Here is a 72089-nt window from a genome sequence, read left to right as displayed (position 1 = left end):
CTTGATCGAATCCCAAATCAGCTACAATAAAAAAAAAGCACAACTGTGAAAGCTCCCACTGCCTGATGTTTATTTTTCGAATTTATTTTTAGAAATCGATTAAATATATGTGTCAAAAGAAGAAGTAAATTTCATGTTATTTTCACATAAACTTTACTTCGATTGATTTATGACACATATATTATATTGTGGTGAAAAGTAAAGCTTATGCTTATGGGTTTCAAATCCAATTCAGTTATTTATTATAATTTGACCGATTTTCATTTATCATATGACGATCATATAAAAGTTACCAAATTATCAGCATTGTAAATGTATCAGATATTCATATAGAATTTACCTGACACATATTCAATCATATCATTTTCAATGGATTATCTTATAGCGCAAATTTATTAGACTTCCACATAACAGGAATATGTCAAATTCGTTCAGTGTACTACTGGATTTTACCACATGGCAACACTACTACTGGATTGTACTAGCATTTTCACCAAATGTATTAGAATGTTTTGGTTCTATCTCTTTCACTCTACTCAAAACTGAAATGCATAATAAAATGACAAAATGATACGCACTCTTTGCACACTGTCAAAGAATCATTGTACACAAAATCAACTTTGTTCAAATCAAAACAAAAAAACTAACCCATCTGGTGGATGATGGCACAAGCTTCCAAGAAAATTCTATTACAGTGAACCACATTATTTTAATGGATTTCTTCGCCAGTTAGTCGTCTGTCACTTCGTTTGTGCCAAAAGTGCGCATCCTACACGGCGAATGAGAACGACTCAAATTTGAGTTTAGTTCACTCATAATCGCCAAAAGTGCAGGAACTCAGCGATGAGTTAATTTGCCTCATGTTTTCCCAGGTTTTTCCAGGATTTTCCAGGGACAAATTCCCGAATTTGAGAAAAGTAAAGATTGGATTCACTCAGTCTATTGGTACTACTCCGAGACTGAATAAAATTTTCGTCAATTTCCTCATTTTCCGGCAGATTTTTTAGGTTTTCCACAGGAAACCATGAGACAAATTTAACTCATCGCTGCGTTCCTGCACTTTTGGCGATTATGAGTGAACTAAACTCAAATTTGAGTCGTTCTCATTCGCCGTGTAGCAATATCGGAAATAATGGTTATATTTTGGTTGAGCGCCCGGCGTTGTCATTCGAACCCTTTCTTGCTGCGCGAACAACCTTGGCCCACCCGGGAAGGGTGGAAGAGGACGAGGGAGCGCTGCAGTTCTAGTGACGAGTGACAAACATATGGGTCGTGTAAAGTTGCATAATTGCATTCTTGCCCGAGCGATGGCTCGGTGCCTGGAGTGGATAATTTATTAGCATGGTTCATATTGATTGGGGTTTTGTTAGTTATGTGAGAATGGTATACTATTGGGACAACCGGATGTTTCGGATAAAGACAAAATAACTCGCTAGTTATAACACACGCGTCTTTATTGCTCGAAGTTTTTATACAGAGTGCAAAAAGGAAAATGGCTGCCGAAAGAGGCACGAAAAAGAGATGGATTAAGGAGAGATGCGTACTACACTGTTAAACGGTATAACATAAATTATTCCATAATACCCCTCCTTAATTTATGGAATCTCGCAATCCTATGGCAGCTCGAAGACGTTGGAATTGGCCAGTTGCCAAACCTTTAGTTAGGATATCAGCTTCCTGCTTTTCCGTTGGAATGTACTTCAGCACAATGCTCCCTTGCTGAACCAAACTTCTTACGAAGCAATCCTTTATGTCGATGTGTTTGAGTCTGCTACGATCACGAGCCAATATCTACGAGTAAGCGCATCAACCATACTCCATCACAGGTTGCTTCACAAAGAGCGCACAACTCGGCTTCAGTGGAAGATAAAGATACTGCACGTTGCTTACGTGTTGTCCAAATCACTGTGCAATCAAATACTTTGAAAAGATATCCTGTAATTGACCGTCTCTCACTGATATCGTTCGCCCAGTCAGCGTCACAGAAAGCTGCCATCAAATCAGTATCATTTCGTCCCTCGTATTGAAGTCCTAGATCAAGGGTTCCCTTTATATAGCGCAAAATACGTTTTAGATGTGTCCAATGTGTATCTGTTGGACAGGATTGGAATTGGCTGTAGTAATTTACAGCTGCCGATAAATCCGGACGAGTAGTTAGGGTTACATACATGAGACAGCCAATTAATTCTCTGTATGGTTTACTGGTACGGTTTTCTTCGATACCCTTCTCCAAACGAAGGCGACACTCCATCGGCACAGAGCTTGCCTTACAATCGGCCATGTTAAAACGATCGAGTAAAGATTCCAGGTATCTTCGTTGACTAATTCTCATTGAGCGACGTTGCAAGTTTCGTTCAACCTTCATTCCAAGAAAACTAGTAATTTCTCCTCCATCCGTCATGTCGAAACCCCTGGCAAGGCTCGTTTTAACTGCTTCGATCTCACTTGAATTTTGCCCAATGACAAGAATGTCATCCACATATAGAATTAGAAATATTTTTTCTAGAAATATTAATTCCTGTTTCCAGTGCCACGTACATATAAGCACTGATCGCTCTTCGATCGTCGAAATCCCAATTGCGTCACAAAGTCATGAAACTTGTCATTCCATGCTTTGGAAGCCTGCTTTAGACCGTAAAGCGATTTATTTAACCTGCAGACTGTAACCCTCGTCTAGGGTGACAATTAATAACCCACCCTTTTAACATGTTTGCCATGAGCGTGTGCCTTGTCTGTTATGATTTGTTTTTGTTTTGGTCGCACGCTCGGCAACATACTCACCACTGCTTTATTTGTAAATATTTTAATTTGTTATTTTCACCGTAGATTTTATTCGTGTAGGCATGTTTTTAGGATTAGAATATAGTGTAAAAATTATCGTTTAAAATTGTCTCGCGTGTAGAATAAAGCTAGGTCCCGTTTCTCCTCCCGCTGCAAAATAAGGCGAAAAACATAAGCAGCACAACATTCGAGTGCGGTTGCAGGAGAACGATGGCGGTTGTTGTATTGTCCGTGATTGTCAAGTAGTACAGGAAGAAGAAAGTTACGAGCCACGGTAGGAAATCGACGCGTTTTTTGCCCCGTCCGTTTGAAGTGAAAACGAGAGTTGGAGTGCCGTTTTCGTGGCGTGTGTTAGCTGGAGGGATAATTCCCAGCATCGTCGCGTGAAAGTGTCGTCGTTTCCTGGAAAAGTGCCGTGGTTCGTGAGCTTAAGTGAAGGGTGTCGGATCGCCGCCAAGGGAAGCTAAATTTCAAGGATTTTTCTGCTTCCCGGCTAAACCCCAAGGATCCCCGAACACCCACCGTCCTCACTGCGGTGGCTCAGCCAGTAGAGCCAGTCTCGCCATCGCAGTTAAGAGCCAAGGAGGGACGAAGCAGGTCGAACCGAAGGAGCGTTCGCCTGGGTAGTGCACTGCGGTGACTACCGGGACCATCTACGGCGAGTAGTTGGTCCGGTGATTCGTCACCATCGTCGCCGAGGGGGTTCCGATAAAGGAGCCTTGCTCATCCCCCCCGCTAAACGCCAAGGACCGCTGCTACGCAGCTAAAGTGAAGGAGAAAACGCTCGGCACAGACCGTGTCTGGAGCCAACGTAAAGCAGTACGATCTGCAACCGCCACCGCTATCGTCGAAGGGCCCCACCAAGTGACACCGAGGATAACGAGGAGAAAAGGGAAAGGTTAGAGGATAATAGACGTCTTAAATTGTACTTTTCTTTCTCTTTTCTTAACAATCCATCCAAATCCGAACGTCTTTGGGGGAAGTACTCTGCTCGTAGCCGCCCCGCCGGGGTAAATCGGGCCAGCTATAGGCTGGCAAGTAAGCCGCAACTTACAATTGGCGCCCAACGTTAACATACACAAGGAAAAAATATTCTTAAGGAATATTTTTTCTTCCGAGCGTGGGGTACTTCCACCAAAGTTTGGATTTTGGGTGGAATAAACAGTGGTGAGGCTTTTTCCACAATAGGCGCGGTTCGCTTAATATTATTTGTTGTGTTTGTCTTATTCCTAATCGGTGAATCGCTTCATTTCATCGTCTGCAGAACGAGTTGTCGTCATCTCGGAGCACTTTGTTCTCAGAGCGGGGCTTTCAAATCCTCTGAGCCGATTTTGTTACTCCTATCTATACCCTCCTTCAATTCAAACGAATAAAGGAAAGCTCACAGGGTCGTTTTATGTTTACTCTCTTTGACACTGCACCTTCTAGCATAAAGAAGAAACATGAACAACATGAACGCTAAAAGGTTCATCAGGGTTGAATCCAACTAGATACATTAGTTTCACCAAATCTAACCTCGGAAAGATTTCAGAAAGCGAGGGGTGGGAAATTCCAGCATTGGGTGAATTTTCATCGTCGAAACACGAATAACTCAGAAATGTGTGAAATTCTAGAAATATCTACTTCTTAATAATTCAACAAAGCTGTAATGTGTAATTTAGAAATCATGCCTCGATACTTGAACATTTATTTTGATGGTTTACAACATACAAAATCCTACGTGATCACGTGTTTTATCTGTTTCCTTTTTACTATACATGTCAACTAACTTATGTGTTTTGTCTTCGTACTATTCTGTTCTTGCATGCTCATTTGTGTTTTAATAATTGGACCAGCGCGACTTACGGTTTTGGTGGTGGAACTGTGGTGGTAGTGATGATGGTGACTTACGGTGGTGGTACCGACTATCGGTGACGGTGGCTTACGGTTTCGGTGGTGATGGTGATGGTGGCTTACGGTGATGGTGGCTTACGGTGATGGTGGCTTACGGTGATGGTGGCTTACGGTGATGGTGGCTTACGGTGGTTTTAGGCGTTATGATGGCATCCTTGAATGGCGACTAACAATGACCACAGCAATGGTTTCCCTGACCATGCGTCGATCTGACTACAATGGACTTATTGTCTATTGCATCGCCATTTTGATACCGAACGTGGATCCACAACTTGGACGTCGAGAATTTCCCGCTTCTGCCGTTGTCTCCAAGGGAGTACACGCAGGGTTGATTTCTGGCTCCGGGAATCGTATAGCGTTCACGTGTGTCCAAGTTGGGAGTATAACTGGAAATAAATGTCCGATTTGTGCACAACGGACGGAAAAAGGCCTAGTCAGGCCTATTAAAACAGGCATTAGTCCCAACCACACACATACACCATAATTTCCGCGTCGAATTAGAAATCTTAACCATATAAAACTTTACCTTTTTCCGATCTTCAACGTGTAAGACCCGCTTAACGGAAAGGGACCACGTTGGCTTTGTTTTACACAGAACCCTAAATAAGGTAACACTAACAATTAGTTTATACACTACTAACAAATAACTAACTCTTTACCTTATTACACACTACTAACACTACTTCTACACGAAACACTAACTCCCTTACTACACACTACTAACTTTCCTAAAATAAAAGAATTAAATATTACTCAAAAATCACACTTTTCACTTCGGACAACTAACTCGATTTTTAAGAACACGCCGCGCACTACTAACTATCTCGAAGTCTTGAGCCAGAAAGAAAGAATTGGTTGGACGGCGGTATCTAGAAGGTTCTTGGGGCTTCCCTTTTTTTGACAAAACCAATATTATTCATTCGTGAATCATATTCCTTTTTTATGCTGCATTTACAGTGTAAGAATAATGAAAGTCTAATTAGGTCGACTACTGAATGAACACCGTCTACTGACACATAGGTGGCAGCACTACTTTGCATAAGGCAAGGTGTTTTTAAAGGAGGTGGTGCACTTGGCGAAGCTAATGCAAATCGATTTAAGAAACCAACGGTTACAATTTGGGTTGACATTCGCAACATTTGGTGACCTAAAATCATAGGGAATCGTCAGTAAATGAAAAAGGGTCCTTACCGTATTCATACTCCACTCCACAGTTGGCAGGTTTTAATTTATCTCCATATTTTAAATTTGTGATCCACTCATTTTTGAACATGGCGCGCAGACCGTTGACGTTGACGGAGTTCAATGAGGCGTATCTGCATCTACGCGTTGATCATTTGCATCCCGACGAGGTTGACTTTGAATTAAACTCCCGTGGTGTTGTCATCCTTCCTGAGTCGGATAAATCGGGATCACAAAGACGTCGTCGTTTGAGGGGATTGCTGAACAGCGAGATAGTGCAAGCTACGAATGCTGTTCGATCGTTCAAAGGGGATGCTCAATTCGAATTCGGGACGTGTCATGGGAAGTTTGAGTCCATTAGGGAAGATTTACAGTATAGGTGTCCAAATAAGGAGATATTTCGGAGCAGGTTACTTCATTTGGGAGTCCGGCTCCAACTCTTGGAAAAATATGTCGTAGGGGAGGAGTTTTCGGTCACTAGGAAATGTTTGCAGGAAGTGATCACTTTATGGGACTATCACTTCGGAGACAGTCCTGCCCCTACTCCGCCGACCAATGAGGAAGAAGAAGACGAAGTTGGTGATGATGATTTGGTGGATCAAAATCCTGATCCGGAAATCACACCACAGAACCAAGATGGACAACAAGTTGTTGAAAATCCAAGTGCCAAACCGTAGGAGAAGAACTTTTGAATGTCTTACGTGATATAAGGGCGGAGATTAGAAGCGTACAGGACCAAATCTCACTGAATGAGTCTCGTAGCGATATACGAGTAAGCTCTCTCCAACGTGCGGTCAAGAGCCTGAGCAGCGAGATAACTGTTATTACAAAGATTGCTGCTGATCTAAAGAAAACGAATCAGGAAGTTGAAGAGCTTCGTGATACGGTTTCGGGATTGCAGTGTATCATAAACCAAATTCTTCCACACGTTTTTGTTCAAGATCCACCGCCCAGAAGGGATGATCTTGGATTGGAGGAAATTCCAGAACATCCGGAACTGCATGATGTCCGACAACCAACGGTAGAATCAGACAATCTAGTTGATTTGTTAAGGCAATATTCGATGCCTACAAATAAAGCAAACATTCAGAACATAGGGGATTCTGGTTTGTGGAACAGTTCAAAAAAATTCATCCAACCTGGTTATCATTCTCAGAATCACTTCAAACAACCTACACTCCCGAACTACACTTACCCAAATCAAGGGAGAAGTGTAGGATCGGTTGAGCCGCCCGCGTACTATCGTCGACCACAACGGGTGGCCGACTGGAAGATTCATAAATACGCTGGGAATGATGAAGGGACTGGACTGAATGAGTTTTTAGAAACTGTTCACCACTATGCGGAATCAGAGCAGATTTCGGAAGAGGAACTTTTTAATTCAGCGATGCACTTGTTCATCGGGAATGCTCTGGCGTGGTATAAGGCTATGTGGTCGCAAAAGCGACTCTTCAATTGGCAAGAGATGAACTAGCCTAAGGCTAAAAATCTCTTAAATAAAGAATTAAAAAAAAAAAAAAAAAAAAAAAACTCTTCAATTGGAATCATCTTGTATGCGAGTTAAAGGCGAATTTCGTTCACCCGGAACTCGACGCCACGCTGAAGATGAAAGCGTCTCAGCGTCGCCAACAACGGAACGAATCCTTCCAGCAGTTTTACCTGGAAATGGAGTCAATTTTCCGAGCCATGACCACGCCACTATCCCCGAGCGAGAAGCTTGAGCTTCTCAAGCGTAACCTTAGGCCTGATTATAAACAAGTGCTTATTTCCAAACCGGTGAACACGCTTGCTGAGTTACTTGGTCTCGGTAAAACAATAGATTCTTCTAGGACTCCAATCTACCACAAAGTATTTGGAAGTCCAAAGGAAGTTGCTGTAGTTTCCGAAAGACCTGCATATGGTAATTCGAAACCGAACCAATCCCAGCACGGTGGAAACGGAAAAGCTGCTGAATCAAAAACATTTTACAACAAGAGTGCCTCTGGAGCCTCACAGCCGAATAATAAACCGTCTTCCATTCAATCCAAAGATATAAGTGGACAGACGAATAAAAATCTCCCTGAGAAAGCATACCAGAATTCCAAATCCACACAGTCACAGAAAACCGTCATTTGTTTAGATTTCTTGGTGGATCAACATCGTCCACCAAACCTCGGGGTTTGTTATAATTTCGGAACTAAAGGACACGAACACGAAGAGTGTTCCAAACCCAAACGTGTGTTCTGTGTACTGTGTGGATTCAAGGGATTCGAGGCTTCTCGGTGCCCCTACTGCCTAAAAAACGGGATCCGGTCCAATTGAAGCCGCAATTGGAACCTGAACAGCGCACCATCGAACAACTAGCCATACCTCCGGAGGTCTTTGAACATTTTCGACCGTCCTGCGAAGAAGACTACAACGACCACTTGTCAGTACAAACCATTATTTTCAATCATCCTTTGGACAATCGACCATTCGTGTTAGTTGAAATCCATGGATACGAGTTCGCCGCTTTGCTCGACAGTGGCAGCAATGCCACAGTTATGAGTATGCGACAATTTCAGAGAATTTCTCCCAGTCTTTTGAAGGATTTAGACCAACCGTGTAAACTGCGCTCGGCCAATGGTCAAATCATGCCAGTTCAAGGGCAGTGTTATTTCCCTTTTACCTTCAAAGGCAAGACAAAGGTCGTCTGTACTCTAGTGGTCGAAAATTTAAGTGTGGACTGTCTGTTGGGAATGGACTTTTGGCGAGCCTTCGGAATTACTCCGGAATTACATGATTGTGCTCTGGTAAATCCCTGTGTTGATCAGGTTATGGATGATGAAGTGCACTCGGATGAGTCGACACTTACGCCAGAGCAGGCGGAACGGATAGAAGAAGTAAAGTCCCTCTTTCAGGGCGTTACACCGGGCAGATTGAATACCACCACATTAACCGAGCACAAGATTGTAATAAAGGAAGAATTCCAAGGTAAGGATCCAGTAATTCGGTATCCTTATAAAATGAGTCCACATAAACTAGCGAAGGTATGGAGTGAGGTAGACAGATGGCGTTCGATGGGAATCATAGAAGAGTCGGATTCAGATTGGTCACTGAATATAGTCGCCGTAACAAAACCTGATGACTCTATTCGCCTTTGCTTAGACGCCAGGCCTCTCAACGAGCGTACAGTACGTGATGCATATCCGCTCCCGCATCCAGGTCGTATACTGGGCAGTCTGCCAAAAGCCAGGTTCCTATCAACTATTGATTTAAAGGAGGCTTTCCTACAGGTCCCATTAGCTAAGGACTGTCGGAAGTATACGGCCTTCAGTGTATCTGGTCGAGGTATGTTCCAGTTTACCCGACTGCCATTCGGGCTAGTAAATAGTCCAGCAACCCTAGCCAGGTTAATGGACCAAGTGCTAGGTCGTGGTAAGCTGGAGCCCTTCGTCTTCGTTTATCTCGATGACATAATCATCGTCAGCGAAACCTTCGAGCACCACGTACAGTTGCTGAAAGAGGTGGCCGACTGTCTAAGCAAAGCCAACCTAACCATTAATTTGGAAAAATCCCGTTTTGGAGTTCCGCAGCTAAAATTTCTTGGATATTTCCTATCTCGCGACGGGATGAAAGTCAATCCCGAGAAAATTCAACCCATCCTCGACTACGAGAGACCGATCACAATCACGAAGTTGCGTCGGTTCTTAGGGATGTGCGGATACTATCGCCGCTTTATCGATCGGTACAGTGAGGTGACAGCGTCTCTAACCGATCTACTCAAAACCAAATCCAAGACAATTAGCTGGAACTCCGAGGCAGAAAAAGCGTTTCTTGAAATCAAGGAAATGTTGGTCACTCCTCCAATTTTGGTATCACCGGATTTTTCTAAAGAATTCATCCTTCAAACTGATGCTAGCGACACCGCAGTAGCAGCCGTGCTCGCGCAAAGGCATCCCGATGGTGAGAAAGTAGTAGCTTATTTTTCACATAAGTTAACAACGCCTCAACGCAACTACCATGCAACCGAAAAGGAAGGGCTTGCGGTAGTGTTGGCGGTTGAAAACTTTCGAGGGTATTTGGAAGGTTACCACTTTCGACTAATCACAGATAACTCAGCGATTACTTGGATAATGCAAACCAAATGGAAGACTGGTTCACGCCTGAGCCGCTGGAGCTTGGAGCTCCAACTGTACGATATGACCATACAACATCGTAAGGGGAAAGACAATGTTGTACCAGACGCATTGTCCCGTGCCGTGGCTGAAATCTCGGCAGTGACCAAGTCTGAGTGCCGCCACGAAATAATCGAGAAGACGCATGAAAACCTTCTCCACGTGGGGTTTGATAAAACCCTTCACGAGATCAAGCTTAGATATTTTTGGCCAAGTATGGCATCTCAAATTAGAACATTCCTACAACAATGCGGAACGTGCAAGGAGATTAAAGCTCCTTTCGTGCCGGTCCAGCCTGAACTAGGTCAGGCCCGGATTACAAACTCACCATGGAGGATGATTTCAGTGGACTATATCGGTCCTCTACCCAGAAGCAGACGCGGGTACCAACACTTGCTTGTCGTGCTCGACGTGTACAGCAAGTATGTGATGTTGGTCCCTGTACGAAAAATCCAGAGTAGCTCCCTTTGCACCATTCTACGGGAGCAGTGGTTTAATCGTCACGGAAGTCCAGAGGTTCTCCTGAGCGATAACGCTTCCACCTTCGTATCGAAGGAGTTCGGCCAATTCCTAAAAGAAAATGGAGTTACACATTGGTTAAATACTAAATATCATTCTCAGGCGAACCCGGTTGAACGAGTGAACCGTTCAATCAACACCGCTATCCGTGCCTACGCTCGCACCGATCAACGTAGCTGGGACGTCCATGTGTCGGACGTTGAGAAGGTTCTCAATACCACTATTCACTCCTCTACCGGGTTCAGTCCTTTTTTCGTAGTCCACGGGAATGAAATGGCCTCGGGAGAAGATTTCAGGAAAACCTCAGGCGATTTGGAGGATGATCTGAAAGTAAGACACCAAAGATTAGCAAAAATTCGGGAGATTGTGGAGAAAAATCTTAAAAAAGCTAGCGACACCGTCCGTCATCAATATAATTTGCGTCACCGCAAATTTGCCAAACCGTTCGAAGTAGGACAACTTGTATATCGTCGCAATACGAAACAATCGGACGCAGTCGCTAACTACAATGCAAAATTAGGACCACAATACTTACCCGCAAAAATACTTCGTCGTCGGGGTCTTTCCTCCTACGAATTGGTTGACTTGGATGGGAAAAATCTTGGTTTCTGGCCAGCAAACCTCGTCAAGCCAGCGTAATCCAGTCATTCCTACGATGTGTCGGAGCTGACCTAAAAAGCAAAAACATCAATTAGTCAAATTCACTCCTTTCAATTTTACTGCAAAATACTTACCAGAAGTGCTTTGCGACAGCCTTCCTACGACCTACTACTTCTTCTCGTCTGTTGTTTACTTCATCAGGATGCTCACTTGGGAGCTTCCGAAGGACAACATTCGAAGGGGAAGTAGTACGGATATCCTCCGCTGTTGAGTTAAATATCCGTAAGAATTTCCACGGTAGCTGCCTCAATTCACAGCAAACACCAAAATACTGCCCCGTGGAACGCAGGTTTACCAACAGGCCGATTGAAGGCCAAATAAAATAAACTTAACACTCCTCCCATCAGCGGGAGGTAATCAAACACCCCTGTGGGGTCGTCCGTGTGACTTTAAAATCACCAAAAGACTCCTCTTCCACGGGGATAATCACAATAAATCACTTCCTTCCAGCGGGGAAGGACTCAAACACACGACCGATGGTGCTTTTCATCCGGAGAAAAGCACCCTAAACCGACGAAAACGGGTAAAATCGCGGTTCGCGACGATCGCGACGTCGCAGCCGGAATGTTTTTGTTTACTTTCCGTTTTCGTCATCTCCTTTCCTCTCACGACGAGTGACGTCATCAAGGGAATTTTTCATTTTCTCTTCCTTGTGACACTTCACCGTGAGGGCGAAGTTAGCCCTTTGTTTTGGATCCACTCAGGGGTTACTTTAAGCGCGTAACGCCTCAGTGATAAAACACTGGGCGAAATCGTAACCATCATTCCTTACGCAGGGATGACAACACTCTTTTAATGTGTACAATTTTAATTTGTTTTCATTGTTTATTTTATGTGTTGGAATCAGGGCCATTCATCTGATTCTGTAAGGAATCAGTTTGAAATAGACTGATATTCGCGTTTGAGGTCTTGCTCAAGTGATTCATTGGTGATTCACTTGATGCGTAAAAGACCAGCCCTTGCGTCCAGTTTGTCCAGTTGTTTTGGTATTTTAAATAGTAGGTGTGCATGAAAATAGTATGAATTTGGCCGCGAATGAGATTGTGTGAATGAATGTGTGAATGATAGTAAATATTTATGTGGGGGTTTAGTTCAGAGTGCTTGTGAGATCTGGTGGTGAACGCGTAGGCCAAATAAATGTTGAAGGATGAGTGGAACACTTTGGATGAATGTGGAATGAATTAAAACCCCAACTGCTGTAGTGAGTATGAATACCGTCAGGACACGAAAACTGGACAGTCAAAAAAAATAAGAAGACAAAAAAAATTGACAACCGTTCCACTGCAGGTCACTTCTGACTTGCAGGGTTCTAGGAAGCCGAATGCTTCCGAATGTTAATTTGAATTGGCTCAGGGGAATTGAAAATTTCAGTTCACCCACTGTGACCCGAATGCGCGAATGGTGAGCTGGCGTATCTCGATGGCGAGACCCAGCTCTTGTCTGTAGACCGATTTGAAGTCGAAGCACCGATTTAAAGTACCGGTCGGTAAAAGTCCCTGATTGTGACATTTTTAAATAATTGTGGAAAAAGTTGTTAGGATTAGGCAGATTTTTTATTTTCATATATTATTTTTTTTTATTTTCATTTTAATTCGTTTATTTATTATTGTATCGGTGTTAGGTGTTAGGGTTAGTAAAAAAAATTGTTGCCATTTTTTTTTCTCCTCGGTGTGGGCGAGATTGTAACCCTCGTCTAGGGTGACAATTAATAACCCACCCTTTTAACATGTTTGCCATGAGCGTGTGCCTTGTCTGTTATGATTTATCCTGATGAATGTGGGCGTCTTAGTGGAATACCTGTATAATGAGAGAGAGAAGGATTAGTATTTTCCATTTAATTCCACTACTTTATTTGCTTATCCTTGACAGATACGCGTATTTCGTCTACAATGTGCAGACTTCTTCAGTGGCTTGTACTAATACTCGAGTCGAGTATTAGTACAAGACACTGAAGAAGTCTGCACATTGTAGACGAAATACGCGTATCTGTCAAGGATAAGCAAATAAAGTAGTGGAATTAAATGGAAAATACTAATCCTTCTCTCTCTCATTATGTTATGATTTGTTTTTGTTTTGGTCGCACGCTCGGCAACATACTCACCACTGCTTTATTTGTAAATATTTTAATTTGTTATTTTCACCGTAGATTTTATTCGTGTAGGCATGTTTTTAGGATTAGAATATAGTGTAAAAATTATCGTTTAAAATTGTCTCGCGTGTAGAATAAAGCTAGGTCCCGTTTCTCCTCCCGCTGCAAAATAAGGCGAAAAACATAAGCAGCACAACATTCGAGCGCGGTTGCAGGAGAACGATGGCGGTTGTTGTATTGTCCGTGATTGTCAAGTAGTACAGGAAGAAGAAAGTTACGAGCCACGGTAAGAAATCGACACGTTTTTTGCCCCGTCCGTTTGAAGTGAAAACGAGAGTTGGAGTGCCGTTTTCGTGGCGTGTGTCAGCTGGAGGGATAATTCCCAGCATCGTCGCGTGAAAGTGTCGTCGTTTCCTGGAAAAGTGCCGTGGTTCGTGAGCTTAAGTGAAGGGTGTCGGATCGCCGCCAAGGGAAGCTAAATTTCAAGGATTTTTCCGCTTCCCGGCTAATCCCCAAGGATCCCCGAACACCCACCGTCCTCACTGCGGTGGCTCAGCCAGTAGAGCCAGTCTCGCCACCGCAGTTGAGAGCCAAGGAGGGACGAAGCAGGTCGAACCGAAGGAGCGTTCGCCTGGGTAGTGCACTGCGGTGACTACCGGGACCATCTACGGCGAGTAGTTGGTCCGGTGATTCGTCACCATCGTCGCCGAGGGGGTTCCGATAAAGGAGCCTTGCTCATCCCCCCCGCTAAACGCCAAGGACCGCTGCTACGCAGCTAAAGTGAAGGAGAAAACGCTCGGCACAGACCGTGTCTGGAGCCAACGTAAAGCAGTACGATCTGCAACCGCCACCGCTATCGTCGAAGGGCCCCACCGAGTGACACCGAGGATAACGAGGAGAAAAGGGAAAGGTTAGAGGATAATAGACGTCTTAAATTGTACTTTTCTTTCTCTTTTCTTAACAATCCATCCAAATCCGAACGTCTTTGGGGGAAGTACTCTGCTCGTAGCCGCCCCGCCGGGGTAAATCGGGCCAGCTATAGGCTGGCAAGTAAGCCGCAACTTACAAGACCAATCCGTTTTCTTGATGCATACCCTCCGGCAGAGTCATGAATATTTCCTCTGAAAGGTCACCATTCAGGAATGCCGTCCTCACGTCCATTTGATGCACTGCCATTCGCTCTTGGTTGGCAACTGCTAACATAACACGTAAGGTGTCCAATTTAGCGACTGGCGAATATGTCTCCGTGAAGTCAAACCCTTTCTTCTGGCAAAACCCTCTAGCTACTAACCTTGCTTTAAATTGATCTGGTTGTCCATCATCGCCGGGCTTGATGCGAAATATCCACTTACATGTTATCGCCTGCCGCCACTCCGGAAGTTCGCATAGGGTCCATATTCCATTTTTCTGCAGCGAATCCAACTCTTCTTGAACAGCCAACTTCCATTTCGGCCAGTCAGCTCGCGTTCTTAACCCAGCTATGGTATCCGGCAAATTATCCACCTAATCCATAGCACCAAGCGCAACTCCAGCAAAGGTCATATCATAATCTTTGTGCCATGATGGCGGCTTTCGTTCGCGGGAAGGATTCACTAGATTATCACTTGGCTCAGCTACAGGATCTTCACCAGCACTGTCATCACATGTGTCAAAATCGTCTGAGTCTTCAATTATTTCGCACTCTTCAATTTGTGCTTCTTCATTATTGTCCTCTTTCTGATAGTGTCCACTATTTTCTTCAGCGTTATCCCAAACGCTTACTTCACGCACTACTTTCATCTTCGCATTAGCATCGGACAATCTTGCGTTCTCGATGACGATAATATCACGCACAGCAACGATTTGCCGCGTTTTGGGGTTCCACACGCGATACCCGTTCGCACAATATCCGACCAACACCCCTTTCCATGTCTTCTCATCAAGCTTCTTCCGGTGTTCTTTCGGGATGTGACAGTAAGCTGGTGATCCAAAAACTCGCAGCTTTGAAACGTCAGGTTTCCTGCCTTCCCAAACTTCACACGGCGTTACATTCGAATCAAGAACACTACACGGGCTTCTGTTCGTCAAAAACGTTGCAGTTTGTATCGCTTCACCCCAAAACTCACGATCAACGGCAGAATCGAATAACATCGAGCGCGCCTTCTCAACAAGGGTTCTGTTCATCCGTTCGCAGATCCCGTTCTGCTCAGGGGTATAGGGCACCGTGAATTCCATTTTTATGCCCTTACTTGCACAGAACGAACGCATTGCCTTGCAGGTGTATTCACCACCATTGTCCGACCGGAAACGCGAGATTTTCACTCCGAATTTTGCCGTTACTTGTGCCTCATAGTGTTTAAAACAACCTACTACTTCGTCCTTTGACTGGATCATGTAAACCATTGTAAAACGTGACCAATCGTCAATAAAACTCACGAAGTAGCGCATATTGTTCCACCCGACAGGCGTCACCGGCCCACAAACGTCCGTGTTGATAGCAGAGTAGGAGGAGCGGAGAAATTGTACCAGGTAAGTCTGTTCACTTGCAGTTTCTGGATTCGCAGGACACCAAGGCGGTCACAATCAGGGAATCTACCACAACACTACTGGTGAGTATTAAAACTTAATTTTTCACTGTGTTCAATCTGCTTTAATTCACTTGTACATTATAATTATCAAACTAATCTAAATATCAATTCACTTCACATTACGGTTCAATACGGCAGGCCTTCCAGATGTCAAAAAAGAGAACAACGTGACGTCTCGTAGGCCTTTTATATCATGGGTAGACGGAAGCTAGGTGGTCTCCATGTTGCTCAATATGGCGTTTCTTCAAACGCATCGTTGATTTTACGTCGATCTCGTCTAACGAGGGATTCCTATTCGATGTGCGATGAAAACTGAAGTACAGATGGCGCAGACACTCTTTCGTACATCGAACATGCTGGCCCCTTCAGAAATATAATTTCTGACGACATTCGAAAAAAAATAAACTATGGTTGGTTGTCCCTCGGCATCGCAGTCGACCTTGCGCTGACAGTTGTAAGCATCACGACGAAAGCAAAGAAGCAAGCGAAGATAGCTGGTCCAGGCATAATATATGCCTTGTATTATTTCATTTTAGGGTTTCCTCGATGTTACGGCTACTGGATGGCGTAGAATCTATGCGCGACGAAAGATGATTTGGATAATCTTCCCCTCATGACGAGTTTGTTGGCAGAGGAAGCAGGCAAATTTTGAATACAGGCCGAGTGTACAGCCCGTTGGAAGTTCGTACTGTCACTACCCGTGTGATTCCATCCACTCCAGGGTGAAGTTCTGTGATACGTGCTGTAGGCCAGTGCGTTGGTGGAGAATTTTCATCACGAAGAATTACAAGCCTATCCTTTTCGATGACAACAGGAGGCTTGCACCATTTAGTGCGCAGCTGTAGTGATGATAAATACTCGGTGCTCCATCGTTTCCATATGTCTTGGAAGATTTTTTGCGTCTGCTGCCAATGGTGGAGTCTGTTGAACGGAATTACTGATAAATCTACGTCCGGAACTGCCTTCAAAGATGATCCAATCAAGAAGTGCCCTGGTGTAAGCGGCTGGAAATCAGACGGGTCATCGCTGATCGGGATAATGGGTCTGGAGTTGAGACAGCATTCTATCTGAATGAGAAGTGTTTCCATGTCGTCGTAGTCTAGTTTGTGCGGCCCCAATACACGGAACAGATGTTTTTGAGCTGAAGCAATGGCAGATTCCCATAACCCTCCGAAATGGGAGGCCTTCGGTGGATTGAAATGCCATTTGATGTCGTTACTGGTACATTCATGGGCGAAACCTTGCTTGAAGTCGTTGCTGCGTAACAATCTTCGAAGTTCGTTGGAAGCACCAACAAAGTTGCGTCCATTATCGCTGTATATTTCCGAGCAGAATCCTCTGCGTGAAGTAAATCGTCGGAACGCCTGCATAAACTTTGCTGTTGTTAGGTCCACAACTAATTCGATATGTATGGCTTTGGTGCAAAAACATACAAACACCGCAACGTACGCCTTCCTTGCTGCTGACCGTCGGTTGGCTGGTCGAAGAAGAATTGGTCCCCAGTAGTCAACACCTGTTACTGCGAACGGCCGGGCTGCTGTGACACGAGCTGGAGGTAGATCAGCCATGAACTGTTCCACCTTTTTGGGGTTTGCTCTGAAGCACACAACGCAGTTGTGGACTACTTTCCTGGCCAAACTTCTGGCCCCTATGAGCCAGTATCGGTTGCGTAGAAGAGTGAGGAGAAGCTGTGGGTGTGCGTGAAGATTTCGTTCATGGACTTGTTTGACCAGAAGAAACGAGAATGGGTGGTGTGCAGGAAGCAAAATTTGATGCTTGCTGTCAAATGACTGTTGTGCGTTAGTCAATCGACCTCCGATGCGAATGATTCCTTCAACGGACAGAAACGGGTTAAACCAACGGAGTCTTGATCTGGTAGAAATTGATCGTCTCTCGCTAAGTTGTGTCCATTCGACGGGAAAAGCCTGCTGCTGTATGAGTGCGATGAGGGTGATTTCTGATGCCTTGATTTCTGCCGAGCGTAGGAAAGCTTCATTTTCACTTGACGCCCTTTGTGTTTTACTGCGACAGTTTCGAAGAAAGCGGTTACAGTAGGAGGTGACACGTAGCAACCGTTGGTAATTGGAAAACGACGCAACAAAATTATCGATGAAAGTCGGCTCTTGATGGACGTTGAGAGCTGCAACTGATACCTTGCGGGCTTCTCGTAGAGTCATAGGAGTCTGTAGATCGTTGTGTAGTCCGATCGGCCACTGATCTGGTTCCAACTGTAGCCAAGCTGGTCCACTCCACCAAAGGGTGCTACTGACAAGAGATTCTGCTGTGGCTCCACGAGAAAGAATGTCAGCTGGGTTTTCTTTCCCTGCGATGTGATTCCAGTTGCAGCCTTCAGTGGCCAACTGTATCTTGGATACTCTATTTGCCACAAACGTTGTCCAGGTGGATGGATTGCCCTTTAGCCAGCAGAGGACCGTGGTGGAATCGACCAAAAAAAAGTCTGCATTTGGTTTGGCAAGGAAGCGATGATCTTCTGGTAGAGTTCTGCAGCGAGAAGAGCTCCACACAGTTCAAGTCGCGGAATGCTCTGCTGTTTGAGCGGGGCGACCTTAGACCTGGAGGTGAGTAGAACAATCTTAACAAGACCGTTCGATTCTGTTGATCGGATGTACGCGCACGCGCCGTACGCTTTTTCAGACGAATCAGAGAAAATGTGTAATTGCACAGTCGTGGGTGATGGGCATATAATGAGCCGATCAATACGTAACTCGTTGAGAAGGGGAAGTTGATATTGATATGTCCGCCAGCGCACTTGAAGCGAAGATGGCAGCTCCTTATCCCAATTCCAAGGCTTTCCATTGTCCTGAAGCAACCAGAGAGACTGCATGAACAGTTTCGCTGTTGTCACCACTGGGCCTACCAACCCCAGCGGATCGAATAATCGTGCAATGTAGGAAAGAGCAGACCGTTTCGTTAGAGTCTCCTCGTTCAGTGCTTCTGGAAGTTGAACCTTGTACCGTAAACAATCCGTTAGGGGTTCCCAGTGCAATCCAAGTGTTTTGATGCTCTGATCGCGATCAAGCTCCACTGGCTGCATAGCGAGATTTTCTGGGGAAACATCAGCAACAGCGGCTGGTTTGTTCGACGCCCATTTGCGTAGTTGAAATCCTCCCTTGCTCAGAAGTGAGTCCAGCTGCTTCCGGAGGGCAATCGCTTCCTCTATAGAATTTGCTCCGGAGATCAAATCGTCGACGTAGAAATCAGTGGTCAAAACCTTGGCTGCTTCGGGAAATTCATTTCGCTCGTCGTCTGCCAGTTGTTTTAAGACTCGTGTGACAAGAAATGGGGAACTAGCTGTGCCGTACGTTACGGTCTTTAACTCGAAGGTTTCCAAGGGGGCATCCATTGAAGATCTGAATACAATGCGCAGTAGTGGAGTGTCGCGGGGGTCAACTAAAATTTGGCGGAACATTTGCTTCATGTCCGCAACAATCATTACTGGATGTACTCGTGATCGCATAAGGATCGAACGTAGTTCCGGTTGCAAAATTGGCCCAACCATTAGGGCATCGTTTAATGATGGTCCATTCATAGTCCGACAAGAGGCGTCGAAGACTACGCGGACTTTAGTCGTAGTACTGTCCTCACGGATTACTGCGTGGTGGGGAAGATGATAGACGGTTTCAAGTGGCTGTCGGTAGTCCTGGACACGTTCCATGTGCCCAAGTGCGAGGTACTCATCCATAAAGGCGCAATACTGTTTCTTCAGGTTTTCGTCACCAGCTAGTCTACCTTCAAGCATTCGAAATCGTCGAACAGCTGTGTGACGGTTGTCGCCTAGGTTGAGGAGAATGTTTTCCTTCACAGGTAAACGAACGATGTAACGGCCTTCTGAGTTACGAGTGACCGTTTTTTGGAAATGTTCCTCACATGCGGCTTCCTCAATAGAGAGACATGGTGTTGTGGTATTTTCCTCAATGGTCCAGAATTTTTCTACAAGTTGGTGCAAGTCAGTGACCATGGCCAGGTTTGCTACTACGCCAGCTGAAGTTTGATTGGTTGCGCATCTTCCCGTGATTACCCATCCAAAAACAGAGTTGACGAGGGCTGGAAGGTTGCTACCAAGCTCGATTCTGCCACTTACATTGAAAAGATCGAAAAATAGCTCTGCTCCTAGAACGATATCGATGGGACTAGTTTTGTAGAATGCAGGGTCGGCCAACTGGACTTCCGGTGGTATCTTCCAGGTCGAGACATCGAAAGATGTTGATGGCAAGTCAATGGTAACTTTCGGCATAACGAGAAGTTCCACGGAGGTGGAGTACTCACTAACCCTTGAGCTGATTTTGGTGAAAATTATGCTGCGTGCCTGTGCAGCTGACTGACCAATTCCGGAGATAGGTAGCTGAACTCTTTTACGCCGTGTCTTGATGAGTTGGGAGAATGACTCTGTTACAAAAGAGCATTCGCTACCTGAATCAAGTAGTGCTCTGGCTGCGTGTTTCCTTCCATTGTCGTCAATTATGATAATTACTGCTGTAGCAAGCAAAACTCGTTTTGGCTTGCCTCCTGTAGAAACATGGCTGGAAACTTCAGTTAGAGCCGCTGAAATCGACGCCGAAGGTTGGCCGGTTGTAGACTGGACAACGGTGTCCGTTGGTGGAGATGGTTCTGAGGACTTAGCATTGAAGGAACTAGATCCAGATTGAGTGCAGATTTGTGTGTGGTGGTGGCCTCTGCACTTTCGACACGTGCTCGATGACGGACAGTCTCTTGCCTGATGTCCCTTGCGTAGACAATTCCTGCAAAGTTGGTGACGTCGGATCTCCTTATCTTTATCGTCGATGTTCATCTTGGAAAACGTAACACATTGGTACAATGGATGATTTTCAGAGCACACGAGGCATTTCCTTGCAATGGCCTGGATTGCCCCGTGGCTGGAAACTGGCCGTGAAACCGGTTTCTTAGCAGGGGTCGGTACTGAAACTTCAGTGGTCTTCCCGATAGTTTGCAGAACAGTAACGCGACGCTGTATAAAGGTTGTGAGGTCATGAAACGTAACAGCTTCCTTCGTGGAACAGTACTCTTCCCAATCTCTTCGCGTAGTAGTGTCGAGACGAATACTTAACATTCGGATCAGGATGAGGTCCCAATACTCCGTCTTCTCTCCGAGCTGCTTGAGTATTTTGACATTAGCCTCGAACTTTTCCACCAATGAGTGAAGTTCAGCCGCTGATTCTCGTTTAATTGGTGAAAATTCGAAGAGCGAATCGATATACGACTGTTTTAGTCTTATAGGATTCTGGTAGTGATCTAGAAGGAGATTCCACGCAACCATGTAGTTGTTGGCTGAGATGGCGATCGTTTGCACAAGCTTTAGAGCTTCACCGGTGAGTGATGAGCGCAGATAATAATACTTCTGTATGTTGGAAAGCTCATGCGATGAGTGGACTAACGACATGAACAGATCGTGGAAATTTAACCATCGATCGAGAGTACCGTCGAACACAGGCAGTTTAATATCCGGCAGCCGTACATGGGACGTTGTAGAGAAGGATTGTGAATGTGATGAAGAACTCGACGAAGAACCTGGCGTAGGTGGTGTTTTATTAACGGATAGTAGGAACCCCTTTACTTTAAAATAAGAGGTCTCGAAGGTGATGCGATCTTTCAAATGCGCGTCGATATGGGCATCGTCTAGCGTTTCGAGTTCTCCTTGGACGGCATTGAATTCGTTCCAAACGGTGACAAGATGTTCCAACCTCACGGGCACTTCGTGGCATCCGGTATCTTCCTAGTATCCGTCCACGAACTTCACGACAAGTTGGAATGACGTAAGCAGACTCTTCTGCCTGGTCTTCAACGACTTGATGCGGCGATCCGTTGATGACATGATGATGACAAGCGACAACGATCTGGAAAGCGCAAGACCGCGTAGCCCGAGAGGGAAGGTTTAGCGTGAATGGAATTATAATTACCTTGTAAAGGCAATACAAGTGCCTTGTATGAGTAAATTGCAGCGAGGTGTCTGAAGTAGCAGAGCGACGAGCAGTGGCAGATCGTAGCATGTGGTATGACTTCGAGGTCAGAATAGCGAACGCTAATGTCCTAACCAGGGCGGGCGAATGACCGGAGTTCGACGGCCATCCGGTTCGAAGGACCAATGTTGATAGCAGAGTAGGAGGAGCGGAGAAATTGTACCAGGTAAGTCTGTTCACTTGCAGTTTCTGGATTCGCAGGACACCAAGGCGGTCACAATCAGGGAATCTACCACAACACTACTGGTGAGTATTAAAACTTAATTTTTCACTGTGTTCAATCTGCTTTAATTCACTTGTACATTATAATTATCAAACTAATCTAAATATCAATTCACTTCACATTACGGTTCAATACGGCAGGCCTTCCAGATGTCAAAAAAGAGAACAACGTGACGTCTCGTAGGCCTTTTATATCATGGGTAGACGGAAGCTAGGTGGTCTCCATGTTGCTCAATATGGCGTTTCTTCAAACGCATCGTTGATTTTACGTCGATCTCGTCTAACGAGGGATTCCTATTCGATGTGCGATGAAAACTGAAGTACAGATGGCGCAGACACTCTTTCGTACATCGAACAGTCCGAGTGAACGATTTCTAATACTCGACACGAACGACGCTCTTCGCGCAACGTAAACGGGTTTCTTGTTTGTTTCGCGGACACACATGGCTCACATATTACTGTCGCATTATTACTACCTCTCAACGGAATACCCTTCACTATTCCTCTCGTGATTAGCGACGGCAGATTTCGCTCTCCCAAATGGCCATACCGTCGATGCCATAACTCGGTTGCCTTACTTATTTGTCCCGAAAAACATAACATCTCTCTATTATACTGACGCGAGAAAAAGTTCAGCTCGTAAGCAAACCCCACACGTATCAATATATTGACGCGAAGGGGAATTATTGACATTAATATTGATGATGTGAATACAGAAATATTGTCAATACCGATGTATTGACGTCAATATTTAATGTATTGACAATACGATTATTGTCAATAAAAGCAATCGTGTACGGTCCACAGTATAGTTTATTTCGCCTTTCACCAGTAGCTACGACTTTCGATCCGTAAAGTATTTCCAAACGACCATTCGCGAACACTACTTTCATACCGGCAGACTCAACTTTGCTTATCGAAAACAAATTGCATCTTGCCTCCGGAATAAACAACGCTCGGCTCACTGTAGACTCGACTACTTTTTGATCGACCACTGACAACACAGGCACATCCCCAACATATTTGGCTGTTACCCACTCGCCGTTCTTCGCCACGGCTATTTCCATCGGCTTCTCCAACAACGAAAGCTTCGAAAACAAGCTTTTGTCATTGCATATGTGTTCGGTAGCACCAGATTCCACGAACCACTGCACTCGGTTCATCGGTGGCTCTCTTTTGCCTTCACCAATCAGAAACACCACACCGTTGTCGCTCGGTTCCGCGCTGAAAGCCGACGATTTCACTGTTTTCTTCTCTTTTTCTTTGTCGGGGCAGTTCGCAAGTTTATGCCCCTCTTTCTGACAACCAAAGCACTTGAAGACTTTCTTCTTTTTCAGCTTCGGGTTGCGAGCAGCCTTACCACTACCACTGAAGGCAGCCGATTCGTTCTCTCCACAAACATCACTCGCGGCGATCGACTTTCGCTTTATCTCTTCGTCGAGAAGTCTACACACTAAGATTTTTTTACAGTATACCGTAATTTTTTACCGAATATGGAACAGCTGAACATTCGGTAATCTGTTCGGTAATTTTTTTAACTTACAATCCGTTCGGTAAATTTTGTTCCCTTTGTGAGCTGTCAAAATGTACTGACCAGGACTGTAAATTTTGCTGAATGATCGGTGAAGTTTGCAATATAGCGTTCGGTATAATTTTTACCGAATGGCTGTACTTAATTTGCCTGAATTAATAATTAATAACATGATTTTTATTGAATAATTAATTATTTATTTCTAACAACAAACCTGAAGATTCATTTGACTAATCATTTATTTATTATCTAATAACATACATTTTCATCGTGTGTCCGTATATAAAGTATGAACCTGACCGTGGTTAGCGACCCAGTAGCGAACCGTGCACAAATTCGATTTTTGTTGTTGTGGACGAGGTTTTTGTGTGACATTTGGCCATTTAATGTCCATGTCGTCTGAAAGCAATTGGCCCAGAAATGAAAAAGAATTATATAATTAATACTTTCGATGTAAATTCGACGGATTATAGGAAAAAAGTAACATACTTACTAGTCACAAAGGATAGTTGAAGAACACTCAACTTCAAAATGACAGCAAAGCTTTACAGTGTGAAGTGTAAAAATCTGTTCTGTATTTTTTACAAAAATCTGGTACATTACTGCTGTTTGTTTTTGTAAAAGGTTATGTTTACAGCACATTCGTCACAATGTTTAGAGTATTGCGGAATTGCAGCAATTTACAATTTGAATCAGTAATTTTGATTTACAGTTTTCGGTAGATTTCTATAAATTACGGAAATTCAGCAGTTTTGATTGCGGAAAATTGGTAAATCAATAGTTTTTACAAAGATATCGGCAAAAATTACATTTTACAGAACGAATCCAGCAAAAAAAGTACCGAACAAGATTTAAGAAATTTGGTGTGTACACTTAACGAACTCCATCGTTATTTGCTCTTCGGGCTGACTCTCGATAGAAGTCACGACCGTGTCGTACTCAGTACCCAGTGACAAAAGCAAACGACACACGACGTCGATATCGTCAATTTTTCCACCAGCATTCCGAAACAAACGAATGAGCCGATCGTATTTCACAAAATAATCCTGTAACGGACCACCCGAGTGGCGTAGTTCGAATAGCTCGCGATTCAATTGCATACGTTTTGCAACACTTTTCCTCTCGAAAATTCGCACTAATGTATCCCACATCTGTTTCGCGGAGCTCTTCCCGTGAAGCAACTCTAACTGGTCATCGTGAATTCGAGACACGATGATAGATTTGCACTTTTTATCTTTCTTCTGACGTTTCACGAGAGCATTTTGCTTCTGCTGCTGCACTTGAACCGAATCCGCTTCTTCCACTTTTAACTCCTCTACGTCGTTAATTTCGACCTCGATACACTCGACCAAGTCATGTTCCTCTAACAAGGTCAGCATTCGAAATTTCCACGAGACGAAGTTGTGGCCATCAAACATGGCGACTCGGCGAATTTCGTCTTGCATGGAATCCGCCATTATGCAGTACAAAAACACTTAACTTCTCGTTTCCGACACAATCAACACCTATATCACTTTCGCGACGCAACACGGAACCGGTTCTGGGCCCATAACCTATTGGGACAACCGGATGTTTCGGATAAAGACAAAATAACTCGCTAGTTATAACACACGCGTCTTTATTGCTCGAAGTTTTTATACAGAGTGTAAAAAGGAAAATGGCTGCCGAAAGAGGCACGAAAAAGAGATGGATTAAGGAGAGATGCGTACTACGGTAAACGGTATAAACGGTATAACATAAATTATTCCATAATATATACTACATTAGTGCCGTTTTCCGTGGCGCTCGTCTTTCGCTTCCTCGGCTAATCCAAAACACCCGCCGTCCTCACTGCGGTGGCTCAGCCAGTAGAGCTAAGGAGGGACGAGGCAGGCCGAACCGAAGAAGTGTTCGCCTGGGTAGTTCACTGTGGCTACTACCGGGATCTTCTACGGTGAGTAATTGGTTCAGTAATTCGTCACCATCGTCGCCGGGGGGTTCAGAAAAAGGAGCCTCGCTTTTACCCCCCGCTAAAAGTAAAGGACCGCTGCTAGGCAGCCCACAGTGAATAAGGAGAGGAGACTCTCGACACGACACAGACCGTGTCTGGAGACGACGTGAATCAGAACGAAAATCAACCACCGCCGCCATCGTCGCCCCGTCGGGATAAATCGGGCCAGCTATATGATGGCAGGTAAGCCGTAACTTATATGTTTTATTGACGATGTTTTATAAAGTAAGGGTCCACATAATACTCTAAATAAAATGAATTTTATTTTGTCCTACCGATGATCTAATCATTTGCAAATTTCCAAACCGCTACATTTTTTTTCAATATGCTTCTTCTTGATAAGGGATATTTAAATTATAATGGCCCCCAAGCCAGAAAGAATTTTTATTGCACATAATTCGTATTCTGAGATAAGTTGCTACAACCGTTATTAAACTGCAAAAGCAACCTTTTCCTTGCTAGTTTTAGGTCTCTTGAAATGTTTTGGTTGGTCAACTCGTCCTAAGCTACCATGTCGTTCTTTATCGAGATCGTTTTTAAGAATCAAATGAGCTGCATGTGGATCTAATGAAAATCTCCGTTGTTGAGGAATCTCTTTCAAGCTCGTTGGAGTAATCGATGATTGTTGTCTTGGAAGGACCTTAGCCAACGGCTTAGAAGAATGATGTCCACCAGTACGGTTTTTGTCATGCTCGTGTTTTCGAATGTTGATGTCCTTCGAATGGTTGCGGGAAGTGCTAGCAGGTATTTCGTTGAGGTTGGAATACTTCACGACACTGGTTTTTAGTGGATTAATACAAGACGTTGAGCTTTGAATAGTTTCTCTTCCTCTGATTGTTTCATCCAATGGAATGGAAACAGAATCTTTGTCTATGCCGTTGACGGAATTCATAGAGGCAGCATTCCGAAGCTAAAAAAAATGTACTTGTCATTGATAATTCTTGGTGCAAAACAATTTTCAGCACGTGAGGGCTTACCATCATCATCTTCCTTTTGTGTCGCTTTGCGGAATAAAGTACCCACGCAGTGTAAAGGAGCATGATTAACACCGGCACTATAACTCCGGCTACAACGGCAGTTCTTCGAAGCCACGCATGGTATAGACCGAGGAATATAAGAAATAATGCAACGCAAACTGCTATTATCCTTCCATTAGCTTTTCTCTCTTCCTGTAATGAAATGATAGAAAACAAATTATTATTTTTATTAACTATTATTGTTATATTATTATATATAGTATAGTACGTCCAGACTACAGAGTTATAACCACAAACGAAGCGACAGACGACTAACTGGCGAAGAAATCAATTAAAATAATAAGGTTCGCTGTAATAGAATTTCTTTAGCTTGTGCCATCAGCCACCAGATTGGCTAGAATTTTTGTTTTGATTTGAACCACAAACGAAGTGACAGACGGAGCGGCTCGAAAACTTTGGTGACTAACCTGCTATTACAATTTTTCAGTGTACCACATGGCAACACCACTACTACTGGATTGTACCACATGGCAACACTACCATAGAGGTAACTCTAAGACCACTGGGTCCCGAAGAAAATCATTATTATTTTTGGCTCACTCAGTACCAGAACAACGGTCCCAAGCAGTCCCAAGCTATTTCACTCACCCCTGCATGTTCTGCATGAATCCACACACCCCTGATGTTATCTGTCAAACTTTCATAGCGAATCAAAACAAACATAGTGTAGTAATAGAATTTCAACTAGAATAGGGTACGTTAATCGTTTGCTTGGGACCAATAGGCTACTAAAGTGGTGAGCCAATTTAAAATCGTTAGTTTCGTATTGATTGTTGCTACTACTGGATTGTACTAGCATTTTCACAAAATGTATTAGAATGTTTTGGTTCTATCTCTTTCACTCTACTGAAATGCATAAAAAAATGACAAAATGATACACTCTTTGCACACTGTCAAAGAATCATTGTACACAAAATCAACTTTGTTCAAATCAAAACAAAAAAACTAACCCATCTGGTGGATGATGGCACAAGCTTCCAAGAAAATTCTATCACAAACGAAGTGACAGACGGAGCGGCTCGAAAACTTTGGTGACTAACCTGCTATTGCAATTTTTCAGTGTACCACATGGCAACACCACTACTACTGGATTGTACCACATGGCAACACTACTATTGGATTGAACTAGCATTTTCACCAAATGTACTAGAATATTTTGGTTCTATCTCTTTCACTCTACTCAAAACTGAAATGCATAAAAAAATGACAAAATGATACGCACTCTTTGCACACTGTCAAAGAATCATTGTACACAAAATCAACTTTGTTCAAATCAAAACAAAAAAACTAACCCATCTGGTGGATGATGGCACAAGCTTCCAAGAAAATTCTATTACAGTGAACCACATTATTTAAATGGATTTCTTCGCCAGTAAGTCGTCTGTCACTTCGTTTGTGATTCTATTGGCAAATCAAAGTTGGCGCTCGTGGAGAATAGAAGAACTATAAAAGTGATGAGGGTTTCAAAATTTTCCGCGGGGAAGTATACGAGTGCAATCTTAAAATGCTTTTATTTTGCAAATGGAACATTTTATTTACATCTGGTTGCTGCTACAGTGGTAGAAAAGCTCAATTCTATGTGTACACCTAAAAATCTGAAAAGAAATTAATTTTTCTATATTATTTGTCTATTGAGTAGTCCTTAAGTTTTCTACTAACATAGCACCAACCAGATTTAAATAAAATGCTCCATTTGCAAAATAAAAGCATTTTAAGATTGCACTCGTATACCTCACGGTGTAAAATTTTGAAACCATCATCACTCTCATAGTTCTTCTATTCTCCACGAGTACCAACTTTGATTTGCCAATTGCAGTGAACCACATTATTTTAATGGATTTCTTCGCCAGTTAGTCGTCTGACACTTCGTTTGTGATTTGAACATAGTTGATTTTGTGTGCAATATGATCTTTGACAGTGTGCAAAGAGTGTATCATTTTTTTTATGCATTTCAGTTTAGAGTAGAGTGAAAGAGATAGAACCAAAACATTCTAGTACATTTAGTGTTGCCATGTTGTACAATCCAGCTGCAGTGATGTTGCCATCTGGTACACTGAAAAATTGCAATAGCAGGTGCGTCACCAAAGTTTTCGAGCCGTTCCGTCTGTCACTTCGTTTGTGGTTATAACAACAATCAATACGAAACTAACGATTTAAAATTGGCTCACTACTTGACTAGCCTATACGCCTTTTTAATGCACCATCAACGTTGAGTGCGCCACGCGAGTTCGAGAAGTTTACCAAACCGTTTGTTTACATCAGAATAACTATTTTTCACAACGCAAATTTAAGCATTTTTCATTCAACATCTTGCCAATTTCTATCGGTTATTATCATATTGTACGATTTTCCACAGATCTGAACTGATTTGTACCTTAACTATCCACACACAAGAAATCCGGAAGATCATAACCACTAAGTCACTTTTCTAATTTTCGATTTTTCGCACAAAAATATTTCTGTACACCAGCAGGATTTTTGTAAAAACGTTCCAGAATTAAATTTTTCAACTATTAGAAGTTTTGGAGCCCTCCCTTAGCTCAGTCGGTAAAGGCGCAGCTACAAAGCAAGACCATGCTGGAGGTGGCTGGGTTCAATTCCCGGTCCGGTCTAGGAATTTTTCGGATTGGAAAATTTCTCGACTTCCCTGGACATAGAAGAATGATTGGACTTGCCACACATCTATACCAATGCAAAAATGGTACAGGCATCGAAAGCTCTCAATTAATAACTGTGGAAGTGCATCTAGAACACTAAGTTGAGAGCACGCAATAAGCTAATATGCGATATGCAATAAGCTTGAAATGCGAAGAAGAAGAAGAAGAAGAAGAAGTTTTGGAGCATCTCAGATGAATCAATTTATCAGGAAAAGTAAAAAAGCACAAACAAAGTGACAGACAGTGAACCACATTAGTTTAATGGATTTCTTCGCTAGTTAGTCGTCTGTCACTTCGTTTGTGGTTGCCATGTGGTACACTGAAAAATTGCAATAGCAGGTTAGTCACCAAAGTTTTCGAGCGCTCCATCTGTCACATCGTTTGTGGTAGTAGTGTTGCCATGTGGTACAAGGTACAACCATAGAGGTAACTCTAAGACCAGAAGGTCCCGAAATAACGTGCTCAACTTTTTGGCTCAGCTCTGGTACTATCTTCGGTCCCAAGCTAGTCGAATCACCCCTCGAAACATAGGAAAACCCAATAACCCCTCATTTTATCTGTCAAACTTTCATAGCGAATCAAAACAAACATTGCATAGTACTAGAATTTCGACTAGAATAGGGTACGTTAATCGTTTGCTTGGGACAAATAGGCTACTAAAGTGGTGAGCCAATTTAAAATCGTTAGTTTCGTATTGATTGTTGGTACAACCCAGTAGTAGTGGTGTTGCCATGTGGTACACTGTAAAATTGTAATAGCAGGTTAGTCACCAAAGTTTTTGAGCCGCTCTGTCTGTCACTTCGTTTGTGATGGCAACACCACTACTACTGGATTGTACCATAGAGGTAACTCTAAGACCACTGGGTCCCGAAGAAAATCATTATTTTTTTTGGCTCACTCAGTACCAGAACAACGGTCCCAAGCAGTCCCAAGCTATTTCACTCACCCCTGCATGTTCTGCATGAATCCACACACCCCTGATGTTATCTGTCAAACTTTCATAGCGAATCAAAACAAACATAGTGTAGTAATAGAATTTCAACTAGAATAGGGTACGTTAATCGTTTGCTTGGGACCAATAGCACATACGAAGTGACAGACGGAGCGGCTCGAAAACTTTGGTGACTAACCTGCTATTGCAATTTTTCAGTGTACCTCATGGCAACACCACTACTACTGGATTGTACCTCATGGCAACACTACTACTAGATTGAACTAGCATTTTCACCAAATGTACTTGAATGTTTTGGTTCTATCTCTTTCACTCTACTCAAAACTAAAATGCATAAAAAAATGACAAAATGATACGCACTCTTTGCACACTGTCAAAGAATCATTGTACACAAAATCAACTATGTTCAAATCAAAACAAAAAAACTAACCCATCTGGTGGATGATGGCACAAGCTTCCAAGAAAATTCTATTACAGTGAACCACATTATTTAAATGGATTTCTTCGCCAGTTAGTCGTCTGTCACTTCGTTTGTGCCAATAGGCTACTAAAGTGGTGAGCCAATTTAAAATCGTTAGTTTCGTATTGATTGTTGATTGTACCACATGACAACACTACTACTGGATTGTACTAGCATTTTCACGAAATGTATTAGAATGTTTTGGTTCTATCTCTTTCACTCTACTGAAATGCATAAAAAAATGACAAAATGATACACTCTTTGCACACTGTCAAAGAATCATTGTACACAAAATCAACTTTGTTCAAATCAAAACAAAAAAAAAAACTAACCCATCTGGTGGATGATGGCACAAGCTTCTAAGAAAATTCTATTACAGTGAACCACATTATTTTAATGGATTTCTTCGCCAGTTAGTCGTCTGTCACTTCGTTTGTGTAAAAAAGTGTTCCGCTTCCTATGCCTCAAGGCAAAAATTTTTGCTCACAACACTCTTTTTGACGTTCTTCTATTCACCACCAGAGGTTGAATCGATCGTTTGGTTCCCATTAAGAAGGCCTATTAGCACAAACGAAGTGACAGACGGAGCAGCTCGAAAACTTTGGTGACGCACCTGCTACTACATGGATTGTACCATAGAGGTAACTCTAAGACCACTGGGTCCCGAAGAAAATCATTATTATTTTTGGCTCACTCAGTACCAGAACAATGGTCCCAAGCAGTCCCAAGCTATTTCACTCACCCCTGCATGTTCTGCATGAATCCACACACCCCTGATGTTATCTGTCAAACTTTCATAGCGACTCAAAACAAACATAGTGTAGTAATAGAATTTCAACTAGAATAGGGTACGTTAATCGTTTGCTTGGGACCAATAGGCTACTAAAGTGGTGAGCCAATTTAAAATCGTTAGTTTCGTATTGATTGTTGATTGTACCACATGGCAACACTAAATGTACTAGAATGTTTTGGTTCTATCTCTTTCACTCTACTCTAAACTGAAATGCATAAAAAATGACAAAATGATACACTCTTTGCACACTGTCAAAGATCATATTGTACACAAAATCAACTATGTTCAAATCAAAACAAAAATACTTTCCCATCTGGTGGATGATGGCACAAGCTTCTAAGAAAATTCTATTACAGCGAACCACATTATTTCAATCACAAACGAAGTGACAGACGGAGCGGCTCAAAAACTTTGGTGACGCACCTGCTAATGCAATTTTTCAGTGTACCACATGGCAACACCACTACTACTGGATTGTGCCACATGGCAACACCAGTAATGGATTGTACCACATCGCAACACTAAATGTACTAGAGTGTTTTGGTACTATCATAGAGGTAACTCCAACAATCAATACGAAACTAACGATTTTAAATTGGCACACTTCTTGACTAGCCTATTGGTCCCAAGCAAACGATTAACGTATCCCATTCTAGTCGAAATTCTAGTACTACGCAATGTTTGTTTTGATTCGCAATGAAAGTTTGACAGATAAAATGAGGGGTTATTGGTTTTTCCTATGTTTCGAGGGGTGAATCGATTAGCTTGGGACCGAAGAGAGTACCAGAGCTGAGCCAAAAAGTTGAGCACGTTTCTTCGGGACCTACTAGTCTTAGAGTTACCTCTATGGTAACTCTAAGACAAGAAGGTCCCGAAATAACGTGCTCAACTTTGGCTCAGCTCTGGTACTCACTTCGATCCCACACGCTATTTTAAAAGTACCCATTAAAGAGTAAAAAAAGACCCATTTTGAAGAAAAGTGGCTTAACTCATGAAATGAGTAAAACAGACTTTACTCATTAATGAGTATTCGATGAAAACGTCAAAAAAAAAAATACCCTTCTTGATGGTTCTGTAGATGAGTAAAAAGTACACATTTTATTGATTTGTTTTGCTTTATTGGGCTATCTGGAAGTAACAAATTAAATTATATAAAAAGCGGATATAATTAAAACACTTCATACTCTTTATTGAATATAATCACAATCATTATAATTTATTTGAGTTTATAAATCGCGTTAAAAATCTTTGACCACAGGTGCAGTTCACTTCTGGTCAGAGCGAGAGAGAGAGGCTGCTTATCGCACAGGCCCAGATCCTACCACTTTTCCCTTTTTGGAGTTCTTCGCTAGCCTGAAACCACAAACGAAGTGACAGACGGAGCAGCTCGAAAACTTTGGCGACGCACCTGCTATTGCAATTTTTCAGTGTACCACATGGCAACACCACTACTACTGGATTGTACCACATGGCAACACTACTAATGGATTGTACTAGAATGTTTTGGTTCTATCTCTTTCACTCTACTCTAAACTGAAATGCATAAAAAATGACAAAATGATACACTCTTTGCACACTGTCAAAGATCATATTGCACACAAAACCAACTATGTTCAAATCAAAACAAAAATACTATCCCATCTGGTGGATGATGGCAAAAGCTTCTAAGAAAATTCTATTACAGCGAACCACATTATTTTAAATGATTTCTTCGCCAGTTAGTCGACAGACGGAGCGGCTCGAAATTTGATTTGACGCACTTACATTTACAATTTTCGAGTGTACCTAACGGCAACACTATCTACTCATATGTACTAGATTAAACTAGGGGGTACCACCAACAATCAATACGAAACTAACGATTTTAAATTGGCTCACCACTTTAGTAGCCTATTGGTCCCAAGCAAACGATTAACGTACCCTATTCTAGTTGAAATTCTATTACTACACTATGTTTGTTTTGATTCGCTATGAAAGTTTGACAGATAACATCAGGGGTGTGTGGATTCATGCAGAACATGCAGGGGTGAGTGAAATAGCTTGGGACTGCTTGGGACCGTTGTTCTGGTACTGAGTGAGCCAAAAATAATAATGATTTTCTTCGGGACCCAGTGGTCTTAGAGTTACCTCTATGGTACCACCTGTTATCTCTTTTTCTCTAACGAAAATTTAAAGGGAGAGCCGCTTCTTTTGTATAATGAAAGATCATAGGCCAAAATGATTAGGGATGAACACATCGGGTTAACATTTGCTTACAAGTAAACGATGTTGAGCTGTCAATGACTCGCGCTTGTTGCAATTGTTGCTACAGATTTCTTCAGTCCGTGCTAGAAGCCTAAGTCACCAGCGTTGTCAGATATACCGATTTATCGGTATTTATACCGATTTCCGAACTAGATACCGATATACAGATAAGGTTCCTAAGAATACCGATTTTTGAGGTTTTATACCGATTTATACCGATTTTTTTTTTAAATAATCAAAATGATTATTGCCTGCTCGCGCTCGAATTTTGGAGAAAATTATTGTAAAAGACTTATCTTTTTGAATAACTCAAATTTTTTAGGCCTTTAAAATTCTAAAAAATCATCTTCAAACATGTCTTATGGATACTCTTTCGATTAATGTTTCAATTTCCAAACCGTTTTTGGCTACCCATGAATCGATAAACAGTCGATGGCTTTTTCTGATAATTCTGATTCCTCTCGGAAACTTATTTCGACTTCCCTTGGAAGCTTCTTCAGCCTTCGCTCGAATGATTCTTCCATCTTCTCCCGCCAGTTTTTTTTTCAACTTTTCAGGAACTTCAGGGATGCTTCCAGATTTTGATTGCAGATCCAAACTAGCTGCAGGAACTTTTAAGAAGTTTTGAAACTTCGGAAAAGTTCAGACTTTTGAGTAAGTTTCGATAAATTAAAGAATGTTTCAATAACTTCTGTTAAAATTCTAAAACCCGGTCAAGCGAACTCCAGTGAACTTAAGGATACATCATAAATATTTTGGATACTTTACAAGTCCAAAGAACTTCTGGAAAATTTAAGGTTTTCAGAACAGTTTCATTAATTTCAGGAGAATTTTGAGAACTTTAGGAAGCTCCGAGAACGTCAGCACATCGCTGAAATTTTAAAGGAGTTCCGAGAAACTCAAGCAATTTCCAAAAAATTCAGCAATGTTCCGATGGGTTAATGCAAATTTAAGAAACGTAAGGGAAGTTACATGAACATAAGCACATTGTGAGAACATTTTATGGGAAGTTCCGTGCTTATTAATGGTAGTGCCGATAACTTTTAAAAATTAGAAAAATCGGAAGATCAGAGAACTTCAATGCTAATGTTACAATAAATTCAAGAAAATTGTGCGCTTAAGAAATTTCGTAATTTTCAAGAAAGTCTAGAGACCTTCAAAGTTCATAAGAGATATTCCGGTAGTTTCATTATAATTAGGGAAGTTCCAAGTATTTCAAAAATGATCAGAGTACTCTAAAACAGCATAAAATCCCTAAATACATTTCAGGAATGTCCTAAAAACTTCAGGGGCATTGCGGGGTCTTCAGGGATATTTATGACCATTAAGAAAATTTCTGGATCATTAGAATATCCCCCAGGAGCTCTTTCTTTCGGAATTACCTCCTTGTTTCTTTCGACTGTTCCGTAAGCGCTATAGCTTCTGACTTTCTCTAGAATTTTCCAATATACCTTAGGAATTTTCTGCCTGCGTCTCTAGGAAGCTTCTTCCGTCTTCTCCTGGAAGTTTATTTTTATTAATTAAATTTCTCCCAGAAATTTTTTTCGCCTAGTTCTCGAATTTTGTCCAGTTGGTTTTTTTTTTCACTTCTATTGGAAGGTTTTTCCAAGCTTCTTCTGGCTTCCCCTGGAAATGGCTACTTCTTGAATTGACTTGCAATTTCCGAAAATTTTCTGCCTTCATTTGAATGTGAAATCCGATTTTTTCTGAAAGTTTCTTAAAATTTTCGCCGGAAGTTTCTCAATTTACGTCTCAGAAGTTCCGCGGATGTTTTTCCGACTTCTCTCAGAACTTTCCTCAAATTTTCTCCAGGAAAACTTCTTCCTTCTTCCTGTGGATTTTTTTCGGCTTCCTCCAGAAGCTAATTCAAACATTCCGCGGAGTTTTCTACCGGAATTTTCCGATCATAGTCCAAAAGTTAAAAAAATAAAATAAAAAAATAATTAAAATAGTAAATACCGATCAATACCGATTTTTTAAAACCTTTGATACCGATAAGCTTTAAAACATCCTGGCAACGCTGTAAGTCACAGTCATTCGCGACCGAGAAGACATAGACATCGTTGTTGAACGCCAAACAGAACCCGGCCATACTCGGTATGCTGGTATACATTCACTCCTCCGTAGCGGAACTGGAAGGATCCACCCAAGCTGCCGGATATCAGTTTTGTCTGCTCCAGCTTCTTCTTATTATTCTGCAGAACCAGACAGTGCGAGTACTGGTCGTGTTTGCCAAACCAACCGGTGGAATACTAATCTGAAAGCCGATTTCTTAGGCACGTTGCATTTGTCGCAGTAGATCGTCACTTGCCGCTGCACTTTCATGGAGCGGATTACAATCGCCGTGGCAGTAGTTTCGTCGTACAGATCGATCACTGGATCGATATCAACCCGATAGGTATGGCCGGCATACTTCGCGTAGTGACGCTCGCTCATGTCACGGGGAATCCTTTCCGAACAGGCGGCGCATTGAAACTTTTGTACGAATCGATCGGGACATACACACTAAGATTTTTTACAGGAGTCAGTATTTTTTTACTGGGTTTTTGAATTGCTGAAAAAGTCGGTAAAAATTCAAATGACCGTTATCCGTAAGGAATCAATGAAATCAATCATCAGTCCGCATCGTGCTCTCTTGCCGTGCGGATCTATTTGCTTTTTGCTTAAGGAAGTGTTACTACTACCTAAAGCTACAACAAATTTAAACAGCACTTTTCAGTGCTCAACCTGTAAAAAAAATTTCTACCTTGTTCAACTCCTCTTATTCCTCTTCGATCCTTGTTTGGACCCTACCCGAGGTAATCCTTCTTGGATATCGATTTGGAAAATTCTTCTTCGATCCTTCAGATTCTTATAGTAATCTGCTTGGAAGTCGATTTGGATGAAAAATTTACTGCCGCCATGGCGCCTAAACGCAAAAAAAAAGGGGCAAACTCTTGACCCCCCTTCTGAAGAAATTAATTTGAGTAATCAATTTGATTTGCTCACGGATGATGAGAATGATCCATCATCCAAGAAAAATTCTAGTAAACTTTCCCGGCTTAATGCCAAGAAGGAAAAGATTCCCCCTATTGTGATAACCACTACCGATTTCCATGCTCTTCGCATGGAACTTTTGAATTTCGTGAAAGTTAGGTTTTCACTACAAATTGGACGTCGGGGTGAATGCCGTGTATTGGCTGAAACCTTGGACGGATTTAAATGTCTTCTCAAGTATCTTACTGAGAAGAAGCACATTTTTTTTACTTACGACACCAAAACTGAACGTGTGTTCAAGGTTGTCATGAAAGGACTGCCCAGTGGTGAATCCCTGGATCAGATCAAAGATGAACTGGCAAAATTACTTGGAGTTGTGCCACTCCAAGTAATCAAAATGAAAATGAAATCCCGTCCTGGCGATTCGCGCAACGGGATTTCTAATGATTTTTATTTAGTTCACTTCAAGTCTAGTGAACTAAACAACCTTAAGGCCTTAGAAAAAGCTAGCCTTATGCTCCATGTCCGAGTGAAGTGGGAACACTTCAGGAAGACTGGAGGAAATTTCCAAAACCGTAAGTGCCAGGGATGGGGTCACGGAACTAAAAATTGCTACATGCCAGCTAAATGCATGAATTGTGGTGATTCCTCTCACGCAAAGGACGACTGTCCTGTGAAGGAAGATCCTAGGAAATTTAAATGTTCAAATTGTGGTGAAAACCACAAATCCAATTTTTGGGAATGTAAGACTCGCAAAGCGATCCTACAATCTCGTTCTAACCGACAGGTAGGAAACGCTCCACGTTTCCGGCCAGGTACAAATTCCTCTGCTGTTAACAACGGTCAGCGAGGAACAAATTCTACATTCGTACCCGTAGGTACAAATATCACCCCTGCTTCAAATGTTTCATCTGTACCTACTCCCCTCGCTGCTAACAATGTTCAGCGAGTTAATGGAGCTACCTATGCTGCTATTGCAACGGGTAGAAATCAAAATACTAACCAACGTTCTAACGGAAATTTTGACAATTTTGACTTAGGAAGCATTACTGCCCCTAAAATGGAATTTTTACAGAATTCATTAATTGACATGATTTCTGATATGCTTAAATCTAACACCATGTTTGATGCTATTCAAACTGGAGTAAAATTTGCTAATAATATTGTCATGACTTTAAAATTCAGTAATGGATTTTAAAGCATTAAACATTTTAAATTGGAATGCTCGATCTCTTAAAGATAATGAAGACGAGCTATTTAATTTTTTGAGAGTTCATAACGTGCATATTGCCGTTATAACTGAAACGTTCCTTAAACCTGACCATAAGGTTAAGAAGGACGCAAATTACTTGATTTATAGAAATGATCGTCTTGATGGACCCTGTGGTGGCGTTGCCATCATTATTCATAGACGAATCAAACATAAAATTCTTTCTTCATTTGAAACCAAAGTTTTTGAAACTTTGGGAGTTTCTGTTGAAACAAAATTTGGAAAACTTACGTTTATAGCTGCCTATTTGCCATTCCAATGCGTAGGCCAGCAAAAGAATTTTCTCAAGGGTGACCTCCAGAAACTTACCCGTCATAGGTCTAAATACTTCATTATTGGTGATTTTAATGCAAAACACCGCTCATGGAATAATGCTCAAAGCAATTCCAATGGTAATATTCTGTTTGATGATTGTTCTGCAGGTTATTACACTATTCAATATCCAAACAGCCCAACATGCTTTTCTTCTGCAAGAAATCCCTCCACTATTGATTTGGTCTTAACTGATTCATGTCAACTTTGTAGCCAATTGGTTACCCATGCTGACTTCGGTTCTGATCACCTTCCAGTAACTTTTGAAATATCCCAAGAAATAATTTGTAATCCCAACAGCTCTACTTTCAATTACCATAGAGCTGATTGGGAGCAGTATCGAACATTTATGGAATATAACTTCGATCCAAACATTCCTTTGCAAACCAAAGATGAAATTAATTATGCTCTTGAATCTCTGACTACTTCTATAGTTGAAGCAAGAGCTGCCTCAGTACCAAAATGCGAGGTTAAATTCGATTCAATTATAATAGACGATGATCTTCAGCTCTTGATCCGTCTTAAAAATGTCCGTAGGAGACAATTTCAAAGAACACGCGATCCTGCCATGAAAGTTATCTGGCGGGATTTGCAAAAACAAATTAAAAAGCGATTCTCTGCCCTGAGGAACAAAACTTTTGAAAATAATGTTTCTAAATTAGACCCGAGTTCCAAACCCTTTTGGAAACTCACAAAAATTTTGAAAAAACCTCAAAAGCCAATTCCAGCGCTTAAAGAAGGTGGTAAAATTTTGATCACAAATTTGGAAAAAGCTCAGAAACTTGCTAAGCAATTCGAGAGTTCCCATAATTTCAGTTTGGGTCTTACTAGTCCTATTGAGAATCAGGTTGCTCGGGATTTTCGGAATATTTTCTCTCGGGAAAATATTTTTGATGATTTCTGGGGGACTGATTTGACAGAAGTAAGGTCTATAACTAAAAAATTTCAAAATATGAAAGCTCCAGGTGATGATGGAATTTTCTATATCCTCATCAAAAAACTCCCAGAGAGTACCTTGTCTTTCCTGGTAAAATTATTTAACAGATGTTTCCATTTGGCATACTTTCCTGATAAATGGAAAAATGCAAAAGTTGTTCCAATTTTGAAGCCGGATAAAAATCCAGCTGAAGCTTCTAGCTACCGTCCAATAAGTTTGCTTTCTTCAATAAGTAAACTTTTTGAAAAGATAATTTTGAACAGAATGATGCTTCACATCAATACGAACTCATTTTTTGCAGATGAGCAGTTTGGATTTCGCCATGGGCATTCAACTACTCATCAACTCTTGAGAGTTACCAATTTAATTCGTTCAAACAAATCTGAAGGCCACTCAACTGGAGTTGCTCTTCTAGACATAGAAAAAGCATTCGACAGTGTTTGGCATGAAGGTTTGATTGCTAAATTGAAAAAGTTTAATTTTCCACTTTACATTATGAAATTAGTTCAAAATTATTTAACTGACAGAACTCTGCAGGTAAATTATCAAAATTCCAAATCTAATCGACTACCTGTTAGAGCAGGAGTTCCTCAGGGTAGCATTCTTGGGCCTATATTGTATAACATTTTCACTTCGGACCTCCCTGATTTGCCTCAGGGTTGCCACAAATCTTTGTTCGCTGATGACACAGGCATTTCCGCTAAAGGAAGAAGTCTTCGTGTTATTTGCAGCAGACTTCAGAAAAGTTTAGATATTTTCTCTTCTTATTTACAAAAATGGAAGATTTCTCCCAACGCTTCCAAAACTCAACTTATAATATTTCCACATAAGCCCAGGGCTTCCTTTTTGAAACCTAATAGTAGTCACATAGTCACTATGAACGGAGTTCCAATTCCTGGTCAAACCAAGTGAAATATCTTGGATTAATACTTGACCATAAATTAACTTTTAATGATCACATTGAGGGCATTCAAGCCAAATGTAACAAATATATAAAATGTTTGTATCCTCTTATTAACAGGAAATCCAAACTTTGCCTGACGAATAAACTTCTAATATTTAAACAAGTTTTTAGACCGGCCATGCTTTACGCTGTGCCAATATGGTCTAGTTGTTGCACTACCAGGAAAAAAGCACTTCAAAGGATTCAGAACAAAATTCTGAAGATGATTTTGAAGTTGCCTCCCTGGTACAGTACTACCGAAGTACATAGAATTTCGAATGTTGAGACTTTAGCACAAATGTCCAACAAAATAATTAATAATTTCCGGCAAAAATCGTTACAATCCTCAATTGCAACGATTAATTCCCTTTATACTTAGATAAGATTTAGTTTTAGTTATTTAGTTTTAAGCTATCAATTGTTATACTGACATGCAGGTTTAAAAAACCTGTTTAAAATACTGAATTGCCAAGACAGGAACAATGTAAAAACACTTAGATATATATCATAACAATTAAGGCTGGTAAGTTACTGTAGTAACTGGAGCACCTAGGTTAAAAATGAAATGTAATTTATTTTGAATTTGGAACAAATAAAGAGTTAAAAAAAAAAAAAAATTAAATCAATCAATTTTATTTTCTATCATTAAATGGGGTTAACAGAACTAAGTATGTACAAGTTCAGAACAAATTTTCTCATTAATAAATTTTCCACAGATTTTTAAACTTTTACCGAACAGTTCCGCAATTCAAAAACTCGGTAAAACCGTACTGACTCGATTAGTGTGTAGGATTTGATGTCACGCTTTTGTCTTGTTTTTGAATTGCGGACTGTTCGAAAAAAGTTTAAAACTCTGCAGGAAATTCAAAAATATGAAACTTTTTCTGAACTTGTACAGATAAAGTTCTGTTAATCTCATTTCTTTTTTTTCCTTTGATTTGTTTTTCGTCGATCTGGTTTTCCGTACTGAGCACCAATGCTACCGATGCCAGCACTGATAAAAATCCCCTTATACCTTTTGGCAAATTTCCATTGCTGATTATTCATAAAATGTATAAGGCTACCACCAACCAATTTGTTCCGAACGGCCGGAAGACCAAGCTGAGGCATGGGATGCTCACTATGCCCCACTTGTTCACTATGCCCCTCTTACCCCTACCATAAAATCACAACGAAAATCATGGTATATGAGAAATGTACAATAAAAAAGGGGGCTTGTTAAGCTAAGCATCTTAACAATAAAAAAATTGATTTTTGTCGAACAAATTTGATCTCATCAAATTAATTTTCATTGATAATTATCGTTAAAAACGAAATTTATTATTTCTCCTTTCCAATAATTTAATAATAAATTTTTAATGTGCCCAAAATTCAACCGTAAAATTCATTGTAATTTCGTTATTTTATTATAATTTTTTTGCGGCCATCCTCGGTATGCATTCGTTACTCCGTAGCGGAACCGGAAGCGCTCGACGCGGGCGATCTAAAGGAGGAAAATTTACTCCAAAATCATGCCGAGATCCATCGAATCAAAGAGGCGATCAACGTGCTGGAGGTGAGAATGAAGGAGGATCGGATGAAACCGATTTTTTTTTTAATTTATTACGGCTAGAGATGCTGTATGTCAAGCGTTTGAGCATGATTGCGGTACGATGCACTATTCTGGACTGGTCTACTATACGTGGCAAAACTAGTCATTATACCTGCTACGTGTACCTTGTTACCTGAAGACGAGGAGGGAATCTTCGGATTCATGGAGGAGGACATCAGAAATGAGGAAGCTCGTATGCGAGGACAAAAGTGTTACATCTGCAAGGGTTGATGCATATATTATGTCACGCTCTAGGGGGGGGGGGGGGTCTAACATTTTGTGACAAGCAATGCATTAGGTATAGGAAAAACGTCACGATAGGGGTGGGGGTAAATTTCTCTTCGATTTAGCGTGACATAATTAATGCATGGGCCCCAAGGAACGGTATGCGAACGTTTTGTGTTGCACGAAGAAGTGCTTCCGTTCATTTCAGATGCTTTGTGGGTTGCAGAATGAGTGCCTGTCGCATTACGTGGATACGTTCCAGTCGTGGTGCGATAAGCACGTAGCGCTGGTGGGTAAGGTGAAATAATCCGGGACCGAAGCCTGTGGGATTTGCTACGATGAGATGGGACCGTACAGGAAGCTGGAATCGATTCGTGCTGTCAGAATGTCTGGTTAAATCGGAGCTGCATGGCACAGTTTGCCCAATCGGCGGGGTACTTTTTCAAGTGCCCTTTGTGCAACAACAAGGACGACTTTAGTCAGCAGATGCAGCAGTGTGGCATTTATATTCCGGAAAAGTAAGTGAAGCAGAGGTGGATATTTGAATACTGAATATTTTATTTTATTTGTTCCAGGGATGCCTCGTGGGAGCCTGAACCGAATGCATTCAACGATCAGTTGGAACGTCCTTCGGAGTATGACGCTGAAGCGTGTCGCTGTCGGTATGGGCGAGATTACGATTGCAAGCGTTGGGATATGATCCTGTGTGCAACGTGCGGTTCGACTTGTCGCTACGATCAGTGCATGGAGGTTCCCTCGAAGAACTATGTTTGCACCTTTTGTCTTCCGATTGTTTGAAGCTAGCCAAGGCTTCCCGAAGAGCGGAAGCAGCTTGACGTGCGGAAGCCAGTAGCAGAGAGGGGAGTTCTAGGGGTTGATCTCGTGGCAGACGTCATATTAAATCGGATGATTCAGATTCTGAAGAGTCAGTTGCATCGACGACCAAACGCAAATCTCAGAAAAGACGAACCACAAAAGACAGTGACGACAGTGATTCCGATCTGGTTTCTAAACGAAAGAAACCAACGTCGAAGCGACGGCTGTCCACGTCTTCGTCTAGTTCTTCCTCGTTCGTTTCTTCGAATGGCGAAGAAATCAGTCTGGAGGAACTGATCAAGAAGATTCCACTGCCACGAGGAACTTCCGTCGAAAAATTGCTTCGAGCCAAACCGGTCGTATCAAATCGTTGACTTCTTCGGACAATGAAGACAAAGCATCCTCCGCCGGATCGTCGACCGTGTTCGATTTCAACTATCGTGTGAATTTAACCAAAAAAGCAGTGCCGAAAATCGATGGTAGAATTGCAGTCGATCAAAGAGTTCATCCATTCCGACACGGACACGCTAACGGATGCCTCGGTGGGACAGGAGATCGTGCGTCCCAAGACGCCTGCCAGAAATCTTTTGAAAAACTGTTCAAATTGTAGCTTTTCGGGTCGAAAACCGTCCCACGAAAACGGTCCACCAGCAAGTCTGATCCGGAGTACGTTACAGCGAAGAAAATTAGGTTGATTTAATTTTAATGGTGACGTTCCTTAGACGGTGAATTTTTCAGCACTAGTCAGGTATTTCCCAACGGCGCAGTGGATTACTGCCAACGGTGCCACCTCAAGTGGGAATGCGATTCGAAACCGGGTTGACGTTGATGCTCAAAAGTGAGAAAATGTTCCGGATTTCTCTACCCACATTAAGCGAATGTCAGCTGGTATCACGCTGCTTTCAGGCACTGAGGGAGAACCTTCCAAAACTTCTAGTGTTTGGACTGGTGCAGATTGCTAAAGTATGATCCCGATGAAAACATTTTGCGTATACGTATACGTGACGTAGTGTGCGTAAGATAAACGTCAGCAATCTCTATGACACAAATAATGCACCTGAAACCGACGGAGAATCGCAAGTGCTGTGGTGAGGCAGAAGGAAACAAGTTAGCACTTTCATTATCACGACGTTCTTATGCATAATCTAGTGTGAAGTAACGTTGGATCATACGTAAGAACACCGTGAGAACGAAAGAGTTGTCAACATTCCTTCTGCCGCACCTACAGTAACGCACACGGTTCCCGCGCTGATTGCTCCTTACTTTCTCAATCTAATCAAAATTTCCTTCGATGAGTGAGAAAACAGCACCACGTCAACGCTAGCGAGAACGAGGGTTGCCAGATAATTGCACACAAAACCAACTTGAATTAATTCAAAGCAAAAATACTAGCGAACCTGGCGGTGAGGGGCGGAAGGTGGACTAAAATTCTATTACAGAGAACTAGAGTCGGTGTATAATGAGTCACGCCAAGAGTGAAGCCAATCTACCTATTGAACTGTCAAACCGGCTACCTATCGTGCAAAGCAAACAAGCATTACGATGCTATGAAAGGTCCACGAAAGGTATTGTAATTAAATATTAAATATAACCGAAGAAATGATCATATACACGCAGTGAGCATTACATTTGTCATGCGATACGTTTTGTAATGATCAGTAATGACAATTTCTACTATTTTTTCTTAAGATAATTCGACAAAATCACTGATATAATGATTTACTACAGCCGTTAACTTTTTTCCTCGCTAGAAGTCATTTGAAGTTGATGCAGAAGTCCTCTGTTGCCAAGTTAAAAGAAAGGGAATCTTTCGAAAACCGTGATGCGAGTTCAACTGTTTTTCTCTTGACGTGACTCATTATACACCGACTCTACAGAGAACCACATTATTTTAATTAATTTCTTCGGAGAAAGTCGTCTGTCACTTCGTTTGTGCTACTACCACAAACGAAGTGACAGACGGAGCGGCTCGAAAACTTTGGTGACTAACCTGCTATTGCATTTTTTCAGTGTACCACATGGCAACACCACTACTACTGGATTGTACCACATGGCAACACTACTACCACAAACGAAGTGACAGACGGAGCGGCTCGAAAACTTTGGTGACTAACTTGCTATTGCAATTTTTCAGTGTACCACATGGCAACACCACTACTACTGGGTTGTACCACATGGCAACACTACTATTGGATTGAACTAGCATTTTCACCAAATGTACTAGAATATTTTGGTTCTATCTCTTTCACTCTACTCAAAACTGAAATACATAAAAAAATGACAAAATGATACGCACTCTTTGCACACTGTCAAAGAATCATTGTACACAAAATCAACTTTGTTCAAATCCAAACAAAAAAAACTAACCCATCTGGTGGATGATGGCACAAGCTTCCAAGAAAATTCTATTACAGTGAACCACATTATTTAAATTGATTTCTTCGCCAGTAAGTCGTCTGTCACTTCATTTGTGCTAGTACTATCTGATCTCCTACAATAACGTGTGGAATCAGAGATATTTAATAACAGAGCTCTGATTTTGAGTTAAAAATTGCTTTGTTAATTATATCTTAAAAAATTAGAAGATTCCCAGATGAGATATAAAATAAATAAATAAATTGATTAGCAAATCTATGGCTTAATCAATGTTTGATACTCAATTAAAGGGTGATACGGTCAAAATTTGGTCAATATCAACTTGACGTATTTCTTTCAATTTTGCATTTAAAAAACCTGAACACCCCTCATTTTGAAGGTGTGTGTGTGTAGAATGTTGCTCCTATTTTGATTTTGGAATTCACTCTTCAGTTGTCAAAATGCCGTCCAAGCAAGAAGAGCAGCGTATCAAAATTTTGCTCGCGCATCGCGAAAATCCGAGCTACTTGCACGCAAAGTTGGCAAAATCGCTAAAAGTTGCCAAATCAACCGTTACAAATGTAATTTAAGTGTTTGGGGAACGTTTGTCGACAGCCAGGAAATCTGGATCGGGGGGAAATCGAAAACCGGAAGACGCTGAGACGACAAAGAGAGTTGCCGGTAGTTTCAAGCGAAACCCTAACCTCTCTCTCCGAGATGCCGCAAATAAGCTGGGTGTATCGTCTACAACCGTGCATCGAGCCAAAAAACGAGCCGGACTATCGGCTTACAAGAAGGTAGTGACTCCAAATCGCGATGATAAACAAAATACGACGGCCAAAGCGCGATCCCGGAGGCTGTACACGACGATGCTGACGAAGTTTGACTGCGTGGTAATGGACGACGAAACCTACGTCAAAGCCGACTACAAGCAGCTTCCGGGACAGAAGTTTTATACGGCAAAAGAAAGGGGAAAGGTAGCAGATGTTTTCAAGCACATTAAACTGTCAAAGTTCGCAAAGAAATATCTGGTTTGGCAAGCCATCTGTACCTGTGGCTTGAAAAGCAGCATTTTCATAGCTTCCGGGACTGTCAACCAAGAAATTTACGTGAAAGAGTGTTTGAATAAACGTCTGCTGCCTTTCCTGAAGAAAAACGGTTGTTCCGTACTGTTTTGGCCGGATTTGGCATCTTGCCATTACGGTAAAAAGGCCATGGAGTGGTACGCCGCCAACAACGTGCAGGTGGTTCCCAAGGACAAGAACCCTCCCAACACGCCAGAGTTCCGCCCAATTGAGAAATACTGGGCTATTGTCAAGCGGAACCTAAAGAAGACCAAAAAAACTGCTAAGGGCGAGCAGCAGTTCAAGGCAAACTGGCTTTCTGCGGCGAAGAAGGTGGACAAGATGGCTGTACAAAATTTGATGGCAGGGGTCAAGCGTAAGGCCCGGCAATTCGGATTTGGAAAAGCGGAAGCCTAACTGAATATTTTTCCTGAATTTTATACTAATTGAACTTGAAAAAGAAATTTAATTTGATTTTTTAAATAAACGATTTCACCGATTTACACGCGTTTTCCCTTGACCAAATTTTGACCGTATCACCCTTTACTTATATTATCAATGAGAATCTGTATTTTTGAGCCCCATCTTTGTATCATAGTCATATCAGTTAATACATGTCAGGTTCGCGTGACAATATGCTGCAGGAATAGAAAAACTACACCCCGACCTCAGAGCATAATAAGTTACTGTATAACCTACGTAGATAGTTTTTAAAAGGTGTTCAACCCCCTCATGCGAAAAGTCAATCATAGATTTTTTTGAATTCTTTGAACCGTACCTACTCTGTGTACGTGGTTTAATGTGCTAATTTATTCCTAAAGGCCGGCGCACAATAGATACGTTTTCAGGTTTTTTGACAGTTAGCCCATGCATTATCTGTCAAAAAACCCGAAAACGTATCTATTGTGCGCCAGCCTTAAGTATTAAGTAGCTGGATTGAAATGAGTTTATGTAAAAAAAAGTGATTACATTACATTTAAAATGAATAATTTGTAAGATAAAATGACTAGGGTAAATGTACTAATTGTAAACCTTTTAACCTATAAAAGGAGGTCCTTTTTCATTCAATTAATAGACCATTTACCTATTTAGAATGCATCTGACGATTTGACAATGAAAAAATCGATTAATATGTTAAACATGAAGTTTTGAGTTTTTAGCTGGTATGGTAGGGCTGAAAACTAGTGCTAGGTCACAAATTTGAACATTTACTCTATGATACCGTCAGTTTTCAAAGTAAAGCAAAAACGGAAGCATTTTATTTGGTACTGATCGCGTTTGTGTCTAAATGTGACCTAAAATACACCCCGATGAAATCCATGAACGATGGCTTCTCGTTGGCCGCAACTTGCACCGGTTTTATCCCTCTGGGCATCATCTAATTGAGTTTGTTTAATAGCTGCTCGACAGCGGTAGTCTTTTGGAAATAGAAAAAAAGAAGAAGAACATCGATTTCATTCTGCCGGGGATCTTTGGTCATTGTCCAAGAGTAATGGTTCAGAATTGCAGCATAATTCGTGCAAAATACTTATCGATTTCCTGGTTTTTGATTAAAATATGACCGTACTCATGCAGTATTAAGAGGTAAAATCATATCCAGATTATTAATCAAACCATCCTGAAAATACAAATTGTTACTCACTGATGTATTGAAATCACCTGGCAGGTATCCTCCAGCAGGATAGATGTAAATCGATTTTCAACATGGTGACAGTTGTTAAAATCATTGGTAAAAACTCTCGCTTGCATGACCAGTTCGAGAAGAATTATCCTGAGCCGAGTTCGATGGGTGCAACCTGTCTACACGGATTGAAATCTCTTTATACCTTTTGGCAAATTTCCATTGCTGATTATTCATAAAATGTATAAGTCAACTAATAAGCAGACGCCTTGCAAAAAGTTAATAAAGATCATGTGTCAAATGAAATGTATATGTGGTCACACATACCTTTTATGCATTCTAATAGGACTTACACACTTAAATTTCGTCGAGATTCCAACAGCCGAGCAGTTCTGCAATTTATTTGGCTGAGATTCAGTAAAACAATTGCCGAGGCTCAGCTAACAAATAACTATTTGCTGAAATATCAGCTAACAAAAAGATATTTTGCAGAGATATCAGCAAAAGTAAATGCCGAGGTAATCTGCTGTTGGAGATTTTACCGAGCTAGATGTGTGTACCTATGTGGTTTGTCTTATGGAATGCATAAGGCTGATGCTTTGGCAAAAATGTATAAGTGAAACACATGAATTAAATAATTGATTTTCGTTTCGTGTATGAAGTACAATGTTATCATATTCCCAAACTGTTCGCAGCTTCGGTCCAGAACCTTGACCAACAGGTGGGTGCAGTTAGACAGGATTGGCTGGAACATTTTTTGTGTACGCTGCTTCTTCGAAAAGAACTGATTCACGTAAACCATTCCTTTTTGGCGGTTCTCATGCTTGGGATGAACACTAAATCAATAAAGCAAACATAGAATTCTCACAACTGAAATCAGCCTAAACAAGCAGCAATCACTTACCGCCGGATCAAATGATCCTTAAAATTATAGCTCGCACAGTTTTAATTCTGATAGAACAAGCACAAGTAACGATAATTTTACTTTGATTTTATATTCTTCACAGTACAACTATAACAACATTTATCACAACCAACCAACTTCCCAAAGCATTTTTTAAAGTGAAAATTGTTCGCGGCTATCTCATACTCAAATGTTTTTAATCTTCATCGCTGTTTTTTTTTTTTTTTTTTCTTTGGATTTGTCTTTTCAGACAGGCTAAGACCATGGCTGGTCCATCTCGCCTTCATCGCTGTTTTGCAATCGTCTAAAAAATCTGTCAAAAGCAGCTGATATCTTCTGCATCTTTCGCAGCGTAAAAAAGTAAATGCACACGGTAAGAAAAAAGTACCCAACGGAAAGTTCACTTTTACCTACTTTTGACTAGTTTGTCTCCTTTTCTCCTTCTAATGTTGTCAAAAACGGAGGAGCAAAACCACCCAACAGGGGTAGTAAAGTGTGGGAACCCAACGTTGAGTATAATCATATTTACCTACTTTTGGGTACAACTAACTTACTTTTGGTTAAAAAGCCAATGGAAAATTCCAAACGAATTGCACACAAGTAAATGAAATTTACTTTGACCCACTTTACCTACTTTTGGGTTCCTGCTGGGACGGGACTTGACAATCGGGTAGCGATTTCGAGCCAATTTGCTGTCAAATCCGAGCCAGTTTCTGATTGGTCGATTTGACAGTAGCAATCGTGGAATAAAAAGGACAGAGGGATCGCATCAATCTGGCTAGCAGTGATGCCGGAATCAATGTTGACGTGAATGGCATTGTTAGTTTTTTTTTATATTTGCGAAAGGAAAGTTGAAAAATTGAGTGCATTGCGTGTTTTAAGCGTTGGATATTGTTGTTTGTTTATGGTTGTTTTTATTGTGTTGAGCAAAAATGATGCACATGTTGCTAAGCTGCGGAAGGAACTCCGCATAAAATCCAAATTAATATAGAATAAATATTATACATTCCTGGCATCCTTGGTCAACTCCGTCAAACACCACGCACAAGTTTCCGAAGGGCATTCTTCAAAAACATTAAGAAGAGTGAGAAGCTCGATTGTCAAGTCCCGTCCCAGGGTTCCTGCACTATAGTGCCGAGATGAGTGAAAAGAACTTAATTTTGGGTACTTTTTTCTAACCGTGCAGCGAAGTGAAACCTGAAAAAAGTACACTGAGCGAAAAAATCAGATTCATCTTGTCTGCCATTTTAGATGTGTCGCCCCCCTCGATTTAAAACGATAATTTTTACACTACACTCAAAAAATTCCACACGTCATCATCATGTGTCTCACACTTAATTTTGCGCATATTGTGAAAAACATCCATTTCATGTGTGAATCTTATGCTACACAGCAAAAAAAGTTGTTGAATATTACATCGAAACTGCTGCAACCAGGTCAATCCATCGGTTGTGTAATATCACATTGTACGATGTACATCGATTTTGCGAACAAAATTACATCCATTGATGTAATATCATAGAGGTAACTCTAAGACCACTGGGTCCCGAAGAAAATCATTATTATTTTTGGCTCACTCAGTACCAGAACAACGGTCCCAAGCAGTCCCAAGCTATTTCACTCACCCCTGCATGTTCTGCATGAATCCACACACCCCTGATGTTATATGTCAAACTTTCATAGCAAATCAAAACAAACATAGTGTAGTAATAGAATTTCAACTAGAATAGGGTACGTTAATCGTTTGCTTGGGACCAATAGGCTACTAAAGTGGTGAGCCAATTTAAAATCGTTAGTTTCGTATTGATTGTTGGTAATATTGTATCTGCTTTTTGCTATTACATCATTATTTCATACATCAGCTTGAATTACGTTGATCGATATTACATTTTTTTTTGCTGTGTATGAACCATGCCTGAACAATATGGATTTGAATTGTGACACACTTGGATTCTATGTGCCTCATACACAGCAAAAAAAGTTGTTGAATATTACATCGAAACTGCTGCAACCAGGTCAATCCCTCGGTTGTGTAATATTACATTGTACGATGTACATCGATTTTCCGAACAAAATTACATCCATTGATGTAAAATTGTATCTGCTTTTTGCTATTACATCATTATTTCATACATCAGCTTGAATTACGTTGATCGATATTACATTTTTTTTTGCTGTGTATGGTGATATCAATAGCTTTGCACACCATAGTTCAATATTCTACAATATTCTACTTTATCGAATTCTACTTTACCGACTCTAAAAATGAATCGACAAATATATAAACAAAACTGCCAGAGGCCAGAGCTTTCACATATATTTTTAATGGGTCTGATTTGGGATTCGATCATGGACTGTTGGGGTATGCTGCTGCCGGAGTCTTCGTTCGATCTCACTGTGCCACGGTTGTTCTCATATATGAGGCAGGTTGATAGGATAAAGTCAAAACTCTTGTTATCGATGTTTACCTTTCTGAGCAAGCAATTACATCGTATTGAAATGCAAAACACTTTAAATCCATCTGTTTTGAACAGTAGCGTGATTCAATGTGCAATACACTTGAATAGATAGTGAAAGATTTTCAACATTTCAAAGTTTTAAACACTATAAATTAACGTGTATAACACATTGAACCAAGTTGAAATACACTTAAAGTAAATGTGATTGTGCATTTAGAAAATCAAGTGTTTAAACACTTCGATCAAACGTGTGAAATTTTTTGAGTGTATAGAGATTTTCACGTCCGATTGTATTGGTGCGATATGTGAGAGCGTGTTAGTGAAAATCCGAGGAAAATACATAACAAATCGCTGTCAAACTCATTTTGGCAGATCTAATTTTATACATTTTTTAGGTTTGCCAGAGGAAAATAATAAACAACTTTACACGGCGGTGCACCCGCTAGTGTGCGTGCGTTAAACGTCACTATTCTCTATATTCTAATCCTAAAAACATGCCTACACGAATAAAATCTACGATGAAAATAACGAATTAAAATATTTTAAAATAAAGCAGTGGTGAGTATGTTGCCGAACGTGCGACCAAAACAAAAATAAATCATAACAGACAAGGCACACGCTCATGGCAAACACGTTAAGAGGGTGGGTTATTATTTGTCACCCTAGATGAGGGTTATAAATCATAAACAAAAGAACTCACCCTAACCTTAACTATCCTCCTTGAACATCCTGCCTTGAGCCGGACCATTTTCACAAGTTGTTGGTAACATTTGGACGACTTAATTGTGGCCAGTGACAGGTTCGAGGATCATATTCGATTGTTGGAAGAGGTGGCGAAGAGGCTGAAAAACGCCAATTTATCGATAAACATTGAAAAATCTAGATTCTGTAGATCCGAACTTCCGCTTCTGGGATATCTATTGTCCTGTGATGGGCTCAGACCTGACCCTTCAAAAGTGCAAGGAATCCTAGATTTTGAAGCTCCAAAGACCATCCGACAGGTACGACGCTTTCTCGGAATGGTCAATTATTACCGGCGTTTTACACCAGACTTCAGCACCATAACAGCTCCGTTATAAGATCTTCTCGCCGGGAAACCGAAGATAATACGATGGACTAAGGAAGCAGACGAGGCATTTCGGATCACCAAAGAAACGCTAATTGCAGCCCCGATTCTCGCTCACCCCGATTTTGAACAGGAATTTATAGTACAAACGCATGCGAGTTATCGAGCAGTAGCCGGAGTGCTAACTCTTGCATTTGAGTCAGAAGGGTCAGAGAAGGTAATTTGTTTCGTATGTCAGAAGCTGAATGCAGCTCAACAAAACTATTGGGCAACGGAAAAAGAAGCACTAGCCGTGCTTATAGCTGTGGAAAAATTGCGAGTCACGCTAGTGAAAGATGCCTTTGCGCTCCAGGACATTCGGAAAAATAAGTGGCGACCATCGTCCAGATTAAGTCGCTGGAGTCTCGATCTGCAACATCTGGACATGACACTCGTACACCGACGAGGAATTGATAACATCGTACCGGACGCGTTGTCTCGCAGCATCTGCGCTATACAAGCTTTTAGGCTAGATACATCATCATATGAAGACCTGATTCAGAAGGTACAAGAAGGGCCGGAGGAATACTCTGATTTCCGTTTCGAAGACGGACAGCTTTGGAAGTATGTTTCGCTCGATGAAGAACCTTTTGATGTGAGGTTTGAGTGGAAGATGATCCCGCCGCCTGGAAACCGACAGCGCATTGTTGAGCAGGAACACGAAAATAGCTTTCATCGAGGGGTTGAGAAGACGTTGTGCCGTCTACAACTCCGCTACTATTGGCCGCAGTGGAACAGAAATGTACTATTTGTAAAGAGAGTAAACCAGCCACAGGTCCAACAGTACCTATAATGGGCAAGCAGAAGATAGCCGACCACCCTTAGTCAGATAATAGCGATGGATTATATAGGTCCGCTGCCAAAAAGCAAAGCGGGAAACATACATATATTAGTGATTCAGGATCTTTTCAGCAAGTGGTGTCAAATACACCCAGTTCGCCGAATCGAAGTCGGAAACCTCTGTAAGATCTTGCGAGAAAGATGGTTTCTTCGAAACTCAATCCCAGAAATTGTGTTGACCGATAACGCAAGCACCTTCCTCTCTAAAGAGTTCAAGGCGTTGTTGGTTCAACATGGGCACTGAACTATTTCTCGTCACCATAGTCAAGGAAACCCAGTAGAGAGACTATACCGATCGATTAACGCCGCTAAAAGTCACCGACATCGAGCATGTACACTCAGGTCTTTTTTTACACGGGGGATACGTACCGTGTAAAAAAAAACCTACGAGATTTTGATTTTTGGCATGCTTAAATGTTTTTAAAAACTCGGATTTTGATGCCATTTGTAATTAAAGCACGATATGGTCCATATAGACATATTTTAAACATTTCTGTATTTACACCAAAAATTGTGATTTTTTTTAAGTATGCCATTCGATTACCTATAGCTTGAAACGGATAATGTGATTGAATGCAAGTCGATAGGTTGTATCGTTGTCGAGAAATCGTTAAAAACGTACCGTGTAAATCGTGGAAAACCGTGTAAAAAAAAAACGTGCAAAAAAACCGCGTAAAAAAAACCGTGTAAAAAAAGACTTCAGTGTATTTAATACACCGTTCATTCAGCTACTGGATTGACACTGTTTTTTGTGACCAGAAAACATGAGATCGCAATAAGCGGAAATGACCATCTGAGGATGCGCCGAAAAGAAGAATATTCACTCGATGATCGAACCGACAAACAGAAAAAAATAAACGAAGATATTTACTACATTGTCAAGAAAAACTTGACTAAAGCCTACTTACTTGGCACTCAGCAATACAACATGCGTAAACGAACACGGCCAGAGGATTTTCAAGTAGGTCAGCAAGTGTATCGGCGCAATTTCAAGCAATCCAACGCAGATGAGTATTATAATGTAAAATTGGCACCAATTTATTTGCCCTGTAAGGTCGTGGCAAAACACGGGACTAGTTCTTATGAACTAGAGGATCACGATGGGAAAAAAAAACAATTGGAATTTGGCCCGCAGAACATATAAAACCATAGTTGAATGAAAACCGTTACGCTTGCAATCGATAGATCTATCTCTTTAAATTTAAAAATCCGTTCTTTGTTATGTAATATAAGATACCTTAGCCTATGAATAAAAGCTCACACCCCAAACCACTCAGTATCTTTTAGCTCTCATAAGTGCCGAGAGTCTTGTATGCTGTCAGTGGTCTAGTTCTTCATGTGTAGGGTCTAATGTGCCTCTCTGTAGGAGTAGGTGATACCAAAGACCTATATAGGAGAGCTATTTCTCGTCGGAGTGATGTAAGATAAGAAACATATTTTAATAGCCGGCCGATACTTTAATAAGTTTTATTATTCAAAAAGAGATCAATCCGATCATGCGAAGAGCCTAGTAAATCTTTTGTAAGAAAAGATGGTAAAGTTAGGGAGTTCTTGAACGATCATTCTAGTGGGGAAAAGGGCTTGTGAATGGTTATACGTTTCTGTATTGAACGGGACGGAGTCAAAAAAAAAATTGATGGGATCCACTGCCGAAAGATTTTCCTGGCAGCCTTTAACATGAAGATGCTGCCCTGCAACATACCTACGTAGGTGGGACGAAGATAAATAGTTACCCAGCGTAGCTCTGATCTGAAGGCAGAGAAACGGGTGTTCGATGAGTTTCGATTCACTTTTATTCGATTCCCCGTGATGGCGTGCCAGATCACGGGGGTCCCCCAATTGCGTGTACCCTACTCGCACACCTTTATAAATAAACCCATTGTTCAAATATTATACGGATGCTTATAATACACAGCACAAAATTAATTCTAGTCACACATCAAAGTGGATGCACTTCAATCGTGTCGAAAATATGGTGTAATATTACTTGCCAAAAGAGACAAAATTATCATTAATACAGTGTTATGAACTGCCATTACGCTGCTTTCACTGCATTTATTTATTTTTGTGGCCATACAAATTACATGAGATTTTCTTCTTGGATGTAATATTCAAATTTATTTTTTGCTGTGTAGTGTTATACCTGTATTAGGTCTGTCCCCGTGCTTTTTTTGCTTTTGCTTTTGCTGTAACTTACTGCAGATTTCTGTTAGGTTGCTGTAAGAAATAGTATGGTGCAGAAAGTACACGAACATGCTTTTGCTTTTTGCTGTACCAGTCCTATTTCCAATATTCTCCAGCATATTCTAGTGAAAGACGAACGTCCAAATACCGGGAAAAAATCAATCATGTTACATGAGTCATTCCCATTACATGAATCATGAATCAATAGATTGATCCTTGTTTTAAAATCAAGAACACGACATTTTTTTTCCATTTCCAACCACAACCGATATTGTTTACACAAGGTCGAAACAGAAAAAGATAGCAAAATCGGAATTTCATTCCTGAGGCGCACATCACCTATCAATTGTTAATATAAATTGTTTATATGAGCCGCCAAAAGGTCGTAAAATATTTTTAGATGATTTGGTATAAGTAAAACACAGATCTACACGAATGGATAATTTGGAACAGCAATAAGAATATATGGCAATGCATTTATGTTCTGGTGTGCATACCCTTGAATCCACAGTCGATATTGGTGTCGTATCGATATGGTGCGTTCGACGCGTGGTATTTCGATTAGGTCGGGATGTGTTTGAATTTGCTTGCGAAGTCGTTGACATTGGTTCACGGTTTGAACTTGATAAACTCGCAGTTTTCATTGTAGAACTTTTCTTATTCTCTGGATCACACTTATTTTGTTTCTCCATTTTTCATAATCTCGTGCGTTGTTTATATTAACAGAAACGTTAGTACAATTTCAAACAAATGTTTATATTGAATCACAGCAGGCGCGCAGCTCCAAGAGGTCTTGCGCGAAAACGCACCAGCATGCTTCGACGTTCGGCACCACGTGTTGTACTCGCGACCGGTCAACTTAAGACTGACCGAGGAATTAGTGGTCAAGAATGTGAGTAGCAAAACTGAATGGGTGTACCTACCGGTTCTTTGTGTAAATAAACGGATGAATTGTACGTTTCGCTATTTATTCTGTTCAGGAAGAACATCGGCGGTAAAAAATATGTAGAAGTTGAGCGTTGCTTCCTTTGAACTTATTATTAACATCATATTAGCTGATCAACTCTTCACATTCAACATTACAAACTCTTCCTTCTCTTTCAATCAGGTTTTGCACACAATCTTTTTACAATAATTTTGCACTTTCAAAAACTTTTTTTTAAGTGGGCAGCCTGTTTTAATTTTAAATATATGTCTACGGAAAAATCAAAACTTGATGCGGTTTTTGTACTAGCTTACAGGGAAATATCTTATGTAACATTATAGATACTCCAAAGTGATACATAAATTGTATAGTCGCTATATTTATAGTTTGATGGATAGAATCTCGGGAACCAATTGAGCTGTCAAATAGTGGAACCAATCGAGCATATCATAACCAACAACAGAAAAGAGCACATAAGCTTTTGGAACAAAACTTCGGAAGCCCTTTTCTCATGAATGAGCTCGTCTACGCAAACCAATACCATCATCGGATTGTGAAAAGATTTCTCTATGCGATGATGCTGTTAATTTGCGTTCGGTTGGCGTGGAAAGAACTATCAAAGTTTTTTTTTTTATAAAAGTTGGTAGTACCTTTTCAATTGTTGGTTCTGCTTTTGGATAGATCGAAATTCTATTCGCCAGACTATGAATATAGCGACACTGTCGGTATCACCGAATTATATTATACTAGCTGAGTGTGCCCGGCCTTGTTCGGGAGTTTATCCGCCAATTCAAAAAAGCATGCTATATTGTTCGTAGCTCCACCCCCCTTATCTGAGGGGCTACCCCCTATGACCTCCACATGTCAAATTTGGTTCAATTTGTTTGATTAGTTCTCTAGTTATGCAGAAATTTATATTTCATTTGTATGGAAGCCCCCCGTTACAGAGAAGGGAGGGGTCTCGAACCAACAGACAGACAGACAGACATACAGATAGTCAGACAATTCGAAAAGAATACTGAGATAATCAAATTTGCAATTACTTTTCAAAGGGATGTTGAGCAAAATTTATAGAAAATTCCGAGGATAATTTCAAGCTCATTCTGGGAAGAATTTCTGGAGAATACAGAGGAATTTCTTCTGAAAGTTTAGGCCAAAAAGTTCTAAAATAACTTTAAAAAACCTCAAGGATATTGAATTCTGAAGACAGTTCCAAAATATTTCTGGGGAGAATTCAAAGAAAATTCAGCGGAGTGTGCATCCTGCAGATAGTTCCAAGATTATTTAGAAAAGAATACAGAGAAAACAAATTTTTTAATGAAATTCCAAAGGGATTTTAAGGAAAATTTCAATACGATAATTTCCAGCTCATTCCGGGAAAAATTTCTGAAACTCTAAAGGAATTTCAGTTCCAAGGTGTTCTGAGAAACAATCATGAAGAGTTCTAAACATAATTCCAGTGGACTTCTGAGAAGAATTTCAAAAGAGCTCTTAGGAGAGTTCTAAAAAAATCCGATTAGAACCTCAAGGATATTGAATTCTGAGGACAATTTCTGGATTTCTGGAGAGTATTCCAAGAAAATTTGTAAACCCCTCTGCTACTCAGTGGAAGTGGTGGTGGAGGTGGTGGCGGTGGCGGCGGTGGTGGAGGTGGTGGCAGTGGTGAAGCGGATGGTGGTTACTCTAGCGAATATGCCCGATTCTGGTAACTGGCAATTATCTACCGGTATCTTGTGCCAATTTCTCGACGGTGCCAGCACTAATCAGCATAGAGAGTTGCTATTTCCACTGCAACGTGGCCTTTCCACAATGGCCTCTCCAAAATGGACTCTCCGATTATGCCGGACTTGACCTCGGACACAATGGTGCTCGCTCCAGGACAATCGCTGCCAAAGATAAAGAAAAAAGGCCCTTTGTGGACCTAACCACGCTTATTAGAACCACGCCATATACATTTAGTAAGCCTACACTCAAAAATATTATTAAAAAACGATAGAATAAAATTTAATCATTTTCTGGTTATGTAATATTTATACATTGATAATATTAAAATTCAACTTCATAATTATACCAACAATCAATACGAAACTAACGATTTTAAATTGGCTCACCACTTTAGTAGCCTATTGGTCCCAAGCAAACGATTAACGTACCCTATTCTAGTTGAAATTCTATTACTACACTATGTTTGTTTTGATTTGCTATGAAAGTTTGACAGATAACATCAGGGGTGTGTGGATTCATGCAGAACATGCAGGGGTGAGTGAAATAGCTTGGGACTGCTTGGGACCGTTGTTCTGGTACTGAGTGAGCCAAAAATAATAATGATTTTCTTCGGGACCCAGTGGTCTTAGAGTTACCTCTATGATTATACTAAGTCAGAATAACGGCGCAGAATCCATTCAGTGGATAAATCCGTTGTGTTTGACAGGAATCTGTTTTTGAAAATTAGCTTTTCTTGTTGAGAAGTTTGTCAGTGCGCGAAAAATTGAACAAAATAGTATAGGAATCCCTTTGAACTCTGCAAAGAAAACGTACGCGATGGCATAGAAAACCGATTGTTAGGCAGCGGACTGTGTTCCGGAAGTAGAATGCCAAATGGTTTAAGGTATACTTCTGTTGTTTTTGAAGATGGTATGTTTTTGCGAACGTTATGTTCTTCGATTTCAGCACAAGAAAGCTGCTCCATCCCTGCTGCCGTGAAGTGAGTGAAAAATAAAAACGAAAGCATTCTCCAAGGAGTGTCTCGGCACGACACAGAAGATCTGGGACGGGACTTGACAATCGAGCTTCTCACTCTTCTTAATGTTTTTGAAGAATGCCCTTCGGAAACTTGTGCGTGGTGTTTGACGGAGTTGACCAAGGATGCCAGGAATGTATAATATTTATTCTATATTAATTTGGATTTTATGCGGAGTTCCTTCCGCAGCTTAGCAACATGTGCATCATTTTTGCTCAACACAATAAAAACAACCATAAACAAACAACAATATCCAACGCTTAAAACACGCAATGCACTCAATTTTTCAACTTTCCTTTCGCAAATATAAAAAAAAATTAACAATGCCATTCACGTCAACATTGATTCCGGCATCACTGATAGCCAGATTGATGCGATCCCTCTGTCCTTTTTATTCCACGATTGCTACTGTCAAATCGACCAATCAGAAACTGGCTCGGATTTGACAGCAAATTGGCTCGAAATCGCTACCCGATTGTCAAGTCCCGTCCCAGCAGAAGATGGACCCGGCGCAGCGAGAAAAGGACGAACAACCACAATTCCAACCCTATACAAGACAACCTGGTGGTCAGTCTGGCCAGCCAAGTCAGCAGTAGTCCGGAAATCAGCCACAGCTACCACTAAATAAAACGCAACCTTCAACGCAACTACAACCCATTTGATGATTGCTATATGCTCCGTGAGTTTATGACGATAACGGTATCAAAATCAATGGAAATGTAAGAAAAATTCAAAATAAATTGCTTTCAATGTTTTTGTTTTAATAATTTGTTTCTCTATCCATTGAAGATAAAAATAAAACCCTATTGGCGTCTTGCAGTGAAACTTTTCCAAGCTTTCGCCACCTACATTTCGAAGTGAGAACTACTAGAAGGAGGATAGTTTCCAAATTCTCCAAGTAAAACAGACGATTTTTGGGGCAAATCGGTCTATAATGAAAAACTAATAATTTCCCGTGGAAACTTTTGCTTGAATCGTGTAAGAAAACGTGTTTGAAAGCTAACTGTTACTATTTCGGTATGGATCGGAGATGTTTTCATGGAAAATTATGCATAACAAGTTTGCACCCACAAGGAGAGGTTACCTCCTGCGCAGCTGCATTTTTCGGAAAATGGTGAATATGTGCAATTTCCACTAAGATGAAAGTGAAAATTAAGTGAATTTACTTAGGAAAGGTTGTATCATGCTGGTGGTAATGGAGAATTGGTTGTATAGGACGCAAATATTCAATAAATGTTCATTTTGGCTTTTTTAAGGTAAACATATTGATACTCACAATTTTCGTCGGAAACGTAACGGAACTTGATGTACTCAACACGCACCATACTATAAAATGGTGCTAGATGGTTTTCAAAGTGATAACAAGATGACAAATCATCTTTATTTTGAGTAATTGAGCAATTTACTTCTGTTTACATCATATGTACGATGCAGCATTGGTGCAGCTGTGAAATGAAATGAATATATCTTATGAAAGTTCATCTGGAAAAGTCAAAGATGCACATCAGTCTGATCGTGAAAACATTTTCTTCTTCAATTCGAATGTTATATTGGAAGGATTTTACGCAGGCTTGATGAAAATTAAGAATTAATGCTAATTTTCACGAATTTTATATGCAGCCTGTCAACATTATCATCATCATGCAGTGGCGACATCTGCGTCGAGCTTTTACGGCAATCTTCCAATTGATGCCCCTCTCGATGACGTCGATGACGATCCGTTGACGTTTGATGAATCGTCGATGTCACTCGTTGTGGCGAAGGCGATGTTGTTGTTGTTTATGATCAACAATCGGACGACGAGAACATAAAAAAACAAATTAAGACCCGGTAGCGGGTTACGATGCAATTAATTATATAGGACAGGTTCTTACCTTGTCCTTTATGTAAAAGAACCTTGTATTAATTTCATTTTCGCTGATCTGGATTGGAATCGATGTTTGCTTTTAGTATTGTGGTGGTACTATTCGTTGTGAATGACTGGTCGGTGTTCTCGGTGGTGTTGTTTTGCGTGGGCGATATTGGCAACAAGCAGATTTTTGCAACTGGACGAGTGTAGCGGCCGGTTGGTGTTTGTACGGTAACTACACGGGTAACACCATCGATTCCGGGATGAAGATCGACGATTCTGGCGGTCTGCCAAGCCATTGGAGGGGCATTTTCGTCTTTAAGAACCACTAGTTGGTTTCATTGGATACTAATTGGTTGATTGCACCATTTCGTTCGAGGCTGCAATGTTGATAAATACTCATAATGCCACCTCTTCCAGATGATTTGGAACAACTTTTGAGTTAGTTGCCATTGTCGCAAGCGGTTGAACGGAATTTCGGTGACGTTGGTGTCCGGAACAGCCTTCAGTGCGGACCCTACGAGGAAGTGGCCAGGCGTGAGAGGCTCGAAGTCGGATGCATCGTCACTGAGTGGAACGATGGGACGAGAATTGAGGCAGCATTCAATTTGTACCAGCAATGTCTCCATATCGTCTTGGGCAAGAGTGTGTGTGCCAAGTACACGAACGAAATGCTTTTGGGCGGAACGAATGGCAGCCTCCCACAGGCCACCAAAATGCGATGCTTTGGGTGGATTGAAGTGCCAACGAATACCCTTATAGGTGCATTCTCGAGCTACTGCTTGCTGGTGTTCCTGGCTGCGGACCAGTTTCCGCAGTTCATTGTCGGCTCTGATGAAGTTGCGACCGTTGTCGCTGTATATGTCACTGCACAGACCTCGACGAGAAACAAAACGACGTAGCGCCTGAAGAAATTTGGCTGTACTCAGATCGATGACTAATTCGATGTGTACAGCGCGGGTGCAAAAACACACGAAAACCGCTACATAGGCCTTTCGTGGTGCTGCTCGACGATGTGTTGGCTGCAGCGAGATGGGTCCCCAGTAGTCAACGCCGGCTACGGAGAATGGTCGTGTGGCGGTGACTCGTGACGCTGGTAGCAACAATCAATACGAAACTAACGATTTTAAATTGGCTCACCACTTTAGTAGCCTATTGGTCCCAAGGAAACGATTATCGTACCCTATTCTAGTTGAAATTCTATTACTACACTATGTTTGTTTTGATTCGCTATGAAAGTTTGACAGATAACATCAGGGGTGTGTGGATTCATGCAGAACATGCAGGGGTGAGTGAAATAGCTTGGGACTGCTTGGGACCGTTGTTCTGGTACTGAGTGAGCCAAAAATAATAATGATTTTCTTCGGGACCCAGTGGTCTTAGGGTTACCTCTATGCTGGTAGCTCGGCCATGAATTGTTCCAAGAGTTTTGGACGAGCTTTGACGCAGGCAATGCAGCTGTGTACGATGGATTTGGCTAGGTTTCTGGCCCCTGTGATCCAATACCGCAGACGAAGAACAGTGACGAGAAGTTGCGAAGCTGCATGTAGATGTTTTTCGTGGTACGATCGAACCAAAAGCGTAGAGAAAGCGTGAGACGCAGGAAGAATTATCTGATGCTTGCTGTCATACGGCTGCGGCGCTTGATTTATTCGACCTCCAATGCGAATTAGCTGCTCAGCGGACAGAAACGGGTGAAACCAACGTAAACGGGATTTCGACGAAACGGGCCTAGATTGTTCGAGATTTCTCCATTCGTCTGCGAAGGTTTGCTTTTGAATCAGTCGAATTAGGGTTGCTTCCGCTGCGTTCTTTTCGTCCGTAGAAATGTAATTCGTATCCGTATTGTTAGCTGGAGCTCGACGACAATGTTGGATGAACCGACGACAGTATGCAGTTACTCGAAGCATCCGATCGTAGTTGGAAAACTTGTCCACGTACAAGTCGATGAACGATGGTTCTGTTGAGGCTGGACAGCTGGTTGTTGCTCGCTTTCCTGCTGCGTGGAGTGCTTCGCTATTGAATTCGTTGTTGATTTGCTCGATCGGCCAAGAGTGTTGATCTAGTTGTAGCCACTTCGGTCCTTGCCACCAGAGTTGGTTTTCGATCAAGTTCTCTGCCGGAATGCCTCGGGATAGGTAGTCTGCTGGATTCTCTTGTCCGGAGACGTGATTCCAAGAACAGTTTTGCGTAGCTAACTGAATTTTGGAGACACGATTGGCTACGAAAGTATTCCACGTTGACGGCGTAGCTTTCAACCAGCAGATAACCGTCGTAGAGTCGACCCAGAAAAAGGTTTCCCCTGGAAGCTCGAGAGATGCGGTTACCTTTTGGTAGAGTTCGGCGGCGAGAAGTGCTCCACAAAGTTCTAGACGAGGAATGTTCTGCTGTTTTAAGGGTGCTACCTTGGATCTAGCGGTCAGCAGGGCTGCTTTCACTGCTCCAGAAGAGTCTGACGATCGAATGTAGCAGCACGCGCCGTATGCGTGCTGAGAAGCGTCCGAGAAGAAGTGGTACTGAACGCTTGACGGAGTCGAAGAAAGGATGTACCGCTCGATACGAAGGCTGTTGAGAAGAGGTAGCTGAGAGCGGTAGACATTCCAACGTTCCCTTAGTGGCATCGGAAGTTCTTGGTCCCAGTTCCAAACCTTGCCGTCATCGTCCTTCAACGTCCAGAGTGCTTGCATGAAGAGTTTGGCAGAGATTACAACAGGACCCAGTAGACCAAGTGGGTCGAAGAGACGAGCAATTTGCGACAACGCGATTCGCTTAGTGAGAGGAGAATCAGATGAGTCTGCCGGAAGCTCGATGCGGTATTTCAGCTGATCCGATGCGGGTTCCCAATGAAGACCCAAGGACTTGATACATTGGTCACGATCCAGGTCAATGGAGGCTTTGAGCGCTCGATTTTCTGGTGCGAGGCCATCCAGAACAGTTTCTTCGTTGGATGCCCACTTACGAAGTTGGAATCCGCCATTAGCGAGGAGTGCTTCCAGTTGCTGACGAAGTTCGATTGCTTCTTCGACGCTTTTTGCTCCCGAGAAAAGGTCGTCTACGTAGAAGTCCTTACGTAGAATCTCAACTGCTTCAGGAAAACTCTCTTGCTCGTCATCTGCCAATTGCAGGAGAACTCGAGTAGCGAGAAAAGGTGCGCTTGCAGTGCCGTATGTGACTGTTAGAAGCTCGTAGGTACCTAATGGTAGGTCCGGCGATGGCGTCCAAACGATTCGTAGAAGCGGAGTGTCACGCTCGTCTACAAGAACTTGCCGATACATTTGCTTTGCGTCAGCGATGATCATGACTCGACGGATTCTGGAGCGCATGATAATTGAACGGATGTCTTGCTGAACGGTTGGGCCTACCATTAGTACGTCGTTGAGCGATGGTCCCTCCGGAGTCTTGCATGACGCATCGAATAACACTCGCAGCTTCGTGGTAGTGCTCTCTTCTCGAACCACAGCGTGGTGAGGCATGTGATAACATGGAGATGGAGGCGCTTGGTAGTCGAACACTTGCTTCATGTGGCCCAAAGTCAGATACTCATCCATGAAATCACGATATTGCTTGGCAAGGTCTGCGTTACGAACAAGACGACCTTCCAGCATTCGAAAACGACGAACAGCAGTGCGACGGTTGTCGCCGAGTTGCTTGATGACGTCATCCTTCACTGGCAAGCGAACTATGTACCTTCCTTCAGAATTGCGCCTAATCGTGCGTCGAAAGTGTTCTTCGCAAGCGGTTTCTTCGACGGAGTACGCTGTCGAAGTGCTGTCTTCCTCGATTGTCCAGAACTTTTCCATTAGCTGATGGATATCTGAAACTGTAGCGACGTTAGCAACGACGAGAGCGGTAGACGGACTGATCGTAGACTTTCCAGCTACTACCCAACCAAAGACGGAATTGACGAGCACTGGAAGATTGTCGCCGAGAGGAATTCGTCCGGGAACCTTGAACAGATCAAAAAAGATTTCGGCTCCAATGATGATGTCGATCGGATTGGTGCTGTCAAACGACGGATCTGCAAGCTGAATGCTAGATGGCATGTCCCATGTCGAAGTATCGACGGATGTAGCTGGTAGATCGACGGTCACCTTCGGCAAAACGAGGAATTCGACGTTGGTGGAGTACTCACCAACTCGAGAACGGATAGTGGACGTAAACTTCAGCTTAGCTTGAGTGGATGCTTGACCGATTCCCGTGATTGGCAGGTAAATCTTCTTCCTTTGAGCCTTGATGCGTTGCGAAAAGCGTTCTGTGATAAAACAACATTCGCTGCCTGAGTCCAGGAGAGCGCGAGCGACGTGTTGGACTCCTTCATCGTCAATCAAGATGATGACCGCAGTTGCAAGGAGGATTGTCTTCCGCTTGTAGCCAGCGGAAGCACAACTGATCGACTCGACGACCGTAGCAGATGCAGACGTGGTCGGAGGATCGATAGCTGGAGCAGGTGTAACAGATTTCTGTTGCTGGGAGCTGATAGGCTTCGAATTCAACGACGAAGAAGAATGGTTCAAGCAGAGCAAGGTATGATGACGTCCACGACACTTGCGGCAATTAGTGGACGACGAACAATCCCTCGAGAGATGACCTTTTCGCAGGCAATTCCGGCAAAGTTGATGACGACGGACTTCCTTCTCCTTTTCTTCCACCGAAAGCTTCGAAAAACTCCCGCAAAGGTACAGAGGGTGATGGTCGGAACAGACGACACAATTCCGAACGTTGAACTGGCTGGCTCCGTGACTCGAGACGGAACGTTGAATTGGCTTCTTCTGTGTGATTGACGGTTGTGTTTCGATGGTCTTCGCTTTGATGGCTTGTAGCACCGTGACCCGTCGCTGGATGAATGACGTCAGCTCGTTAAAGGTGATCGCTTGTTTGGTTGAAGAGTACTCCTCCCAATCTCGCCTTGTCGTCGGATCGAGTCGAATGCTGAGCATACGAATGAGTAGGATGTCCCAGTATTCCGTACGTTCACCCAATTGCTGCAGAAACTTGACGTTTGCTTCGAATTTCTCCACTAGACTATGAAGTTCCGTTGCCGATTCCCTTTTCATTGAAGCGAAGTCGAAGAGTGCGTCCACGTACGTTTGCTTCAGCCGAGCAGGGTTCTGGAAGTGTTCCAGCAGAAGGTTCCAAGCCACCGGGTAGTTGTTCGCGCTGATTGGGATCGTTTGGATGAGTTGCAATGCTGCATTCGACAACGAGGACCGCAGATAATAGAACTTTTGGATGTTCGAGAGACCAACCGACGAGTGGACCAGTGACACAAACAAATCGTGGAAATTTAGCCAATTCTCCAGTTTTCCATCGAAAACGGGGAGTTTAACGTCCGGCAAACGCACCTGCGATGTCGACGGAGGGAATTGAGCTTCTAAATGATTTGGAATCGGGTGAGTTGGAGTGATTGGAGTTTTATTATGAGCCAACAGGAAGCCCTTGACATAGTAGTAGGCGGACTCAAGCGACGTCCGCTCCTTCAGGTGGGCCTCGATGGCAGCTTCATCGAGCGTCTCCAGCTCGCTCTGGACGGTATTGTAGTCCGTCCACAGTCTTATCAGATTTTCGAGACGGACAGGCACTTCATCTGCGTTTCCTCATCGTAGTCATCAACGAACGCCTTAATTAGATTAAGCGACGTTACCAAACTTTTCAGTCGCAGTTTCAGCGACTTAATGCGGCGCTCGGTCGACATTGAAGAATAGATCTGTGGACAATGGACCAGCGGAGCACACAAAAATGAAAGTAAGGAAGTTGGAATGCCAATTACCTGGTAGAGGCAATTAATTTGCCTTGAATCAAATCAATTTTAATCAGTAGCAGTGATGGCGGAATCCAGTAGGACGTCGTGGATCTCCGAACAGTTGAAATGGTGGATGGTGAGCTGGGTCTGAAAGCAGAAGACCGCGTAGCTCAAATGGGAAATGAATATAAAGTAGGAATTCTAATTACCTTGTGAAAGGCAATTATATGCCTTGTAATTTAATCGAAGCAGCAAGAACGATGGCGGAATCTCACAATCCAAAGCTATTCTTCAGCTGGCTGCGATGGCAGATCTCACAATCCAAAGCTATTCTTCAGCTGGCTGCGATGGCGGATCCGGCGTGGATTGTCCTGCAGCTGCAATGGCGATTCGTTCCACCACGGGAAGTTTCCAGAACGGTCGGAGTTTCGACGACCGATCCGGCTCGAAGGACCTAATGTTCGATAATCTCTGGAGAACAGCAATTCTGTGCTTAAATTTTCTTCGCTAGAGCACTACAGATCACAACGGGAACACGTATCTGAGGTAAGTTCTTTTTTTATTCTTTCTTCTAGTACAGGCACTTGAGACACTTTTGTTCTAGGAGTTAGCACGCAGGTTCGTACAAAGTATCTTTATTGTTCACTACTTTAACTATTTCACTACTTTATTATTCAAAAACTACAAAATATTATTTCAATAAAATCAAAGCCACTATTCGTTCTTTGTTTTGATTCACTTTCTGAGTTGTTGAAGGCTGATGACGTCGAGAAAAACTGATGATGATTTCATGATGACAGCTCGCCTTTTATAGAGGGTGCCTCCATTTTATGTAGGTAGTCCCGGATAGAGCGAGAACGCACTTTTCCGCCAGGCGCCATAATCGATGATCGAAGAATGGTTGATGCTGTCGGTCGATGCGGGTTGAAAAACAGGTGGCGCGCGGATGCACTTTTCGTGATGCACGAACAGTAAGTTTTACCGTTTCAATTATTTATTTGGTTTCTAATTTTTTAGAGAAATGTTCAATATTTCAAAATGGCTGATTTGATTTGCTGTTTCTGTTGCCGCCCTGTTCCGGGCTATGTAGAAGGCTTGGGTCACCATATAACATGGCACATTCAGATAATGATGATGGTCCCACCTCTTACCCCTACAAAGGTTTGAGCTGGACGATTTATCTTTAAGATAATTGAATATGACATTTTAACCAGGTTGGCAAACAAAATCGAACTGGTTTCAGTTACAGATATAGATTCCCTCTAAAGTTTACAGTTGCTTCACAGCGATATAAATGTGGAAAAGCTCAGGCGTCCACCTCTTAGTTCGCCTTTTTGTCCACCTAAAATATTCATAAGTATTACAAGCAATCAAGAGTTAATGAACAATCAACAAAGCATCCTATTACACTAGTAACCCCGCAATCTGATGCTATCATAATTTTCAGCAATGTCAGGAATGCTCACAAACCCCCAACATTTGCCAGAAAACTTACTACTAACTCAAAGTATCTTCCAAATAAGCTTCAAAATTGCATTTTTTTTTTTTATCAAATGTTAAATTCAGTCCTCTATATCCGTAATACGCGCGCGAGGCTCAAACCTTTGTAGACTACTTTTTTTTGAATTAATCTACTATAAAATCATATATTAAAAATCCATCATCACCCTCGTGGCGAACAGAAATAGTTTTTGCAGTGCTACAATAATTATTAAAAAGTCGTTATGACAGCTATCCATATAAAATAATCCGTTAGAGATAACTTCGTCAAGATACATAATTTGTCAATTCATAAAAAAATCACTGGATAACTGTTCAAAAGACAGTTTTAACGTGTGAAATGCAATGTCTCTTAAATTCTGCTAATGTTGTTGAACGTTTAATGTGTCTAGGCATCGAATTGAAAACATTTATTCCTTTGAAAAATAATGAATTCTGTGAAGCACAAGTCAAGAAATGTGGTGTTCTTATTTCAACCGCGTTTCTAGTATTATATCTATGAAAGTCACTTCCTCTTTCAATTCGATCACACAAATATCGAGGCAGCAAACCGTTAACTACTTTAAAAATGAACACCATAGTCAAATATACAATTCTTTGCTTCACCGACAACCATTGTAAGACGTCTAACATCAAAGTTGAGGAAGTGAATCTACTACATCTCAAAATCAAACGCATTATTTTATTCTGCAAGCGCTGTAATCTCGATATTTGTGTTGCATTGGCCAGAAATAAAATGGAAGGGCAAAAGTCAAGATGAGGAGAGATGATTGATTTGTATAGCTGTATTTTACTAGCAATAGTTAAATCGTTTTTCAGTCGACATAGAATTCCATACTTCTTGGCAATTTTCTTGATGACATTGTCAATGTGAGAGTTGAACTTAAGTGTGTCATCAATAATCACGCCAAGATATTTAATCTCCCGAACGCGATCAATAGTCTCATCATCAATTACAACAGAGACGTTCTTATTTACTCGATTCCGCGAAATTACCATAAATTTAGTTTTACTTGCATTCAATTTTAACTGCTTATACTTCAACCATCTACTTAGAGAACGCAAATCTTCATTCAAGTGTAAAACGGCATCATCTAAATCCTTAGCTGCAATGAATAACACAGTATCATCTGCAAAAAGATTAATGTCGCAATCAGTCCGCATCGTGCTCTCTTGCCGTGCGGATCTATTTGCTTTTTGCTTAAGGAAGTGTTACTACTACCTAAAGCTACAACAAATTTAAACAGCACTTTTCAGTACTCAACCTGTAAAAAAAAAATGTCTACCTCGTTCAACTCTTATTCCTCTTCGATCCTTGTTTGGACCCTACCCGAGGTAATCCTTCTTGGATATCGATTTGGAAAATTCCTCTTCGATCCTTCAGATTCTTATAGTAATCTGCTTGGAAGTCGATTTGGATAAAAATTTACTGCCGCCATAGCGCCTAAGCGCAAAAGAAAGGGACAAACTCTTGAACCCCCTTCTGATGAAATTAATTTGAGTAATCAATTTGATTTGCTCACGGATGATGAGAATGATCCATCATCCAAGAAAAATTCTAGTAAACTTTCCCGGCTTAATGCCAAGAAGGAAAAGATTCCCCCTATTGTGATAACCACTTCCGATTTCCATGCTCTTCGCATGGAACTTTTGAATTTCGTGAAAGTTAAGTTTTCACTACAAATTGGACGTCGGGGTGAATGCCGTGTATTGGCTGAAACCTTGGACGGATTTAAATGTCTTCTCAAGTATCTTACTGAGAAGAAGCACAATTTTTTTTTACTTACGACACCAAAACTGAACGTGTGTTCAAGGTTGTCATGAAAGGACTGCCCAGTGGTGAATCCCTGGATCAGATCAAAGATGAACTGGCTAAATTACTTGGAGTTGTGCCACTCCAAGTAATCAAAATGAAAATGAAATCCCGTCCTGGCGATTCGCACAATGGGATTTCTAATGATTTTTATTTAGTTCACTTCAAGTCTAGTGAACTAAACAACCTTAAGGCCTTAGAAAAAGCTAGCCTTATGCTCCATGTCCGAGTGAAGTGGGAACACTTCAGGAAGACTGGAGGAAATTTCCAAAAACTCACTCAGTGCCGTAAGTGCCAGGGATGGGGTCACGGAACTAAAAATTGCTACATGCCAGCTAAATGCATGAATTGTGGTGATTCCTCTCACGCAAAGGACGGCTGTCCTGTGAAGGAAGATCCTAAGAAATTTAAATGTTCAAATTGTGGTGAAAACCACAAATCCAATTTTTGGGAATGTAAGACTCGCAAAGCGATCCTACAATCTCGTTCTAACCGTCAGGTAGGAAACGCTCCACGTTTCCGATCAGGTACAAATTCCTCTGCTGTTAACATCGGTCAGCGAGGAACAAATTCTACATTCGTACCCGTAGGTACAAATATCACCCCTGCTTCAAATGTTTCATCTGTACCTACTCCCCTCGCTGCTAACAATGATCAACGAGTTAATGGAGCTACCTATGCTGCTATTGCAACGGGTAGAAATCAAAATACTAACCAACGTTCTAACGGAAATTTTGACAATTTTGACTTAGGAAGCATTGCTGCTCCTAAAATGGAATTTTTACAGAATTCATTAATTGACATGTTTCTGATATGCTTAAATCTAACTCCATGTTTGATGCTATTCAAACTGGAGTAAAATTTGCAAATAATATTGTCATGACTTTAAAATTCAGTAATGGATTTTAAAGCTTTAAACATTTTATATTGGAATGCTCGATCTCTTAAAGATAATGAAGACGAGCTATTTAACTTTTTGAGAGTTCATAACGTGCATATTGCCGTTATAACTGAAACGTTCCTTAAACCTGACCATAAGGTTAAGAAGGACGCAAATTACTTGATTTATAGAAATGATCGTCTTGATGGACCCTGTGGTGGCGTTGCCATCATTATTCATAGACGAATCAAACATAAAATTCTTTCTTCATTTGAAACCAAAGTTTTTGAAACTTTGGGAGTTTCTGTTGAAACAAAATTTGGACAACTTACGTTTATAGCTGCCTATTTGCCATTCCAATGCGTAGGCCAGCAAAAGAATTTTCTCAAGGGTGACCTCCAGAAACTTACCCGTCATAGGTCTAAATTCTTCATTATTGGTGATTTTAATGCAAAACACCGCTCATGGAATAATGCTCAAAGCAATTCCAATGGTAATATTCTGTTTGATGATTGTTCTGCAGGTTATTACACTATTCAATATCCAAACAGTCCAACATGCTTTTCTTCTGCAAGAAATCCCTCAACTATTGATTTGGTCTTAACTGATTCATGTCAACTTTGTAGCCAATTGGTTACCCATGCTGACTTCGGTTCTGATCACCTTCCAGTAACTTTTGAAATATCTCAAGAAATAATTTCTAATCCCAACAGCTCTACTTTCAATTACCATAGGGCTGATTGGGAGCAATATCGAACATTTATGGAACATAACTTCGATCCAAACATTCCTTTGCAAACCAAAGATGAAATTAATTATGCTCTTGAATCTCTGACTACTTCTATAGTTGAAGCAAGAGCTGCCTCAGTACCAAAATGCGAGGTTAAATTCGATTCAATTATAATAGACGACGATCTTCAGCTCTTGATCCGTCTTAAAAATGTCCGTAGGAGACAATATCAAAGAACACGCGATCCTGCCATGAAAGTTATCTGGCGGGATTTGCAAAAACATATTAAAAAACGATACTCTGCCCTGAGGAACAAAACTTTTGAAAATAATGTTTCTAAATTAGACCCGAGTTCCAAACCCTGTTGGAAACTCACGAAAATTTTGAAAAAACCTCAAAAGCCAATTCCAGCGCTTAAAGAAGGTGGTAAAACTTTGATCACAAATTTGGAAAAAGCTCAGAAACTTGCTAAGCAATTCGAGAGTTCCCATAATTTCAGTTTGGGTCTTACTAGTCCTATTGAGAATCAGGTTGCTCGGGATTTTCTGAATATTTTCTCTCGGGAAAATATTTTTGAAGATTCCTGGGGGACTGATTTGGA

The 72089-nt window shown here is 41.6% G+C and overlaps 1 protein-coding gene across 1 annotated transcript; it reads right to left on the bottom strand.

The window, feature by feature from the left end:
• Positions 1-25762: 25762 nt before the first annotated feature.
• On the bottom strand, positions 25763-56175 carry LOC135704714 (uncharacterized). Its single transcript, XM_065226197.1, has 3 exons — positions 55809-56175; positions 26544-26735; positions 25763-26476 (listed from the first exon to the last, which is right to left on the bottom strand). The coding sequence occupies exons 1-3, from the start codon at positions 56001-56003 to the stop codon at positions 25997-25999; spliced, it is 867 nt and encodes a 288-aa protein (XP_065082269.1). The 5' UTR covers positions 56004-56175; the 3' UTR covers positions 25763-25996.
• Positions 56176-72089: the final 15914 nt, after the last annotated feature.

The sequence above is a fragment of the Ochlerotatus camptorhynchus genome, unplaced genomic scaffold, assembly GCF_037179485.1.
Source record: "Ochlerotatus camptorhynchus isolate MF236.1 unplaced genomic scaffold, CSIRO-AGI_Acam_v1.1 ptg000246l, whole genome shotgun sequence".
In the NCBI taxonomy this organism is placed as follows: Eukaryota; Metazoa; Arthropoda; class Insecta; order Diptera; family Culicidae; genus Ochlerotatus; species Ochlerotatus camptorhynchus.
Note: the sequence above shows the minus strand (reverse complement) of the source record. Positions and strands in the feature narration are given on the sequence as shown.

Bases quoted from the DNA above. Each gene is read 5' to 3' on its own strand.
- LOC135704714 (XM_065226197.1), bottom strand. From the start codon at position 56,003: ATGGAGAAACAAAATAAGTGTGATCCAGAGAATAAGAAAAGTTCTACA. The intron at 26,736-55,808 runs GTATGCACACCA...ATTTCATTACAG, and splicing joins TATCGACTGTGGATTCAAGG to GAAGAGAGAAAAGCTAATGG. The intron at 26,477-26,543 runs GTAAGCCCTCAC...CATTTTTTTTAG, and splicing joins ACAAAAGGAAGATGATGATG to CTTCGGAATGCTGCCTCTAT.